This window comes from Pipistrellus hanaki (assembly GCF_964339955.1).
Source record: "Pipistrellus hanaki genome assembly, chromosome: Y".
Classification (NCBI taxonomy): domain Eukaryota; kingdom Metazoa; phylum Chordata; class Mammalia; order Chiroptera; family Vespertilionidae; genus Pipistrellus; species Pipistrellus hanaki.
The window spans coordinates 4,197,992-4,270,080 of record NC_140525.1 but is presented as its reverse complement, the minus strand read 5'-3'; the positions used below and the strand labels follow the sequence as shown (position 1 = coordinate 4,270,080).

General features: G+C 39.4%; 1 protein-coding gene across 1 annotated transcript; it reads left to right on the top strand.

Annotated features, from left to right (window-relative positions):
* Positions 1-18,028: 18,028 nt before the first annotated feature.
* Positions 18,029-51,250, top strand: LOC311615831 (zinc finger X-chromosomal protein-like). The gene is made up of 8 exons (XM_084871264.1): positions 18,029-18,130; positions 29,258-29,351; positions 33,466-34,029; positions 46,466-46,615; positions 47,039-47,176; positions 47,905-48,051; positions 49,004-49,144; positions 49,924-51,250. The coding sequence occupies exons 2-8, from the start codon at positions 29,291-29,293 to the stop codon at positions 51,105-51,107; spliced, it is 2,385 nt and encodes a 794-aa protein (XP_084727390.1). The 5' UTR covers positions 18,029-18,130; positions 29,258-29,290; the 3' UTR covers positions 51,108-51,250.
* Positions 51,251-72,089: the final 20,839 nt, after the last annotated feature.

The following is a 72,089-nucleotide window of genomic DNA, read 5'->3' as shown; positions in this document are numbered from 1 at the left end:
CAACAGTCTAAGGCCTCCCTGAAGCCTGGAATTCATCCTCCAGGGGATGAACACCTTTGGGAGACCCCAAAACACATAGAATTCTTACTTCTAAGGACTCCACTCCCCTTGGGCTTCCTGGCACTGTACATGCCCTTAGGATATATTTTAAGAGGGGACATTAAATGGTTCACAAACCACATCATAAAAATGATGGCTGGGTTCACCTTCTTGTGAAAAAGTCTCCCAGTTTGGCCTTCACAGTTCATACCCTCTTATTCTCCTCACACAACCTGAAGGGGTTGGAAGTGCACTGTGATAATGCGCTGAGCAGTGAGAGCACTGAAGCACCTCAGAGCAGGTGTCAGACCTGCAGGGCGGGGAACAGGGAGGGCAGCCACTGCATCACAGCTCCCAGAAGCTCCACTGAGTGACTCCCTAAACATGCATCAATGGTCTCAATGGGAGTCCAAAATTTCCCAGTAAATCTCCAAACAAAATTAATTTTAATGGCTTAAATTAGCCTTAATGGACTATTCCTATTAGTATCTGCTTCTTTTGTGAGGTTGTTGAGGAAATACTTAGAGAGGAACAAACCAACAGGCCAATGAGAGAAACGACTGATCAAAAAATCTTCTGCAATTAATTGCCTGTGTGCTATCGACTCACATCTTCTCTGTGTTCAGTGTATACACTTCTTCTGGAGCAGTATGGGCAAGGGTCCAGCTCTAGTGACCTGGAGGAAGCACGGGGAGAGCAATAACCACTGGTTGCCTCTGGCCCTGCTGGCAGTATCCTTTCTTTCTTGTGGAGTGACTAGGGAGGGGAAGCAGCTGTAGTGCCCGAGGCTGAGTTCCAGGAGGCCAGCAGTGCTGGTGGCACTGGTACATTGGTGCCTGGCCTGTCCTCTGAAGATTATTAAGGGAATCTATCCCCAGTTCTGCCCTGTCCACCAATTGACTGGAGCCTGAAGGGACCCTGCTGCCATGGATTCATCAGTGCCCGAGGGACTCCAGTTAGCCATCCCCTGGTCAATGGAGCCTGTTGTTTGGTGATCTGTCCAATGGTTTTGGTCATAATTGCCCTTGGCTTTTTTTTTTTTTTTTTTTAATATATTTTATTGATTTTGTACAGAGAGGAAGGGAGAAAGATAGTTAGACACATCAATGAGAGTCATCGATCAGCTGCCTCTTGCACACCCCTACTGAGGATATGCCCGCAACCAAGGTACATGCCCTTGACCGGAATCGAACCTGGGACCCTTCAGTCCCCAAGCCGACGCTCTATCCATTGAGCCAAACCAGTCCTGGCTGGCCCTTGGCTTTTTATATATTAGGATATTACAGTATTTATTCATTCAAAGTGACAAAAGGGTATTAAACACAAACATAGACTAGCAGAACTTCAGTTCCCACAATTAAGATCACTTTTCAAAGTAATCAAATACCTGATTAAAATAACTCAATATATAATTATTTAAATTATTTATAGAATGTTTGCTTCCTTGGCAAATACAAGAAAACTTTTTCGTCATTTAACAGACTGCAAGAGAACTAAACAAAATTTGTATCAGTTTATTTTAGATTCATGTAATCTAATTAAGTTTATTATTCAAGTTACCTACAATCCTTTAAAGATTTATCTTCTGGACCCTTCTGTTAGTTTCTTTTTCATTTAGCTTTAGAACAACTTATTTTAGAACAAATATACTTATTCATTTAGCTTTAGAACAATTTATTTTACCTCCCCTTCAAAATGTATCTCCATACCTCATGCCTTTTCTTACTAAAACCATACAATTTCTTCCAATTACAGTAGGGCCTGGGGGTCCATCAAAGATCCATTCCTATGGCACAATGTAACAATTTTTGTCATAAGTCAGAACCCACCTACGTAAGCAGCTTCGTTACTCAGATGGAGCACATAACACAGTGGTAATGAAGTAAAATGGTAAAAAAATTTGTTTCGCTCTCACTGATGTTTCTAACTATCCTTCTCCCTTCCTCTCTGTAAAAAATTAATAAAAAAATGTTTAAAAAAAGAAAAGAAAGATAATTTCTGACTTTTACTTATAAATAAGTAATAAAAGACGTAAAGCACATATGTACATACAAGAATAAATACTGGAAAACAGAGGGAGGATCCAAGATGGCTGCACAGGTAAACACCTAACCACAGCCCCACACAACAATTTCAATAAAATGCAACTAAAATACAAAATGGACATTACCCAGAACTACAGGAAAGTCGAATGACTGGAAATTCTACAACGAGAAGCAAGGAGAAAACCAGAAGGAAAATCAGAGGAGCTGTAAAACCCTAAGGTACAGAGACACGCTGTGCATGAAGAGAGGAGGGGGCAGGGCGGTTGAGTGCCTGGCTGGCTTTCCTTAGTGGGAAGGAGATAAAAGCTCCAGATTGTGCCGAACCCCAGACCCTGGGGATCCAGGCTCATCCAGAGGGAGCCTGGGCTGTGAGGCAGAATCCCAGGGGAGCGGCAAAAGGCAGAGCCCGAATTGCACACATTGTGCGCAGAGGACGGACTGTTGACTCTGCTGCTAGATTGCTCTAGCGGGAAGGAGACAAAAGCTCCAGACTGTGCTGAGCCCCACTTCTGACTGCTCTAAACCCCAGTTCTAGGCCAGACCCTGTATGAGTCCCAGGCTCATACAGAGGGAGCTGGGCTGTAAGGTGGAACTCCGGGGGAGCGGCGAAGGGAGGTCCCGGAGGCGCGTACATTGAGCGCAGAGAACGGACAGATGGCTGTGCCGCGGGATTTCCCTGGCGGGAAAGAGACAAAAGCTCCAGACTGCTCTTAAACCCACTTCCAATCCCACTTCCAACTGAACTTAACCCCAGTTCTGGGCTCATTGGGGGAGAGCCTACACTGTTTGGTAGCGGGCAAAACTCGAGGGCACCTTTCTCTCAGAGGTGCTTGTAGTGAGTACCGAAGGACACTGAGGAACACTGAGACTCAGGAGCCTCATAGGGCGGGGCTGACAGAAGGCAAGGCTGTAGGCTCCACCCTGAAACTCCGCCCCATCCAAGCTGAACACAGAGGCTTTTAAGGCTACCAACTCAGGGAAGCGGCGAAAATGCCGAGACAAGGAAATAGATCACAAACGAGAGTACTGATTGGAGGAGAAACCAAGATGGCGGCGTAGGTGAGCAGCTGGTGTGCTGCTCCCACAACAATTTGAAGATTGAAACTAGGAAGAGGGATATCTATCATCCAGATCCACGAGAGGGAGGTACTGGGTGGTTGATAATCAGCAATTAACGTGATGGTGGGAGCAGTGAGCGACCGATGGGGCTCTTGGAATGTGACCAGCTGGAGAAATGGAAGAATGGCGGGTCTGGAGCAGCAGGCCCAGAGCAGCCAGGCCCGGAGCAGCCAAGCCTGGAGCAGCAGCGGCCAGGCCCGGGGAAGCAGCGGCCAGGCCCAGAGCAGCAGCAGCCAGCCCAGAGCATCCAGGCCTGGGGCAGAAGTCAGCTCGGAGCAGCATCCAGGCCCAGAGCAGCCAGGCTCTGAGCAGCAGCAGCCAGGCCCAGAGCAGCCAGGCCCAGAGCAACCAGGCCCGGAGCAACAGCAGCCAGGCCCTGAGCAGCCAGGCCTGAAGTGTTTTGGGGTCGAACCCTGGGTTCAAAATGAAAGGGAAGAAGGAGCAATGCAGCCAATTCGGGTGCCAGAGTGTTATGCCAGTCATCACAATGGACTCAGAGAAGCTCCTGTGTCCCTTCACCCAAAAGGACTGAGAGTTGCCCAGATGACAGCAAAGTGGGAGAAGAAAACTGAAAGCTACCCAAGGGACTGAGGTGCCAACATGGAGTCATCTGAAGAAATTAAAGACTGAAGTGGAAGCTACTTCTCTAATCATGTTCCTGCTCATGCTAGCACCTGTTAGCTTCCGTCTTCTGCAAAGTCTTGTGCAGCAAGTCCAAGGACTCTGAGTAAATCTACACCAGCAACAAAAGAGACTCATTTAGTAGCTAAAAATAATATGTCCATAATTCTGATTTCTCATTTTGTTGTTTTGCATTGGCATTGTTGTTAATATTTAATAGCCAGAGTTTTGCTCTTGACATTCAAGTTTTGAAAATAACATACATGGTTTAAAAAAAAAAAAAAGAATAAATACTGTATTATCCTTACCTTTACTATTGTTGTTGGCATGCCTACTGGACTTTGCAAAAGGGGGAAAGATAGGCATTCACTGGGCTACTGGGTGGAGGGTGGGGAAAGATTGAGAGGCAGAACCTGCAGAAGGTGCATGAAATACTGGGGCAGGTGAATCTGAAGAGGCTTTTGAGGAAGAGGGTACAGGATCTGTGGCAGGCCTCTCTACCTTCTTAAATTAACATCCAAGGCTATTCTTGTCCTCCCAAATCTCCTTGTAATACTGCAGGCTATCTACGACCCCACAGGCAACCTTAGTGTATCTATCAATGTTGGGGTCCTAAGCCTCAAAGCTTGCCAAGGCATCCTCTATCATAGCAAAGGCTCTTGCTAATTCCTAGCTAATTCTAAAATGATGGAACTTATTTTTTTTTAAATAAATAATTGGAAGATGGCAATATAACCATGAAAGGATGTATGTAGAATCTGATGTAACTCAAGGACTGCCTGTAGTTAGAATTTTTAACACTTAGAACTTTAAATTTTAGGTGACAAGACTTAACATTTCTCAGATTAACAATACATTCACATTTTTAAGAGATAAATTTCAAGTAAAGTATAAGACATATTCATTAGCACATTGAAATCTATCCTCTAGATTCTCTGTAATAAGCTCAAAGTAGGCAAACTCACAATTAGTATGTCAGCATCCTGTTATTTCAAAAATACCTAGATATTTAATAATTTTTATTATTTAACACAGCAATCTCCAAAGTTTTAAGTTATCAAAGACTTTGGAAAATTATATTTAGGCATATATAATTATTACTAAAAGCTTTATCATAAACCTTTCATTTCAGTTATTATACATCTATATATTATGTCTTAACAACTCAGATTTTAAAGCAAAATATTATTACCTAAGGTTTTTTCTTTCTTTTTTTTCTTTTTTTTGGGGGGGCCACACTTTGTAACAGGGATAATGCATCAGCCTCCAGTGGCTTTAGTATAAAAGTACTATTTTATTTTTCTTTACAAATGGCCCCACTGCTATCTCTGCATCCTGTGGAGGGCATTTCTTTAGATCTGCTCCTCCTAGAAAAAAAAAAACGGGCCGGGGGAAGGGGGGTTAGAAGGTTTTAGTTCTCATATTTTTCTTTCTGAGTAGACCATAACAATATGAATGAAATATTGTATATAAGAAGAGATCTTAAAAACAGAAAGAAACAAAAACACTGCAATATATAAATGCATACTATTAAATGGATGGACTGGAACTTTAGCCTTAGAATCTTATCTCACATTTACCCAGCACAGCAAATGACTTCTGGTTCTGAGTGGCACAAGCTGACAGAGCAAAGACAGAATATCCCATATGTTTATAAAACAGTGAAGAGCAAACTAATTCCCAAAAGACAGAAAACAAGCAAAGTACAATACATCAGTAACCAAAGTTATACTCAGACAGACAGGAACTCTCACTAGCTAAGAGTTTCTGATGTCTAGTGCCTTGAGAGGGAGAGCAGGGATGGTCCCAAAGATTAAGAATTCTCAGCAGTTGCTGGGAAGTTCCTATAATTTCTGCCACATGTTCAGCCTGCCACAAACAGCTGGGCCTCCAAAGTGGGACATGCCCTATCTTTAAACAAATTAAATCAAACAAAGAAACACAAAACATCAACAGAGACATTTTTATGTCAATATTTACAGGCACACAAAACTTACAGACAAGAGCTTCACACCATGCTCCTTGTCACTCCAGCCACAGAAACCTCAGAATTCCTTGAGTTCTCCTACTAAAGCAGAGCTATGTCTCTCATCCCAGAGTGCATCAGACTGAGATTTCCGAGACCAGGCAAGGACTGCTGGAGGTCTTTTAACTCCTGAAGCTGATTAGGCTGACCCAGAAGAAAGGCAGTAAAATAAATGCTTCCCTTATCATACACAGTATATGCTTCCATACAAAGAAGCCCAGATGAGAGGCAACAAATGCTTCTGTTAACAAAAAACAAAACAAAAACAAAACAAAACAAAACAAAACATTGAAACCTGTAAAGAATTTTTTTGTGAGTTTATTTGAGCCTTACTGTCAACAAATGCTGGGAAGCAGAACCTCAACGGATTGAGATAATGCTCCAGAGAATGGCGGGTTACATTTCTCTATTTATACACTGAAATTGAAGGAGGGACATTGGTAGGTCACATGAAATTCATTGGTGATGGAGTAAGGAGGCGGGAGAAAGCAAAGCGGTGGGAAACTCCTGGGATTGGATAAAAAGTAAAATGATGGATGTGTACTCAGGTGAGTGCAGGAACAATTAACATGATAGAGAAGGAATTTGAGGCATCTGTCCTGGCGCCCACCACATTTGGTTGTTCCCCAGGAGCTCCGAAAAAAAGGGAAGTTACAAGTTACCCAGACATCTCATAGATATGTTATCTTAGAGGCAAAAAGGCAAATGGGCTCAGTAAAAAGATCAAAGTTGATCTTTGTCTGGGAGAATATCTGGGACATGACTACTGTTAACAAAAAACAACAACATTGAAACCTGTAAAGAATCTTCGTGAGTTTATTTGAGCCAAAACTGTTGACACGTGCCGGGAAGCAGAACCTCAACCGGTTGAGATAATGCTCTGGAGAATGGCGGGGTTTCATTTCTATATTTATACACTGAAATCAAAGGAAAGGGACGTAGGTGAGTTACATGAAATTCATTGGTGATAGACTAGGGAGGTGGGACAGAGCGAAGCGGGGAAACCTCTGGGATAGGGTGAAGGGTTAAATGATGGACAGGAGCTTCTTTCACGGAGATGGATACAGGATACTCCAACGTAATTAACAGTTGACAGTTAACTTGATAACAATAACAATGAGGAATGTCTTGAGGCCATTTGTTGTGCCCTGAGGGGTCCGGGGTAAAAAGAAAGTTACAAGTTACCCAGACATCTCACAGATATGTTATCTTAGATGCAGGAAGGCAGAGAGGCTCAGTAAAAGATCAAAGTTGATCTTTGTCAGGTGAAATATCTGGGACATGACTACCTACCTGTTAGACATTTAATTTTCAAACCATCTTTTGTGGTTATCTTAGGTCTCTGGGTTTGCAAGACCGCCACGCAGGCCTTTCCTGAGCTTGTCAGGTTAGCTTGTGGCTCTTTTCTTTCACATTTCCCCCTTCTGGTCATTAATCAATCCAAAGGATGCATTGATGACCAAACTTTTGGTTGGATAATGGAGTCCCATGGCTCTAGGAAGGCTCATTCCTAGGATGTCTCAATGTCAGCATGTCTTGCTGAACAGGTGGACCACTGGGGATGTGAGCAAGACCATAACCTTAGATGGCATTTGAAGTCGAATTATATATTTTAAAAAGGCAGGTAAATGGGAGGCAGCCAGATCCAATATGTCCTTATTAAAAGTATTCTGGATCATTTCTAATTTTCGAGCCACCGTGATCCGAGTCTTTTTGCTGTTTGTCTTACATTTTGCCTTTCTGCATCTGATATAACATTTACATATCATGGACAAAAGTAACAATAATAACCAGTAACAGTGATTAGGAACAGAAGATGTCTAATACTAGACAAGGAAAATCTAAAGGGAACAAGCATCCCAGACAACCGAAAAAGCCTTTACATGTATTATCATAAGTTTTTATTAGGCTCATTAAATGTTTTCCTCCTTCATCCACTGTCATTTGTACTTTATGATATGTTTGGCCAGATGAGTTGAGACTCTCTACTATTTCATTATCTAGAAGTTCTAATTTTTCTTCTGGCCAGTTCGTTTCCATAGAAATGACCACAGGGAGGATTAAGTTCAATTTCCCAATACATTGGTTCTTCAGTATCAATATTATCATAGGTTTTATGAGCCTCTGGCAAAGTTATCTTTCCTATAATTTCAGTATTACACCATATTCCAGTATTGTTTAAGGTATACTTGGTGTTATTACAGTAAAAATCACTTACTATAACAGAAGAGTTTTTTAAACCTTTCCAGCAAAAACACCCCTTTCCCATATACCATATGTTGTTATTCACGGGGGTAGATACAATGGGCCAGGACTGAGTAAATTCAGTATTCCATATGGATTGGGGGCATAACCATTCACCTCTCCAACTTTCACAATCAGACAGTGAGATGGGTTCCCATTGTTTATTATTTTTAAATATGACCCATCTACTTCCCATTGGAAGTATTCTAGTATTATTGAGGATGGTTCCTTTGCCGGCAAGTTGAAGTACTGGGAATTTAAGCTTAGGACTTAACCGTGGCACCTGGGCTTTTAAGACACAACGTCGTAGATCACATTTCCCATCCAAAATTTTCCAGATTCCTGGGGAACCATATGAGTCCCATAAGTGTCTGGCCTGGGCTTCTGCAGCCATTATTGTTGGCCATTGTTTCATAGCCACTTCAGATTCCATTTGCATTAGCATAGACAACAGGCCCAGTTGAGTTAGGGTACAGGCACATTCCTATTGTTGGGTTTGGGCATTAGTTTTGTAATCTGTCGAGTCTGTTCTATCCATGAGACTAAGGCTTTATTGTCTTTCCATGCTGCTTCCCACCCTTTTCCTTCTTCCTGAAACAGCATCCCCTCTATATGACCCTATTTGAGATAAAGAATCTTTTTCTAATGAATGACGTTCTTCATTTGCTGCAAGTTCAGCTTGTCCCAGAATACCAAAGCCAGCCCCTACTCCTTCAAGTATTCCCCTTTTTCTTCTTTTAGGGGGCCAATGTTGCTGGATCCACCAGGAATGTTGTTGCCATTGAGTAGCTATGGCTTGGGAGCAGTTAGGGTATACTGAGTGGACCGAAAAATGTTGAGTTTCCCATGCCATAGTTAAATGGGTAGAGGTGACCCCCAAATGAGCTAGAGTTTGAGTATTCCATAGGGCTTCCCACAAGCGTCCAGGACGTAAGGATGGGGGAGTGGTTAAAGACATCTCTACCCACCAAGTAATGCCAATAATTTATGAAATGGGAACCCACTGATTTTTTTCTTGCTTCACAGACAACCAGCCACAAGAACATGGCTGGTGAGTCCGAGGACAAGATATGCTATGACAGAGAGGACAGGCTGCTGCAAGCCTTTTGCCATCATATCCAGGTGTTTTTCTTAGCTTTTCATCATCCATCTCTTTAGCTATATAACATTCATCCAGGTTAGATCCATATATAATTCTACCAGTTGAATTATCAGGGAGGTGTTCCTGGAGGTATTTGCTTAAGGTGGGTCCTTTATAGTAGATATAGCCAGAAAAAAATGTACCAAAGCTTATATTGATACTAGGAGAAGACTAATGTGTGGCTAACAAAGCATTAATTTCATTATCATACCTGATAATCAGAACATAATTGTATAGTAGTTGGGAAAGATTAGCAGGTACCCAAGTTAAATTTTTCATATCTAATAAGGGAGGAGGCCTAGAGAGGCAGATATTATTTCCACTAGGGAACCATAAGGATAATAATAATAATATGAAAATCATTTTATATACATTCAATCAATAACAATCAGATGATATAAAAACAAGGTTCAAGCAGTATCAGTTTGTGAGCATACAGGCCTTGATGATGTCATCTTGGGATAGCTGTCTGCCTCGGTGGTCCGGCGACTTCTCGTCCTCGAAAGTTCTCAGCTGTTTCTGGTCCTTGAAAAGTCTTTGATCTCCGCTGCAGACGGAGATGGGTGTCAGAGATGGGAGTAGACGTCCATTCACAGACAGGTGCCTTTTTTAAATGAGAAATATGAATCCATGAGCTAACTCAAACTTTAAGTTTAGGTGCACATGGGTTAGTTAGTAACACCTGGTAAGGTCCTTTCCAACAAGGTTGGAGAGAATCTTTTATTTGGTGTCTTTTTCAATACACCAAATCTCCTGGTTGTAAGTCGTGATCTTTGAAATCTTCGTCTCCCGGGAGCACACTGTTACCAATTTATCAATTTCTTTAAGTTGGTTAATAAGCCCTTGACAGTAATGTAAAATGTCTCCTTTTAGTAAAGTTGGTTCATATGCTCCTTCATCCAGATGCAAAGGGTGACCAGTGACTATTTCATGAGGAGAAAGCTTATGTTTACCAAAAGGAGTAGATTTCAGGTTGAGGAGTACTATATGGAGAGTTTTTGTCCAAGGGAGATTAAAGGCTTCTGAAATTTTGGCTAGTTGAGTTTTGATTATACCGTTGGTACGTTCCACCAGTCCAGAAGACTGGGGGTGATTGATAGGCACAATGGAAATGCTGTAGTATAGGCCAAATATTACAAATGGATTTTATTACTTGCCCAGTGAAATGAGTCCCTCGGTCACTATGCAACTCAGAGGGAATTCCCCAATTAGGAATTATTTTCTCTAGTAACAATTTACCAACTGTTAAGGCTGTTGCTCTCCTGCAAGGGAATGCCTCAATCCAGTGAGAAAACATACAAATCATGACCAATATATATTTGTAACCTTGAAATGATAGGATTTGGATAAAATCCAATTGCCATATCTCAAATGGGCCCAAAGGAAGCGGGAAGTGTCCTTGGAATCCATGGAGTGGTTTTCCTGGGTTATATTTTGGACAGATAGAGCATTTACTGTACACTTTATGAGCTACTGTAGGAGAAGGTTTCCAGTAATATTGTTTACTCCATAATATCATCTTTTCAGGACCCCAATGTGTTAGCTCATGTACATGCTGAAGTACAGATAGTTAGGCCCCTACAGGTAAAATAAGTTTCTGATTGGGTCCAAGCCATATCTGTCTGAAAGTTCCCCCTTTTTGTCTTCCCTGGCTATGTGTTGAAACTGTAAAAGATAATCTTTTATTGATTTAATAGGAAGTAAAGAACATTCTCGAGTCTGGATAACTTGACTGTTCAATGCTGCCTGCTTAGCTGCAGCATCAGCAAAATGATTTCCTTTTGCTTCCATGGTGGTGGCTTTAGAATGCCCTGGAATTTTTATAATTGCCAATTGTTTTGGTTGCTGTATGGCATCTAAAAGTTCTGCAACCAGCCGAAACCGGTTTGGCTCAGTGGTAGAGCGTTGGTCTGCGGACTGAAAGGTCCCAGGTTCGATTCTGGTCAAGGGCATGTACATTGGTTGCAGGCACATCCCCGATAGGGGGTGTGCAAGAGACAGCTCGTCGACGTTTCTAGCTCCCTATCTCTCTCCGTCCTCCTCTCTGTAAAATATCAATAAAATATATTTAAACTCACACCTTGACTGAACTGAAGCTTAAAAAATTAAATAAAAAATAAAAGTTCTGCAACCAGTTTTCCATTTTTTATGGGCTGCCCAGAGGAACTTAAAAATCCTCGCTGCTTCCATAACATTCCAAAGTCATGAGCTACATCAAATGCATAGCGACTATCAGTGTAGAGATTGGCTACCTGACCTTTGGCTAATTGACAAAGCCCGAGTCAAAGCAATGAGTTCAGCTTGCTGGGCAGATCTGATTCCAGGCAGATAAGAAGTTTCAATTATATCCACCATGGAAGCTATGGCATATCCAGCTCGGAAATGTCCTTGTTCATCCTTTAGACAGGATCCATCTGTGAACCAAATTAAGTCAGCATATCAATAGGAGTTTCCTGTAAATCATTCCTAGGAGTAAGAAGGTGGTCAGTAAGTAAAACACAGTTGTGGGTGTCTCCATCCTGTAAAGAGGGTAACCACGTGGCAGGGTTAAGGAGATTACACCTAGTTAAAGTAATATTAGGTGCAGAGAGCAGGAGTACTTCATAAGAAGCCAGTTGACAGAGAAGTGTTGAGTGTGATGAGAGTTCAGCAAGGATTCAACAGAATGAGGAACATATATAGTTAAAGGGGAGCCCATGTCTATCTCTTCTGTCTGTTTACATAACAAGGCTGTAGCTAAGATGGCCCTCATGCAAGGAGGGAGCCCTTTGCCACTGAGTCTAGTTGCTGACTATAATACCCATAGTTCTATGGTGGTCTCCGTGTTTCTGAGTTAGAACTCCTAAAGCACTTCATGTGTGAAAAGGAAGAAGGGAAGTTTATAGTTTGGATGCCCCAGAGCAGGAGCTCAGGACAGTATTTCCTTTAGAGTCTCAACAGCTTGTTTCCCTTCAGGGTTCCACTGAATTGAATCAGGTGTATCTGACTTTAACAGGGCATAGAGAGGCTGGGTTACCAATGAAAAGCTTGGAACCCAATTTCTACAATATCCGGTCAAGCCCAGGAATCCTCTAAGCTGCTTTTTTGTTTTTGGAAGAGGGAAAGATAAGATTCCTCTAAGTCTTTCCAGGTTAAGCAATAGCCCATCCTTTGATATGAGTGGCCAAGGTATTTTACTTGAGATAAGCAAAATTGAAGCTTATCCTTTGAGACCTTATGTCCCTTTACAGCTAGCTGTTGTAATAAGTAAATTGTGTCCTTTTGAGAGTCTAGTACATAATGTCCTCGAGCATACAATTAAATCATCCACATACTGAATTAGAGTGGAATCTCTAGGAGATTTAACATCATTTAGATCAGCTTTTAATATCTGGGAGAAATAGGTGGGACTTTCTGTATATTCTTGGGGCATCACAGTCCAAGTAAATTGTTGATCTTCCCAAGTGAAAGCAAAGAGATATTGACTGTCCTTTTCTACTGGAATGCTGAAAAAAGCACTACATAAATCTATTACTGAAAAATATTGGCAGTCCTCAGGAATAGTTGATAATAAAGTATGTGGGTTTGGAACCACAGGTTGTCGGGGAATAATTATCCTATTTATAGCTCTGAGATCTTGCACAAATCTCCATCCTTTCCCATTTGGTTTCTTTACTGGAAAGATAGGAGAATTACAGGGACTTGTACATGGAATTATAAGTCCTCTTTTTAAGTAATCTTGTATAATGGGCTTATTTCCAGCCAGTACATTAGGTCTTAGAGGATATGGGTGAATATTAGGTAAAGGCAAAGTACTATCAATAGTTATTTTAATAGGAGTGGCTGACTCAATCTTGCCAATATCTGTACTGAAAAGAGCCCAAAGTTGCATTGGAACTTTTTGCAACAAACGTTCAGTTTCAAGATTATTTTCCTCTGGTGAAAGTTCCTTTAAAATCATTATTTTCCCAATTGGTTCAGTATCTGATTCATTTAGTTCTAAATACATTTCACCCTTTTGGGAAAAAGATATATGAGCATCATGGGTTTCAAGAAAATCTCTCCCTATCAGGTGAATTGGGGCCGATTTGACTAGTAAGAATATATGTTGCCCCGTAACATCCCCTAGTTGAAAGGGATGGGTTCTGACTTAAAAACAGTCATTGGTTGGTTAGACACCCCTACCATTTGTACAGAAGCTTTGCTCCGAGGGAGAGGGAAACTTAGATGGGTAGGGTTAAGAACGGATAAAGTGGCCCCAGTATCCACAGGGCTTTAGTAACTTCTTCTTTTATGATAATTTCAATTTCTCCTAAAGTATTAGTAAGGAGAAGGGGAAGTACCCTCTCATAGTCCTCGGAGAAGCCCTATCCTTGCTTCTGTCTGTTTTCTCTTTTCAAATCCCATTTCAATTTTCTACAGTCTTTCTTATAGTGGCCTAGCTTTTTGCAGTAAAAACAGACTCCTTTCTCTCCTTTTCTAAGAGACTTCAGAGTTGAACTGGCTTGATTGCTTAATTGTTGAAGCTGTAAGTTCATAATTTGGGTAACTTTATCTTTTTCTTTCTTTTGGATAGTTTTAGATAGCTAATCAGCTAGAAGAGCCAGTTCATCAGCATGGGTAGTCTGCCAGTTCAATTTATGTTGTTTGATCAGAGTTATAAGTTCTTCATCTAGTCCTTCCAAAAATGCCGAATTTTAGTAAGGGATCATTTTGATGATCCTTGAAACTGTCTGGCGACAGACCTGAATATCGTTTGAAAGTCTTTTCAAAATGTTCAAAGAAATCAAGCACTGGTTCATCAGGCTTTCTTTTACATTGCTGGGTCTTGGTCCAGTCCATTCTCCGGGGAAAAATTTCAGGTCTGGCTTGATAAAGCCGATGGGCCAATTTCCTGCATTTTTCTCTGTCTGTCTCTTTCTGTTTTAAAAAATCATCTGCAGGAGTATTCCAGTGAACCTTATTCAGCCATTCTGTTGCCTTGCTCTCAGTAGGTGTATTAATTGGAACAGGTCAAAATAGCCAGGATCATATGTTCTAACAGTTAAATCAAATTTCTTTGCAAACCCATCAGGGTCCTGCAGAGGGTCAGGAAAATCTTTAGCTAGGTTTCTTAATTCTGTCCTAGACCAAGGAACATATACAATTGCTGGATCCCTTCTACCTGAGACAGGCTTTTCCCGGAAAGGAGCTGTTAGAATTCTTGAATCATCTTTCTCTGAGTCTGTATTCTCAATTTTTTCCTACATCAGCAGGAAATGGTGGTTGAGGAGATGTAGGAGGAGGAGGAGGAAGAGAGATGGAGGGAAGTCTGCACAAGGAAGCTCAGACAGCAAAGGGTATAGGGGAGGAGCAGTGAGAGGGGGAGGAGTGGGGTCTCGGCACTTACTTGCTTCAGTGGCCTTCTTCAATTCAGAGACGGTCTCCAAAATTTTCTTATTGATGTCTTGTAGGGAAGATATTTTATCCAATCCTCTCTTAGAAGCCTCTAATTTCCAATCAAGATAGGCTTCCCATTCATTTAATTTAATTTTAGAGCTGGCTTTTTCTAATTGAGCGCACAGAAAAATCAATTTGGCGGTGTCAAAAGTTCCCCACTTTGGCCATTTGAAGTTGGTATCATTTTTAGTTAAATTTTCCCATTTTTGTAAATACTTGGCAAGTTGAAATTCCGTATGAATTGTACATGTACCCTACTGGAGTATTAACAAGGGGCTGGGATTCTTGGGGTTTAGCAACCTCAGAGGTGCAATTTCCCATCTTTTAAAATTTATTATTATTATTGAATATCTGCAGAGTCTGAGCAAATCTTTCTAGGGATGTTATGTAGTGGGTTGCAAAGTGTACTACTTATGGGTTGAGCTCCATGAGGCTGTCACCCCTCATGTCAAAATTCAACCCTCTTACGTGCCTCGGTTTCCCTCCTGGCTGTCTAAAACAGCCAGGAGGGCTCGGGGCGCTGGCTTACCAGGCCTAATAGGCGCTCCCCCGGATGAGCCAGTCAGTTAATTACAGCTGAGTTGGAATTTCCCTATGGGGCTCCTTCACGTCGTGAGGGATGACCTCTGGCACCTCCACAAGGTTCTTAGTCTCCTAAGAACACCCGAGAATCGGGCAGGAGGGAGGATGTACCCCTTTATCTTCGGAGCTGAACGAGTTCAGTCCTCATAAGTTTAGCGAAGGTTATTTTTGTTTTGTTTTGTTTTTTTTGTTTCTCCCCCCCCCCCCCCCCTTTCAAACTCTCAGAAAGCAATTTCAATTGAAAAGCCAAAATCAAAACCAGCCACCTGTTTTTTTTTCCAGTCTTGCCTTAACCGGGGTTCTAGTAACCCTAAATCTTAGTTAAACCTCGAGGATTTTAAAACACAGCTCAAATAAAGTCAAACCCTGTATCAAAACAAGGGAAGGTTCTGAATCCAAGAGACAACTCACCCAAATTCACCTGATTCGGCGGGGAGCCGGTGGGGCTCAGTGGGCCCCTGCTGGATCCTAGCACCGAGTCCTAGAGTCCTAGTCCGCAAGATGGTCCTGGGTGAGCGTCTTTGGATTCCTGCCTACTATGCCATGAAATGATAACGAAAAAAACATTGAAACCTGTAAAGAATTTTTGTGAGTTTATTTGAGCCAAAACTGTTGATACGTGCCGGGAAGCAGAACCTCAACCGGTTGAGATAATGCTCTGGAGAATGGCGGGGTTTCATTTCTATATTTATACACTGAAATCAAAGGAAAGGGATGTAGGTGAGTTACATGAAATTCATTGGTGATAGACTAGGGAGGTGGGACAGAGCGAAGCGGGGAAACCTCTGGGATAGGGTGAAGGGTTAAATGATGGACAGGAGCTTCTTTCACGGAGATGGATACAGGATACTCCAACGTAATTAACAGTTGACAGTTAACTTGATAACAATAACAATGAGGAATGTCTCGAGGCCATTTGTTGTGCCCTGAGGGGTCCGGGGTAAAAGGAAGTTACAAGTTACCCAGACATCTCACAGTTATCTCAGATGCAGGAGGACAGAGGGGATCAGTAAAAGATCAAAGTTGATCTTTGTCAGGTGAAATCTCTGGGACATGACTACCTTCTATAACCTGTTAGATATTTAATTTTCAAACCATCTTTTTTGGTTATCTTAGGTCTCTGGGTTTGCAAGACCGCCACGCAGGCCTTCCCTGAGCTTGTCAGTTTAGCTTGTGGCTCTTTTCTTTCACACTACCTACTATAACCTGTTAGATATTTAATTTTCAAACCATCTTTTTGGTTATTTTAGGTCTCTGGGTTTGCAAGACCGCCACACAGGCCTTCCCTGAGCTTGTCAGGTTAGCATGTGGCTCTTTTCTTTCACACTTCTTGTGCCATACAAACGCAGTTCCTCCTCCTGACATACAAAAGTGCTTGATTCAACTGAAGTCTCTTTGTGGGGGATTGCTGAGAAGGTGGTTAGGACTTAGAACAGTAGAATTCCTGACAGCACTGCAAATAAGACTCCAGGCCTCAGTCCTGGGAACCCCCAAGTCCAGGAAGCAAGCAGGTTCCCTGGTATTCACCTCAGAGGAGTCCTTTGCTTATGTTCCTTCATAGTTGCCACAAGATGTAACCAGATGATCAATGGGTCTGTGCTGCCTGTCACTGCTTAAGCCAATTAAGCAGAGACATTGTTGAATCATATGTAAGCATACATTTCAATACTGCTGACAGCATGGGAGAACAGCAGGTCATGCAAAAATATCAGCTCTGACCCCTTCACCTCCCCCCCCCCCCCCGCCCCGCCCTAAACTGGCTGCTTTTATTGGATAAAAGGACAAAGATTACATGGGGAAGTATGCAAAAGCATGTGCTAAATGGGTAGTTTTCAGGTAATAGGGGCTGAAGATTTGCAAAGGCCTATAGGTATGCAAAGGCTGGGGATGGGAGGTGGTGTGATGTGCGTATGTGTGTCTTCAAAGGGCTGACCATATGCAAAGGGCTGGGAATTTTCAAAGGGCTGGGGCTCTGGTTACTGTAACAAGGTTGTTAATCTTTCCAGGATAATAGATAGTTCCCAGAGGGAAGAGGACCTGGGAGCCAGGTTAGAATGTTTCTTCTTTATTCAGAACAAAATAATCACTGTTAACAGAGCATGATTATTATTTCTAACAATTATAGCTGGTCCCCAAAATTCTATTTCTGCCCCTATTAAAAGTATAGTTGTTTTTCATGTTCAAATCACTGGTTCTCTGACACTTTATTTTAAAATTGAACAGTTTGGTAGTTGCTGTAGGATCACTCCTCTTGCCTATGTATCCATTTTGACTAGCAAGTCTAGTTTCATATTATGTGAAATAAAAGAAAAAAGGGGATGGTGGAAGTTTTGGTATTCTGTTTCAGCCATTGGATGAAGAAAAAACATTTATTGGGGGTGGGGGTAGAAGGTGGAGTGCCTATAAACAACTTCCTCAGTCAGGAAGGGCGTCTTTGGTCTCCCGTGATGGCACCGGAAGGTGGCGGCCGGGGCCTACTCGGGGGTGCCCTAGTAGGGTCCCACCTGAGAGGACTTTATGCTAAGGCCTTGTGGCGTTGGCGCCAGTATCTCAGCGGGCGGAAGCGCGGAAGAGGAAAAAACGTCCGACAGAGATTCCAGCTTCCGGAAACCCCAAAGCAGCGAGGCCCCTGGGTTCGCAGTCGCGAGACCCTGGAGGTGCCCTAGAACCTGGTGGGCGGAAGGGGCCCATCTACCCTTCCGCACTTCCCCAGGTCTGTCTCCAGGGCAGTGACGTTCCGTGCTGACGGCACGACTGTTGCCCGGGAGCTGAACCATTTTTTTTTGTCAGCTCTGAACTCGGCTCCTCCTTTCTTCCTCCGCCTGCTCCACCAGCGGAAAGACAGGCCGGTACTCCTGAGCTGCCACTGACGGCTACCATCGGTATCCGGGTTGGGTGAGTTCCGGATACCGCCGCGGCCGCAAGGCCTAGCGTGTGCTGCGGCCTGGTCCCGGCCTGGTCCCGGCCTGGTCCCCGCCTGGTCCCCGCCTGGTCCCGGCCTGGTCCCGGCCTGGTCCCGGCCTGGTCCCGGCCTGGTCCCGGCCTGGTCCCGGCCTGGTCGGCGGCCCCCAAAATGCCATAGCGATAGGCAGAACAGCGAGGCGCGGGGCACCAAGCGGCTCGAGGAGGCCGCGGTTAGGCCCGGGGAATATTCTGGCTGCCCCGAACTATGGCGGAAATGTGCTCCGTAAACAGGCAGTGGTTGAGGGGGTGGCTCTGGGCTGGGAGAGGCCTTGGATCGGACAAGGCTCGAGATGAAGGCCTCAGGCCTGTCAAACGGATTTTCACTTTGTGTATAGACGGCGGAGCGGGGGAGGGAGGAGTCGCGGGGGACGGAGGGCAGGGGGGCGTGGTACAATATGGTGTCGTCGGTTCTGCGTCTGCTTCGGGACGATTGAGAGTGGGAGGGGGCGCCATCTTGAAGGCGGTATCGGAATCGTGAAAATTGCACCGCAGTAGGTCGGGAGAGGCCAGATAGCGGGCGGCGGCGGCAGTTATGGTACTGCAGCATGCGCGCGAACGGGGCGTGGCTCGCTTCCCACCGCAGCCATTGCCCTCGCTGCAGCTATGGGTCCTTGGCGCTTGGCGGTAGTGCCACCTTCTTGATCGCGTACTGCCGTGACTGATAGTTGCTTCAACTGCATTTTAACTGAGTTGCGGCAGCACTACGAATCCTGTGCTTTTCCCTCGTGGAAAGGTCGGAGCTCCTGGTAAACCAGAAATCTGGGCTCACTAAGGCAAATGAAACCCCAAGAAATTTCATTCATTTTACTTAAGGAGAGTGATTCGTGGCTATTAGGGCGTCCTCCGTGCTGTTGCTTTTCTAGCAGTTGCCTCACAATGTATTAAAATAAAAACAGTTGTACTTGTGGAAAAAGTTAACACCACCATTGTTTAATAGGGCATCAAATTGGAGATTGCAAGCTCGAAAGCTGAGTAATATTTGAATACTACTTTTTTTAATTAGAAAACTTTATGAAAGCCTGTGCTCAAGTTAGTGATGATTTTATGAGACATAAAAAGGGATTTTTTCTTGGGAAGTGCGACAAAATGCATTCTTACCGGTTAGTGAATCCAAGTACTGTTTAGATTTTCTCTTACTTACAATTCCCTTCCATTAAAGTAGTTTAGATTTCGTGCTAATCAGCTTTTCTGGTAAACTTAGGAAATCAGAACAGGATGTATGTAGTGTTGAGAGATTGAAGAGGTTTTTGAAATGTACTTCAGGTGGCTGATATTTGGAGCATCGGAAAGGATTAAATGATTCGTTCCTGAAGTGTAATTTGGGAAATTAACAGAAAGATGATTATGAGTTTGTTACACAGACTGGGCATTTAAACTTCTTCCGAACATAACAAATGTTTACTTTGGCTGGACTGGAAGTAGTAGAAATTTGGCTAGAAAAAATCAGATGATGAATATAGCTAAGTGATGGAACACCTGAGCGATGCTTCAAATTCATTTAGCAGTACTGGCTTTACTTGTTGGGAAAGTTTCAAAATTGACAAATAATGACTAGTGTGTTCATCAATTTTATATTACTAGAAAAATACCAAGAATGTTGCTACTTTTTGTCTCCTTTTCAGCTATATGGTAAATACAAACAGCAGTAAACTTGCTCAGAAAGTTTTCCCCTAGTGAACAAAGTTTTACTTATCTCAGTTGAAAATTAGAAATAATTTAGGACAGTTTGAATATTGCCTTATGCAAACCTTCTTTGCCCTGGTGAAAATTTCTTCCACGTGAAAATAATATTTTTATTTCTCATCACTAAGCCAGGCTTTAAAGATCATGTTTTGGTTAATATATGAATGTTCTAGATGCAGAAGTTCCGGAGAACATGTACCACAATGCTTGTTTCTTAGGATTTTACAATATATAAAACAACTCTCCTTTTCCTAAAGTGCAACAGATCTTAGCAGTGAAGCTATTTGAGAGAGATCATGTTTATCAGGAAAGGCTATGATTAGGAAAGTCTAAGAAACTAGGTTGTAGAAAACATACTAGAAGTTGCAAAAATGCACTTTATTTTTTGAGATATAAAGAGTAAACATAAACTGTAGAAGTAGTTGCTTTATATCTTGACAGCTGGGAAAGACACAGAAGAGTACTAAAGAAGAATTTTATGCTGCACAGTACAGCAGCAGCAGATGTTCCAGTATAACAACAATGGAGGGTCAAGATTAAGAGTAAGTTACACTTAAGTGTACAATTAAGACCAGTAAGTGTATAATTTAAAGAATTTCCATAGGAAACTGTTAAATATAAAATATTTTGCTTAAGGGATAAACCTTGATGATCTGGAAAACAAATAGGTAGACTATTAGCCAACTAAGATAAAGAGGTGTTAATTCATGTGTGTTTTTTATATAGTTGTAACTTTCCTATAAAAAAAATTGTGTTTTTTGTAATGCTTATTCTCTGACCCTATTTACATTTGTATTTTCCCTAGTCACAATAGTTACAACATATTTGTAATTGTTGTACACCAGCAATTACAAAACATTATTATTCTCTTAAACTCAACCCTATTCTTTGAACTTCTTTAACCTCATAAATTACTATTTTACTTAACTGGGAAATGTAAATGATTATCTGATATAAACTTTTGATCCCTATACTTTCCCTCTATTTCTGCCTTGGCTTTTCTTAATTTTTTATTTTGCTGGAAGAAGAATGCCCTCTTCCTAGGTACTCTGCCTTATACTCAGTGACTCAGTTTTCTCCCTTTTAACTATTCATTGTTAACCTAATAAGAATCTTATCTGTCTTGTATTTCTTTTAATCTGTTTTATTTCTTTTTATTCCACTTATTTCTAAATTCATTATTTTACAAATTGAAGATATTCCACAGTTAATTGGTGTGCCCCATAAAAGTGTTTTGGTTTCAGAAAATCTGTGCCCTGTCAGCTATGGTTCTTTTTATTACCTAAATAGGGGCACTCCTTAGAAGTCAGTACTGTTGCCCCTTTTCTCCAATTTTCTTCTCTGGCTTCAGTGTCCTATTAAGCCTACATTTTGTCTCAAGTGTCTTAGCTAGCATTTCCAGTCACCTACTGGACAATTACCCTTCTTGACTCCAACAACTATTCTTAACTCCTCAGTATTGCTGAAATTTATTTGGCATATAGTAGGTGTCCATAATATTTATTGAAAATCTATTTCTCCATAAAGTCCATGAAGCAACTCTGCATCTTGGTTTCTTTTTGTTCATAAAATTCCCTAGGTGTATTCTTTCTTCTGTCACATAGAAGCAATGTAGACCTGTTTTTAGTTTAGCATTAAATCTGTTATTGTCTATCTCTAAGTTTATAATTTGTCTTTTCTAAATTTTGAAGGTTCTAATTGTGTAGACAGTTTCTCATTCTGCTTGTCCCCATAGAAAAATAATCTGGAACAGAAACTGTTTTATATTAATTGAGTACATAGATTTATGTAGAATTGAATAGCTTTCCAGTTGAAGTTAAGTACCTAAACAGATACTGTTTTTGATAGAAAATATAAATATTAAAGCACATTACATAAATTAAGAAGGCACCATGTGAAAATGGAAGGTCAGGAATAATTCCCTCCCATAAACCTGATAAAAAAGGCTCATTTTTACCAAATTATTTTTTAAAAACCAATATTTTATGAATACATATCTCATTATTACCGTGTTTCCTCGAAAATAAGACATCCTCCGAATATAAGACCTAGTTACAAGTTTCCTTCTGAGTGAAATATAAGGCATCCCACCTGAAAATAAGGTCCCCCCTAGGCTAAACATGAGAGATTTGGTCCACTGATTCTGAAAGAAATGGAGTCACAAGAAATTCACCAGGAAACTCAGGAATTGGATTGATATGATGATGCTCCAGAAGATGATGACATGATTGTCATTGAATAAATGAGTAAATTCTTGATAGTGTAGGATTCTCAGTTTGTCTGGTTTGTGTTGACAACTACCGTACTACTGTACCGTATACAGGTAATAAATTTCCTTTATTTTCATTTAACAATAAATGTGTACCGTATTCTTCTTCATGGAAAAAGAAAACATCCCCTGAAAATAAGATCTAGTGCATCTTTGGGAGCAAAAATTAATATAAAATTATTATTTTCAGGAAAACAGGGTATATAGCATAACATAAAAAGTTATTATTACTAGGTTATTACTAGTAATTAACTGCTTCATTGACAGGAATTTTAATTAAAGGGAAGAACATACTAAAGAACCTGAAGTCTTGAAGGCTTTTTAAAAATAGAGTAACACAGTTAACAATATAGTAATACTTAAATTATGAAATGTTTTAAAATCATTGAAAAAAGTAAATACCTTTTAGACAGGACAATATAACACTTTATTTTAAAGAAATGAAATCCAGCAGGTAAAGGGTATCAAATCTATCCCAGTTCTTTTTCTCCCTAGAAGTAACAAGTGTCAGGTTTGTGTTATCTGTTGAGGGGCTGAACCCTTAGTTCAAAATAAGATCACCGGAGGTGATGATTGATTTAAAAAAAGCAGGCAAGGATTTATTGAACTGGGCGAGAGAGCACCGCACACAGGTAGAATCCACAAGACCGCCCCATTGCAGGTGTAGGCAATCCTTTTAAAGGTCTAAACCACAAAAATTTTCTGTTCTAAATTCTAAATTCTAAATGCTGGACATTGGAATGTGGCCCTCTCTTGTGAAAGCAGATAATACAGAAGCAGAGGTGAGCGGTTAATCTCTAAAGGTTATCTACAGTTTTGACTACTGATGCTTCTGAGTCTGTGGGAATTAATCTCCTGTGGTCCTGCTCCACAGGCACAGGAAAACTGCCTTAGGTGGCAACTTCCCTATTGTTTCAGCAACTAAGCGAGTGCCGAAGCCAGAATAGCAGGGTTAAAATTCAAACAGCAGTTTTTACCTAAGTAAAAACCATATTTCAATCAAAACCTATTTTTGTTTTATTTTTATAGAAAAGATTTCACATTAAATGTGTCATGTTATATATTTTACATTCAACAATGGGATTTCCCAGGGAGTTCATGTTAGTTTTCAGAGTCTGTCAATTTTAAGATGATGACTATTCCAACTGAAATAGAGGTAGGTTTTAGGTAAAAGTATTTTCAGAGAATTTTAAAACAGATAACAATAGGGCTTCTTCATTGAATCTTCAGGTTTTGTTTCCAGGTTAATTCTGCTTATTTGACTTCATATTGCTGTACCGATATGGACAATTTCTGTTAAATCAGTTAAATAATCAAACCACACACTTGCATCTTTTTCACAGTTGTGTGGTGCCTCTTTGGAGTATGTATAGTCAATTTAGGAACATAATTTTATTCTAATAGTTGGAGGGAATTGTCAGTTCTATCCCAAAAAGTTACTAAAATAAGGGGTCATCTTTGAAGTGCAAAAACTTTTTTTTGCCATATTTGATTGTTTAGTGGTGAAATAGAGGATTAAATAATTTGTTGAATGCATTATTGAACAATGTTTGTTTTGGTAAAAATAACATATGTAGGCATTTCTTTAAGGCTGGACTTTTGCATCTGAAGGTTTTGAATTAATAGGTGACTACAGAAAAAGTCTTAGAGTGCAACTCAGCAGTTAATGGTAGTTTTCACTTGAGCTTTTCTTTATTTCTTGCCAGGATTTAGCTCTCTGTAGCATATTTGGTTAGCTGTAGTAACTGGTGGCTCTTAGGAAATCAAGGCTCTGGTATCACTAGCATCTTTCTACATATATAAATATCTCTGCAGGTAGGTATCGACTGTATTTATTGATTTCATTTATGACAGATGAATTAGGCATAACTTTGTTTTAGAAACCTCACCTTCAAGGAAATTTCAGGATGTGAAATGCCAAAATAAAAGTGTTAAGGAAACACAAAAGCTTATTTGATGAATGATATGTTGTCATTTAGGTGGCAAAATTGGATAATTGCAAAGCAAGTATGTTATGTTAGCTTGTGTTTATATTGTATCCCTAAGTAATGGGGAAGTGTTGAAGTTATCTCAGCAGCTGTGTAATGATCAAAGTAGTATTTCAAGAGAATTACTTTTCCTGTAGGTTGCAGGAATGCTTTTATACTTTGGTAGCAATCCTTTCTAGTCTTTTTCTTTTTCTTTTTCTTTTTCTTTCTTTTCTTTTTTCTCTTTTTTTTTTGTGTGTGTGTGTGTTTGTGTGTATGTGTGTATATCTATTGGAGAGGAAGAAAGAAGCAAGGCCATTTGAGGGATTATTTTCTTCCCCAGGTATCAGGGTATGAGCTGAGATGTAATAGTGACCATGGGGATAAAAGAAAGGAACGGATAATTATTAATTTGGGAAAAAGAATGAATAAGATTGACATCTTAAACTGACAGGGATAAAGAAAAAGCCATAGTGATTATTTTCTAGAGAGGCTGGGTTTTATTCAGATGAAAATAATCAGACAAGCTTCTGCTGGTAGTGATAGATTCCATGCTGAATTTGTCAATTTGGGGTATCATTTTTTTGTAAGTGGTAGTTGAAGCCATGGGAATAAAAACTAACAGAAGAAAAGATGGCTGAATGCACAATTCTAAGCAAGGCTGCAGTAAATATAGGAGGACTGTGGGGAAAAATTACCATATTAATAAAAAAAAGACAATTTCAAAATTATATCTCAAACTCTAAAAGAGAAGCAGATGAGGATGAAGAAGAGGTTATTATACATGTTAAACTCTATCCCTTGCTTTATTGAAATATGAATGTCAATATTAAGTTTAAGGTGTATGACTAAATGACTTGTTACTTGCAGATATTGTAAAACGATACCACAGTAGTGTTAGCACTTCATGTCATCATTTCATCAGTTTTTTATTTGTGGTAAGAACCTTAAGGTTTACTGTTAGCAACTTTCCAATATCTAATATGGTATTGATACTATAGTGGTCACTCTAGCTATTAGATTCTCAGAACTTACTCATCTTTTAGCTGGAAGTTTGTACTCTTTGACCAACAGCTTTTCATTTCCTTCCTTTTTCCCTCTCTCTGAAAAACAATAGCAAAAATATCCTCTGTTGAGGATTTTAAAAAAAGAAGCATATAATTGGTGTGTGTGTTTTTTTAATCATCCATCCTGCCACTCTTATGTCTTTTGACTAAAAAAATCATTTATTTTTATAGTAGTTATTATTATTGATATCTATGGACTTACTAATGTCATCTTAACTGTTGTCTGGATTTTTTAATAATTCCCTATTTCTCTTTTGTTCCTTTTTGGTGGAAACTGATTATTTTCATTAGTACTGTTATTGTGTGCTTTAATCCCCTGTTTTATAATTACTGTAAGTTTTTGCTTTGTGTTTACCATGATACTTAACAGAAGTCATATTATATATATATTAGTATGAATTAAGCTGATAATGATTTTGCAAACACTTCATTTTGCTGTCAGTGTTACATTTTATGTTTTAGACAGCTTACTTTTTTTATGTTGTGTATCTGTTGTGGGGTCGAACCCTGGGTTCAAAATAAGACCACCGAAGGCTGATAATTTATTTAAAAAAAAGCAAACAAGGATTTATTGACTGGCCAGGGCAGCCGCAAGAGCACCACACGCAGGTGGACTCCAAACGGCTGCGAGGCTTTAGGGTCAGGTACAATAGTTATTTTTAAAGGTTCTGAGAAGGAAAACCCCCATTCTACAACAAACTGTTGTTTGGAATTTTCTGCTGTTCTTCCTAGATAAAATGTTGCTTTCTAGTTTGCTTTAGCCCGTTTGAAGAATGATGAAGATACACTTAGCTGTCTGACCTTGCAGGCCAGAGACCAGATATACCCACAGTCTCAATACCATGCCAGGTGCATTTTTCTTTAATTGGATAGAACAGCATTGTTTTCGAGGCCAGCATCGAGATAACCACTAAGTCCACATAGGGCTGGCTCTTTAATGAAAAAGAAAGTTCTGCCTGTAACCTTGCCCAGAACTTGAACTCATCCTCCCTAAGCCCATTGCGCGATGAACAAAGCAAGTAAGTGAAGGTCGAAATCAGAATAGTAGGGTTAAAATTCAAACAGTAGTTTTTACCCAAGTATGATTGCTACCATATTTCAGTATCCACTAGTATTGGATTATTCTGACTTAGACTATACATCTATTTTTACCAATGTACTTCGTATTTTTGTATATTTTCATGCAACTAATTAGCTATTTTGAATTTAATCATTATTGTAAGACAGGTGTAGTGACAGTTAACTCCCTCAGTTTTTATTTGTAAAGTCTTTATCTTCACTTTTGAAGGACAAATTCACCAACCAGATATTCTTGCTTGGTACTACTGTTTTTCTTTCAGCATTTTGTGTCTCTCCAACATTGAAGTATTTCTGCTAAGAAATCTACTAATAGCTTAATGGTTGTTGGTTCCCTTGTATGCGAAAAATATTCTCTCTTGCTGTTTTTAAAATTATTTCTTTAATTTTTGACAGCTTTATTCTAATGTGTCTTGGAAAATATTGTTTTGGGTTTAAATTTTGTGAAAATTTTTGACATAAACTTGACAGTCCAAATCTTCATAATTTTGGAAAGTTCTCAGGCATTTTGTCTTTAAATAAGCTTTCTGCCCCTTTTCTGTATTCTTTTCTTTTTAATAAAAGTATTTGTATTGATTTCAGAGAGGAAGGTAGAGAGAGAGAGAAATAGAAAGAAACATCAAAGATGTTAACTCCCTGAGTTAATAACCTTTATAAAAACCCTAATCTTTACATAACAAATTATTCTATTGGGTTAATTTTATGAGTTTTATTTACTTATTTATTATTACAAGATTTTTTTTTTTTCCATTTGTCCTTCAAAATCATATTTTAAAGAGTTAAAAGAAGTACAAAGCCAGGGAGTTTTTTTTGGGGAGTGAAGTGATAGCAACTTATTTACTTATCATATTTTTGTGTTTGAAAAAAATATAAGTCATCATAACAGTGGACATTAAATAAATGCTCCTTATTTGAAGTATTTTGAATAAATGTATCATGAAAATGTATTGGATATGTTTCAGGTGACCTGTAGTAAATTCATTTCTTTACAATATAAATTACAATTAAATTTTTTATTTCTGTATTTAGATAAGTATTGTAAAGTTTACTATTGGAACAGTAGGGCATAAATAACCATGACTTATACTAAAAAATACAGCAAGGAAAGAAATAGTGCTATGAAAATTCATTTGTGTCTAGCATTTTATTTTTGTATGAGCATGGGGGAAGGAGTTGTAGGGGGTAAATCCGACAGAAAGGATATAGAAGAGGAAATCAATACAGAGTTTTAATCTTATGGAGAGAGACAATGGGTATTTTTGTTTACAGTGAGAGACAGAAACAGAGATTGGCATGGGTGGGCGATGAAGAGGAGGGGAAGATGCCCAAAGGGAAATTATGAGGATATTGTAAAAGTAGTTAGGGCCAGACTTTATAGGATTGTAGGCTAAGAGCTTAAATTTTATTTGGCATCAACAGTAGTCACTAAAACATTTGTAAACAGAGTACTGAAAATCATGTTTTAGAAAAATACTTTTGCATGTGTTAAAATGTTAACAAGGTTTGTTTTAATTAGGGAGGTTAAAACATCATTACAAAAGTGATTATCAATGAATGAAGATAAACGATAAGAGAAATGAAAGAGGGAGGCAAGTCATTTCATGAAGGGTCACCTAGATGAAAGACCAGAGTTTGTAAAAAGGCAAAGGAGGAGAGTGAAGACAGCATGGTCTAGAGCCCAAGCTAGGTCAGATATGCTAAATTTAGAATTGGAATATAAGAAATATACCTAATTATTTGATACCTGGTGCCTGGTGGGTTGAGGGAATGTTGGCTTGGTACATAAGTTTGTTGGGGGAGGGGACTATGTTTGGGTTGCTTGTTTATTAAAGATGTACTCACAGAAGAAGACATGCTATCTATAGAATTTAGGTAGCAGAGAAGCTGTATTTTCAGGATCAAGGCCCCCTTGCTGAAAGTAAGAAAATATGCTCAGTATATTACCTACTTAAAAATCTAACAAGAAAAATAAATTTTGAATATTGTCCAAAAAATGATAAGCACTTAAAATGCTGCAGCTAACAGCACTGTTGAAGATGAATTAAAAGTGAGAAAGTGGATATAAAAAAGCCAGTTAGGAGGCTTGTGTGGTACTTATAATAAGAATAAGTCTGTTCTGTTATCTCCTTCCTGCTCCTCTGTCTACTCATTTGCTTTTTAATAATATACTTTGATTTTTGTCCTCTTCAGATTTTAATTTTTTTTTTCTTCTTTTTTTTTTAAACTGTTGCAAGTTTCAGATGTCAAGTTTATCTTTACATTTTTATTCACTGGGAGAGAGGGAGAGTGAAACATGCTCTGGTTTTAGATATCTTATAAATGGGACTTTGCTTTTTTTATATTCATAGGTGAATTTATTCTTTACCTTTTTATAGCTGGTACCAATTCAGCTGAGGCGTGGAGCATATAAGTATACTTTGAGAATTATATCTACAATTTGAAGGTCAGTTAAGAGATAATTGTAAGCTATGCAGAAATCTAAACAGATGAGTTTTGAATTTTTACCATTTTGTAATTTATCAGTAGGAAAATTGCAGGATACGTTAAATTTAAAAGTGTAATAAAATCTTGCTGAACATTTCCCCTTAATTTACTAACGGTGTTAAAGTTGAATCTGAAAGAGTCATTAAACTGCTGATAGAAAGGATGCTAAGAGGCAGTGGAAGTTTTTTGGAGTGAAAGAAATTTTCTTTATATTAATCTGAATGATGCTAATACAAATGTACATAAAGAAATTAAGTTCAATACTTAAGATTTGTGTACTTAATGTAAGTAATACTATAACACAGTGATTAAAACAAACAAAAAACCTGTTGTTAACCTAGTTGATTTAACTGCCCTGCCTTATAATACAGCTATCCTTGCTGAAAATCAGTATGTTCCCTTGATAGGTTTTGATGAATTAAGAAATTTGAGCATTTCAGAAATAAAAATATCAACGATAACATTTTTAACAAGTGACATAAAAAGTTAATGTTGGTATACTTTATTCTAGTTTAGGAGCTGTGACTAATAAGAATCAAAGACCATGGATGAAGATGAAATTGAATTGCAGCCACAAGAACCAAATTCATTTTTTGATGAAATAGGTATATCTATTTTTTGGATTGTTCTACTTTCCATCTGCCAAATAAGCACTTGCTTGTCAAGTGCATGAATTATGATATCTTTTATTGACTCATACTTAAGTATCTTATTATCTTGTTTAAAATCCTATTGCCAAAATAATTAGTAACACCATTAACATCAAAATCTTAAATTATCTTTAGTAATTCTTATCTTCTGAAGTTATACCACTAAGTCCAGAGAATATTGATAAGTTATTTTGAAAATGTTTCCTGTTTAGTTTTGTTTGTATATGTTTTTCATTGCTACCAAAATACATAGCTACAAATTTACCAGTTTATTACCTTATAGTTATGTAGGTCTGAAGTCCAGATATAGTGTAATTGTAGTTCTTAAAATGTGTACAGTTTTATAAAGTTAGAATCAAAGTGTTGATGGCTGCATCCCTGCCTATGAGAATCCTCTTTTAAGATATTCAGACTTTTTTGAGCAAATTTAGTTCCTTGTGATTTTAAGGTAGAAATTCTTATTTCTTTACTATTACAAATTTATTTATTTATTTATTTATTTATTTATTTATTTATTATTATTTTTTGCCTCTAGAGGCTGCCCTTATTGGTTTGCATTTGGCCCTCAGTGACAAAAGTGAGTTTTTTGGACATTCCCATCTACCACATCTTTCCTCCAACCAGAAGCCCACCCAAGATAATCTACCTATCTTACATCAATAACCTTAATTACATCTGCAGATTTTCTTCCTTTTTTTTTTTTTTTTTTTAAATCTTCATCCAGGGATACCTTTCTATTGATTTTTTACAGGGAGAGAAGAGGGGTTCGGGGAAAAGAAACATAGACGAGAGAGAGAAATCTTATCCCGTTGCTTCCCCTATGTGCCCTGACTGAGGGGTTTGAACCACAAACCACAATCTAGCTATATGCTCAGTCTGGGAATCAAACTCCCTACCTTTTGTTATATGGGACGATGCTCCAAATGATCACCTGGATGGAGCTTCAGGGTACTGTTTTGGAGTGTGTGTGGGTGTGTGTGTATATTTATGTCAGATAACATATTTATAGGATCTAGGAATTAGGGCTTGGATATCCTTGAAGGACCATTCTGTCTACCATTGTCTGTGCATGTGTTTAAACAGTTAGGTCTTTTCCTGAGGTTCTCAGATTTAATATCCAGTATTTTTATCTGAAATTAAGCAACTCAAAAATCCCAAATATATTCTGGTTTCTAGTTAATTAAGTACTAGAGACCCGGTGCTTGAAAATTTGTGTACTGGGAGGGGATCCCTTAGCCAGGCCTGCCCCCCTCACAGTTGGGAGCCCCCAGGGGAGGCAACTGGGCAGATCAGGGGAAGGCCTGATCAAGTGAGGCCCAGTGCATAAAATTTGTGCATGGGGGATGGGACCCTCAGCCTGACCTGCACCCTCTCCAATCTGGGAGTCCTCAAGGGAACCCTCTCCAATAGGGAGACCTGATGGCTTAGGCACAATCCCCATGGTTCTCTGCTCTCTGTGGCATCTGGCTGCTCCATATCCACTGCTCAGAGGCTGTCTGAGATAGGGGTGGGATGCTTGCCTTGTCACCATAGCGACAACACCAGTGTCCTTCTCCAGCCCTTTGTGTGTGCATGTTACCCAGAGGCCCCTCTACAACTGGGGTGGGACACGTCCACTGCCTAGAGGCCCTCTGTGGCTGGTTAGAATGCTTCCACCAGGCCACTCATGCAGCATGCTCTCAGCAGCCAAAACCCCAGAACTGTGGGACTCCAGAGGGGCTGAGGAAACTGGGCACCACCATCTTGTGTCTATGGGTGCCACCATCTTTGTGACAGAGTGATGGTTAATTTGTATATTACCCTTTTGTTAGGGGTATTTTAGAAATCTAGTAAGAGTTGTGAAGTCACATACTGATTTTTTTCTAGGACATTCTGTTCTGCAGCTAATCTTTCTAGTTTTAACTTTTTTCCTTTTTTCCATACATATAGGCTGAGAACTTCCCAGTTGCTAAGTCCTGCTCATTTTTTTTTTTTTTTTTTTGTCAGTTCTTCCTACAATTTAGCACTTTTTTCCTTGTATTTCACTTAAGCTATATGAAGAAACCAGGCCACATCTTCAGTTCTTTAGTAAAATATCAACTTAGTTGATATACTTTGTTATTTTTTGCCTTCCACATAATTGCAGGGTACAATTTTATTGAGACATCTGTTACAACATAACAAGGATATTCTTTCCATTAGTTTTCAGTATCATGTTTCTAATTTGCTGTTAAGCCCTAACAGTGCTTTTAAAGACTAGATTGCTATTGAGTCTGTATATGACAGCTTAGTTATTCTATTAAATTCATGTAGGATTTCTCTACCTTGGTCATTCCTTCTGGGTTCTCACTGGCATGAATTGTTAATGTCATATTTCTACTAATGTTTTATTTAATAAATTATCAGATTACAAAGTTCTTTCACACTTTTTAGGTGATATGTCCATCAATACTGAATTTTGTGATACCAAAATCTATGTTCATTTCTAATACTGCACCAAAAATGAAACAAAATTAGCAGTTTAAAACAACAAAATTTATTGTCTCTCAGTTTCTGTAAGTCAGACAACTATCATGGCATAACTGAGCTATCTCCTGTGAATTTTATATGGCTGAAATCAAGGTGTCAGCATGGTGTTTTGCGACTCTAGAGATTAATCTGATTCCACGCTAATTCATATAGTTGCTGAAATCACGATTTGGCCAAGTCCCAATATTCTTCTGGTATTAGTACAGTTCGGATTATTGCTACCGGTAGGTGCTTGTGTTCTTTCTTATGTTTTCCGTGAGACCCCTTTTAACAATATTCGGTCTCTCTCAGACTTAAAATTCTGCTTCAACTCTCATGCTAGGTTGAGGAAGTTCTATGCTTTAAGGATTCATTTGATCAGATTAGATCTACCAAATTATCCTATATAATAATCCTATATAAGGAATTCAACCAGAGGGTGCAGGACTGTCTAACGGCTGCAACTCCTCCCCCTGACTGGCGTGGCCCTAGTGTCCTTGATTGGGGCAGGCTGGCTAGACCACAACCATGCATGGATTTGTGCAATGGCCCTCTAGTCCAGGATAATAGCCCTATCTTATGATTTATAACCTTACTTAAACCTGCAAGTACTCATTGCATAAGCCATAATGTGACATATATAATGTGATAATAGTTCCATAGATTAGGACAAAGTTAATCAAAGGTTCAGGCCTTGACAGGTTTCTCCCTACTGAGAGTCACATGCTATGCAAACAACTGTGTGGTCTTGAAGTTATTTAATATCACCAGGATCCTATAGATTTACCTCTACCTTCATTCCTAACTGAAGAGTGGATTAGAATAGGGTTTCTTTTATTCTGAGGAAACTGCCTGGGGAGGATAGGAAGAGGATGGACGAAGAGTATTTTATCCTGGTGAAATTAGGGTGTGTCCTGCTCTAACTTTATCTTCCCTTTTTTGCACTTTTGCACTTTTGTTTTATCTATCCACAGGGCTCCTTGCACTTTTGTTTTATCTATCCATAGTACTCCTAATCATTTGCTTTTCCCTTTACTCCTTATATATGGCTTTCTATTTAATTTATGTTTCAATCCTTTTATGCCCTAAATTCAAAGGGTAATTTCTAAATTTCTCATCATTATATTGATAGAATAGAATGGTAAGATTATAAAGGCTGAAAGAAAAAATGAAAAAAATAATTCTAAATGATGAAAAGAAGAAAACTGATGTGTGAAGGAGTTGGAATAAAAAGGGGAAAAAAACCTAAATCTAAAGGAAAATGGTTTTTTAAAATTTTTATTGTGTTACTTAGTTAATTTACGTTCTTAAGATTTTATCCTAGTTGCCTGGAAACTTTTTATGTTAGTGCTCTAAATTTTTTTTTTCCTGAATAATCTTCTGTAACTGTTCCATATTTTTTGTTTTTCTGTATTTCTTTAATGATTCAAAAATAGGTTCCCTTTTTCTTTAATCTATTTTAATATTTGAGAAAGCTGCGGATGTGGCCTATCTTATGGATGCAAATTAAACATTTACTTCATTTTAGATAGTCATGCATGCCTATCTGAAATTTGTCATTTTAATTTTTGTTTTTTTTAAGGAATTGATGCTACATACATGGATGGTGATCAGATTGTTGTGGAAGTTCAAGAAACTGTTTTTGTTTCAGATGTTGTGGATTCAGATATAACTGTACATAACTTTGTTCCTGATGACCCAGACTCAGTTATAATCCAAGATGTTATTGAGGATGTTGTTATTGAGGATGTTCAGTGCCCAGATATCTTAGAAGAAGCAGATATATCTGAAAATATCATCATTCCTGATCTTTATTCAGATGTAACCGAAGAAATTTCTTTAGCACATTGCACAGTCCCAGATGATGTTTTAGCTTCCGACATTACTTCAGCCTCAATGTTTATGCCAGAACACCTCTTGACAAGTGAATCTATACATGTGTCTGACATTGGATATATTGAACACATTGTTCATGATAGTATAGTAGAAGCAGAAATCGTGACTGATCCTCTGACAACTGATGTAGTTGCAGAAGAAGTATTGGTAGCAGATTGTGCCTCTGAAGCAGTCTTAGATGCCAACGGGATCCCTGTGGACCAGCACCATGGTGATAAAAGCAACTGTGAGGACTTCCTTATGATTTCCTGTAAGTCTTGGGGTACAGTAATTGTTTAAGGTCTCTTCTTTCCACATCAGTGTAGTATTTTTATGACTTACTAAGATAAATTTTATAAGTTTATGAGCATTGTTGTTTTATTAGTTTGGATCCTGTAAGGTGAGCTATAATTAAGAAAAGTTAAATGGTACAAAGTGAAGTACCATTATTACTATTCAAGGATGGAGGAACTGATTAGGAAGATAAAAGCTGAAAAGAACAGAAATCATGAAAGATGTGTCTAGGCTGTAATCTACATAATCAGAATTACCACGGAAACTTGAAAGGATTTCAGCTTAGAAAAATAACTTTTGTCTTTATTATACAGTCAATTCTGCAGTTTTTTTTTTCTCTAACAATATATCTTTAAAAATAATCATTTTTAAAACATTAATTCACGATTTTTTACAGAGAGGAAGTGAGAGGGATAGAGAGCCAGAAACATCGAGAGAGAATCATCGATCAGCTGCCTCCTGCACACCCCTACTGGTGATATGCCCACAACCAAGGTACATGCCCTTGACCAGAATCAAACCTGGCACCTTTCGGTCTGCAGGCCGACGCTCTATCCACTGAGCCAAACCGGTTTTGGCTATTTTTTTTTTTAATTGACTGTTAGAGACAGTGGAAAGGAGGGAGGGAGAGGAAGAGAAAGAGAGAAACATTGATATGAAAACTCCAGCAAGAACTATTGAATGTCACTGCTAATAAGGCAGAAGGGCAAACAGTCATTATCCTATCTAGTAAAAGAATAATATGCAAATTCCGTCACTCCAACATACAAGATGGCTGCCCCCATGTGGTTAAAGATTCTGCCCCCAAGTGGACACAAGATGGCCTGCAGGGAGAGCAGTTGGGGGGACCAGGCCTACAAGGAAGGGCAGTTAGGGGTGACCAAGCTGGCAGGGGAGAGCAGTTAGGGGCAAAAAGGCTAGTAAGGGAGCAGTTAGACATCAATCAGGCTGGCAGAGGAGGGGTTAGGGAGTGATTAGACTGGCAGGCAGAAGCGGTTAGGGGCAATCAGAAAGGCAGGCAGGCAGGCAGTTGGGAGTCAGCAGTTCTGGATTGTGAGAGGGATGTCTTACTGTGATCGTTTAGACCTGATCATATGTGGATTGGGCCTAAATGGGCAGTCGGACATCCCTCAAGGGGTCCCAGATTGAAGAGGTTGGGCTGTTGGGGGTTAGTGAGTCCTCAGGCTGGGCTGAGGAACACAGCCCCCAGTGTACAAATTTCATGCACTGGGTGTCTAGTATATAATGAAAGGCTAATATACAAATAGACCAAACTGCTGAATAACTGAAAAACCAAATATCTGGTCGCTTTGACATATGCTGGCCACCACGGGGTGTGTGCAGAACATGGAAGGCATTGGCAGTAGGCAAGGGAGTGTCTAACATGACAAGTGTCAGTCACAGCAGATTGGTGGAGCATGTGAGCAAGGGCACCAGACCAAGACAGGGTGCTTGTCTCTGTCATGGGGATGAGCCTCTGGTGGTTACTGAAAATTCTTTGCTCCTCTGTGCCATGGTCCTGACTGGCACTCGCATCTACTGCTCTTACCAGCCCCATTTGCACCTACTACCGGTACTGGTGCCTCTGCTCACACCACTGCTAGCATCCGGCACCATCCCCAATTGCTCAGTGCTGTCATCAGGTGCGAGCCATAGCTGCTGGCTTGGATTGCCCCTCAGGATTTCTCCTCCTCCCTCTGCTCCTGAGGAGCAATCAGGGCAGCACCTGCCACTTGCACCTGTTGATGGTGCTGACCCCATTTGCACCTGCTGCCAGCATTGGCCCCAGTTGCTCCCTGCTGTCAGTGTCTGCAAGTGGGGCCAGTGCTGTCAGTACATGGAAGCGGCAGCAGCTGTGATGTCAGCAGATGGGGAACTGGGGGGGCCATTGATGGAGAGGCTGGTTAGGGTGCAGAGGATGGGCCAAGACCCAACTCTGTGCCCATCGAGGCCTCACAGCCCACAGTTCCTTTTAAGGTGCACAAATTTGTGTACTGGGCCCCTAGTCCTATATAATTCTATATAATAAAAGTGTAATATACAAGTTGACTGAATGTCAGAATGCCCAGTTGTTGGAGGGGTGGGGCTGGTGAGCAGGTGGCACCAAGCCAGCCAAGGCCTGTGCTAGTGGGTTGAGGGAGGGGATGGTAATGGGAGATGGGATAGGCGGCAGCAACCAGCTGTAGCTGAGGGGCGATGGTGGGGATAGGGCTGTGCCAGCTGGCTGGTGGTGTTTTCTGATCACCTGCCTGGTCACCTCTTGCAGAGGGAGGCCACTGGTGGTGGCAGCAGCGGGGTGATGGGGATGACATCATCTCCTGATTGCCCGCCTGGTCACCTCCGCAGTAGGAGGCCAGACTTGGCTTAAGCTGTCAGTAGGACATCTCCTGAAGACCCCCGATCTGTGAGAGGGTGCAGGCCAAGCTGAGGAACTGAGTGCACAAATTTTCTTGCACCGGCTCGTAGTAGCTGTTATAACAGTAAAACTTAACGAAAATTTTTGGAATGAGATGTCCATGGGAGCTTTGTAAAACATTCTGGGGAAGCCTATTTAATAAAAGTATAGTATGCAAATTGACCACCACCAACACACAAGATCGCTGCCCCATGTGATCAAAGATGGATGCCCCCATGTGGACACAAGTTGGCCAGCAGGTGAGGGCAGTTGGGAGGGACCAGGCCTACAGAGAACGGCAGTTGGGGGGAACCCATGCCTGCAGGGGAGGGCAGTTGTGGAGGACCCAGGACTGCAGGGGAGGCTGGTTTTGTTGGACCAGTCCTATAGGAGAGAGCAGTTGCGGGGAGACCAAGGCCTGGAGGGGAGGACAGTTGTGCGGACCAGGCCTACAGGGCAAGGTAGTTGGGGTGACCAGGCTTGCAGGGGAGGGCAGTTAGGCATGGATCAGGCTGACGGGAGTGGTTAGGGGGTGATCAGGCTGACAGCAGAAGCAGGTAGGGACAATCAGGAAGGCAGGCAGGCGAGCAGTTGGGAGCCAGCAGTCCTAGATTGTGAGAGGGATGTCCAACTGCCTGTTTAGGCCCAATAGGTTGTGGCCTAAACAGGCAGTCGGGAATCCCCTGAGGAGTCCCAGAATGGAGAGGGTGCAGGCTGGGCCGATGGACAACCTCCCTCCCAATCCCATGTATGAATTTTGTGCACTGAGCCTCTAGTTTGAATATAAGAATGCAAGGGAGGTGCCTATAATAGGGAGAAACCTGACAAGGCCTGAACCTTTGTTTAACCTTCAAGTTCTACCCAAGCAGAAATTAAAAGCCAATGTGGAGTATAAATTACCTAGCTAAATGTTAAATAATTGTGTTTCAACAAACATATAGAGCTCCTGGGCAAAATTGGAAGAATTTTTGGTTGTATGGAAATCTTGGTCTTGTCAATAGTTGACTACTTAATCAACTTTAGTGGCCATATAAAAATATAATGCTAACTATGGAACTGGCTCACAGAAGTTACTACACAAGGCCCGACCATTGTTGCTCAATGGTTAAACATCAACCCATAAACCAGGATATCAATCCCCAGTAGGGGGTGTGAAGAGGTAGCCGATCAATGATTCTCTGTCATTGATGTATTCTCTTTCTGAAATCAATAAAGGCATATTTTCTAAAAAATGCTACTACATAAGACCCACCAAATCATTGGAATGGGAGAATCTGATTTGAAGTGTTGCCAAATTTGAAAGTGTTTTTGTTTCAAAGACACTGTCAAGAAAGTGAAAAGTTAACTTAGAATGGGAGAAAATATTAAAGTATATATCTGAAGGTATAGGAAATAATATATGAAGAACTACAACTGAAAATAAAAAGGCAAACAATGCAATTAAAAGATGGGCAGAGAACTTGAGTAGACATTTTTCCCAAGAAACAACTAAGCACATAAAAGACACAACATTGCCCTAACCAGTTTCGCTCAGTGGATAGAGTGTTGGCTTGCAGACTCAAGGGTCCCAGGTTCAGTTACAGACAGGGGCATGTACCTTGGTGATGGGCACATCCCCAGTAGAGGAGGTACAGAAGGTAGCAGATTGATGTTACCCTCTCATCAATGTTTCTAATTATCCCTATCTCTTTCTCTCGATAAAAAAATCAATAAAAAATATTAAAAAAAGATACACATCATCATTAATTAATAGTGGGATGTAAATCAAAACTAATGAGGTATGACTTAACACACTGAAAAAAAGTAATAAAAATGGAAAGTAATAATTATTGGTGGAAATAAGAAATTTTGTTGTTACTTTAGAAAAATTTGGCAGTTATTTCAAAAGTTAAACCTAGACTTACCATGTTACCCAACTATATATATCAATATCTAAATAGATGCTTACATATGTATTTATATATATACATACACTGTGTAGTTCCCGGAGAATTGAAAACATACACTTTTACAACAGTTTTTGCACAAATGGTCACATTAATCCTAATAGATATAATGTTGAAACAACCCTGATGCTCATCAGTTGATTAGTTTTTTAAAATGTCGTATCACCATACAATAGTCTGTTATTTGCCATAGAAATGTGAATGCCACAACTTGGATGAATTTTGAAAAATGTTATTAATATGTAAAATATTTAGAATAGTTGTAGCTATAAACAAAAAATAGATTAGTGTTTGCCTAATCTAATTTGTGGGATTGGTTAGGGAAAGAGGTTAGCTAAAGAATGCAGAGGTATCTTTCTGGGTGATGGAAATATCCTGGAAGTAGAGAGAGATGATTGTTGAATAACTATCAACTGCATAAAAACTACTGAATTACAGTTTACACACTGTAAAAGGATAAATTATGGTTTGTGAATTTTATCTCAATATTAAAAAAGAATGATTAATTAATTGAGACAATTGTTATAAAAGTTAATAATAATAAAACAACCAAATTAATAATAATAAACCAATCACAGTTAATGTAAGTGAGCTTTAAGGTAGATAAACAATTACATGGCCACTCACTTCAAAAACCACCTGGCCAGTGTGGCTTCAGTCCAGGCCTACTGAAGAATAAGATTTATCTGAGTTACAGGTCCTATCCCTGCCAACCAGTGAATGTATCTCTAACTTAAGTCTCCCTTCCTCCTTCCTTTCTTCCATCCCTCTCTCCTTCCCTCCCTCCTTTCCTCTCTCCCTTCCACTGTCTACAAAGCAATGGGAAAAAATATCCTCAGATGAGGATTAAAAAAAACAAAACACAGTATCATAAAATAGTGCAACAGTGGGTGAAAATTCTGATTAAATTATGGCCAGTTTTATATTCATCTAATTTACTCTTCAAGCCTAAATTATAGATAAGTCATAAGTTTTCCAGAAATTTAGAGACCTATGAGAGCAAACAAAGAATCATTAGAAGGGATGTAAGAATTTAAAAATTGGTAAAATGACTGATAGTAAGTTTTTGAAATAAAATGACCAAACAGTACATTAAGATTATGCAACAAAAGGCAATTGTTTACAAAACATTAACTATAAAATATTTCTGATAACATGATATGTTTGTTTCTTATCTTTTATAACAGACAATAGAAACTGTCTTTAAAATATGATTACAAATTTTTACTAGTTTTATATTTTTTTGCTTAGATGGGCATGAATTTTAAAATGTTTTTTCTTGAATTCATAGACATTAAATTGAACATTAAACATGAATGTTGAATAGTTTCTATGTGTTTGGCAATGTGGTAGGCTATTGGGATCCTTAAACAAAACATGGTGGTTTCTTTCAAGTTAACTGTATTCAAATAGGGGTATAATTGATTGCAAAGTACAGAAGCCAAAGATTAGACTCTGAGGTTTGCTGCATAAACTGGTAAGGGAAAAGAAGCACTGGTAAAGAAATGAAGAAGCATGGCCAGTGTAGTAGGAAAGAGGTTGAATCACAGAATCCAACTGTAGAAAATGAGGCATAGATGATAATGAACATCTGTCAAATGTTGTTACTAATGACAAATTAAATGTGTCCTGAGTGATATTGGTGAATACTTTTGGTGAAGTCATGGGCAATAGCCTATTGAAGATTGTTTAGAGAAAGTGCAATGTGCCGAAACCGGTTTGGCTCAGCGGACTGAAAGGTCCCAGATTCGATTCTATGTACATTGGTTGCGGGCGCATCCCCTGTGGGAGGTGTGCAGGAGGCAGCTGGTCGATGTTTCTGGCTCTCTATTCCTCTCTCTCCCTTCCTCTCTGTAAAAAAAAAAATCAATAAAATGTATTTAAAAATAAAAAGTGGAATGAGAAGAATTGGAGACATGTAACAGTAGCTTGCAAAAAGATGGGAAGGGGTGCTCATGCATACACACTTACACACTCACACACACGGGGTTTAAGGGAAGGTGGCATTGTTTTCAGAGAAGAGAGAAAATGCTGACAAATGCTGAAAGGTAGAGGAGGTATTATTTAGTGCTTAAGAAGAGGGATTGGATTTATTTTTTTTATTACATATATATATATATATATATATACACATACATATATATATATATATATATATATATATATATATATATATATATATATACTGTACCCCACGCACACACGCACACACACACATGCGTGCGCGCACACATAAACATATTTCAGAGAGGAAAGGAGAGGAAGAGATAGAAACGTCAATGATGAGAGAGAATCATTGATCAGCAGCCTCCTGCACATCCCTACTGGGGATGGAGACCACACAACTCAGCAGCATGTGCGCTGACCAGAAATGGAACTGTGAGCTCAAACACTGAACCACACCATCCATCCAGTTGATTGGTTTTAAATTTTAGGGAGCACAATTAGTTTATAGAACCATGCAATGAAGACAAGATTTCTGGATTTATCAATAGTTGTTGCCAGGCAAGTAGAGTGAAATTCAGTAGATATCTTTTATGGTAATTCATTTCTTAGGGAACTATTATAGAAAGTAAGGTTAATTGAGTAGTTGGTTGGAGTTTCACAAATGTGAAGTAGAATCTTTTCAAGTATTTAAAAATAGACCATTTACATTGGGGGGTTTTTCTTAGGTTGATTTAGTTGAATAGATACAAATATAAAAACTTGCCTCGGGTAGGTTTGTGGTTCTCCAAATCAAATGTGATGAAATGAAAGCTGTGCATAGGAGTTGGAAGAATACACAAGAGGATGGTTAGAATGATCAGTCTTGCAATTAAACTTGTTTTTAAGCATATATATTTATGTGTGTGTCTTTTAAATCCTTACCCAAGGATATATTTTTTCCATTGATTTTTAGGGACAGTGAAGGAAAGAGAGAGTGAGTGAGAGATACTGATGTGGGAGAGAGATAATGTGGGATTACATCCCACTTCCTAAAACCAGGGCTGGATATCAAACCTACAACCAGAACTTGTGACCCTGTAGTATGAGGGCCAATGCTCTAACCACTAAGGAATACTCACCAGGACTAGTCTTTTAAAGTGGAGTTGGAGCATAATGGAATGAAGACTTGCTTAAACATAAGACACATGGTTGTTTTGGTGGGGACAGACATGTTGGAAAAGAATCTAAAAGCAGAAGAGTTTGGACAGTTGCTGTAGTGATTTCTATTTTACAAAATATGAAACAAAGAAACTAGTATCTTCAGAGATTGGACAAGATTTTTGTGTTTATGTGAAATTAAATTAGATAAATTGTAGCTCCTGTATAAATCCAGTATATCATTGTTTTTTTTTGAAAAATAAAGAATTTTCTCTAGAAGCTTAGAGAAGTGAGGTTTAATAAAAATGACTCTGAGTACAGACATCTTTTTCATTTCTTCCCCTCAACTCTTACTTAGGAGCACACTGGGTATATGTTATGTAATGTGCTTTTACTTTATTATTTTATTTTTGGTAATGTGCTTTTATTACATAGTTTAAAAACTACGAAATAAGAGGAAGATCTTTTACAGGCTATTGATAAATATGTGTCATTTTCAAGCTTTAAAATGTTTTTCAGTCCTTGGGAATTTATTTTATGGTAATTGATAGTACTTGTTTATAACCACTGCTTACAAACTTGCCAAAGGAGGTCAGCTTTATCATAGAGTGGAACTCCTCAGAGATTAGTTCTCTAAAGAAGTATAGATTTAGTCTTGATCCTCTGTGATTGTTTTGCTAAAACTTTCTTCTGGTAATACAAACTCAGTTTTAATTTCATTGCCAGCTTTAGGAAAATACTTCATTCAACTGGATACATCTTTAAAATATTTAGCTTAAAAAAGTCTATAAATACACATCAGACCAGAATTAAGAATACGATGCCTATTTATACCCACAAACTATATTTACAAAACATAGTTAAAGTACTTTATTTTAGATAGCTATGTACAACATTTAGGAAAGATGTATGTTTTTATGAAAGTATGCATGTATTTATCATTGTAAAGAATTTAATTGTCCAAGTTCTTAGAATCTGGATATCCTTAAGCTTTTTTTTTTGTTTGTTTCAGTTTATTGTCCTCACTTGCAAGTTATTAACTCAATCTGCTATTCTCTTACTATTTACCCAAACCCTTGCTTTCTTTTGTATATATATTGAAGCCACCACTCATGATTTTTATTTTTTGCATTCGAAGCTCCTGTCCAATTCTCTCCCTCAGAATAACATAGCTACGTTCCTATTAATACACTAGAGCCCAGTGCACGAGTTTGTGGATGGGTTGGGTCCACCCAGCCTGGCCCCAATCAACCCAGGCCTGTCAGGAAGAAGAGATTGCAGCAGGTGGGCCAGCTAGCCCACCTTACTCGGAGCTTGATCAGGGCTGGGCTGGCAGGAGAGAGGGCACTTGGGCGATTGTCAGGTGGGAGTGGCAGATTGGGGGTCAGTGGCCAGGAGAGGAGCTGTGGCAGATTGGCTGGCCAGTCCTGCCCCTCATCAGAGTGGGGAGGTCTGCGGGCTGATGGGGTGGTGGGAACCCAGGGGGTTGGGGCTGGTTGGAGGAAGGGGCCACGGCAGTTGACTAGCCAGCCCCACCCTCGGTTGGGGTAGGGAGGATGATGGGGGGAGCTGGCCAGGGGGAGGGATTATGGGAGGTAGGCTGGCCACCCCTAATATGGCTGGTTTGCTGGCCGCAGGGGGTGTCATAGCAACTGGTCATTCTGGTCCTTACAGTGTTCCTGTTGCAGGCTTTTTATCTATAATAATAATCTATAATAATAAAAGTATAACACTGAACCTGCGACCCTTTGGTCCATAGGCTCTATCCACTGAGCCAAATCAGCTTATGCTGTATTTTTACTTTTTAATGTTAGTTTTTTTAAAAAATATGTATTTTTATTAATTTCAGAGAGGATGGGAGACGGAGAAAGAGATGGAAATGTCAGTGAAGAGAGAGCATCATTGATTGGCTGCCTCCTGCGGGCCCCTCACTGGGAATTGAACCTGCAACCCACCATTGTGCCCTTGATCAGAATTGAACTCGGGACCCTTCAGTCTGTAGACTGATGCTCTGTCCACTGATAGAGCAAGGAAGTGGGATAAAATATATGAAAAGTCATGGACTTATTAAGCCAAACCAGTTAGAGCTTAATGTCAGTTTTTGAAATCCTGAATTCATTTTAATGTTTTATGTAAGAACGCTCTATGTAATTCTATATAAAAATGTTGATTTAGACATATGCATTTGTTGAATCTCTTGTTGAACATAATGAGAAATTTGCAGAAGTATTTTAAATATGTAAAAATCTAAATCTTATGTTTATAAGCAAGAATTTAAAACAAAATTAAGTGGTGGTAAAAACTATTATCGCAGGCTTATTAGCTGAGTTGTGCTTGCATCATGAATATACTCATTTGACCTTTATCAATGGAAACTATCAGTAGTTATACCATTTATTGCCTACCGTAACAAATATCATAAGAATATATATACATTCTAAAAATACTAGTTTGAATCAGATAAGTCAGTCATTCAACTTATTATTTTTAAATATATTTTTATTGATTTCAGAGAGTAAGGAAGAGGGAGAGATAGAAACCTCCAGGATGAGAGAGAATCATGGATTAGCATTCTTCTGCAAATCCCCCACTTGAGATCAAGCCCAAACCTGAACATGTGCCCTTGACTGGAATCAAACCTGGGACCTTTTAGTTTGCAGGTCGATGCTCTATCCACTGAGCCAGACCAGCTAGGGCTCAACTTTTCTAAACTTCAGTTTGATCTATTGTATACAATGTTGACAATATTCTAACACTTTTTTCATAGAATAAGTGTGAGTAGTACATATAGTAATCAAGTATTAGCTTTATTATTAGTACTATCACACTTAAAAGTAAGCATCTGAATTATCTGCTTTACTTTTTTTTTAAATATATATTTTTTTATTGATTTTAGAGAGACGGAGAGAGAGAGAGAGAGAAAGAAAGAGAGAGAGACAGAGAGAGAGAGAGAACATCAATGATGAGAGAGAACATCAATGATGAGAATCATTGACTGGCTGCCTCCTACATATTCCCCAGTGGGTATCAAGTTCGAAACCCGGGCATGCGCCCTGTCTGGGAATTGAACTGTGACTTCTTGGTTCATAGGTCAATGCTAAACCACTGAGCCATGGTGGCCAAGCTGAATTATCTGCTTTTCTATTGGATTATAAAGTTAATAAGTCCATGACTTTTCATTTATTTCATTCCACTTCCTAGCCAAAAGACTGATTTATAGATATAACTCTGTTAAGATGAGTGAATGTATTAACAAAAGGATTACAAAATGTATCTATTCAGGGGAACATTCAAAAGCTAAAATGAAAAGCTTGATGAGTGTATTAAAGACAAGTTAAATCAATCACATTTTTTTTTATCTTTGGTTCTGTTTTCCACTGTGTTTTGCTCTGTCAAGCCACTTGTGTGTAGATCAGAAAAAACTTTCCTTCGGTGTTTAATGCACTCAATATCTGTAAGTGTCACTTTTGTTGTAAGTTAGATCATAAGTGGATAGCAGTGAATGAAAAAGGTTACATTATGTGGAAAATTTATTTTTCATGTTTATTCCAATAATCTTTTTTCTTTTGGACATTATTTTTTACTTTTGGTAATTTTTCAAATCCTAAGGACAATACTACACTGTTACCTTTGATATATTGATGAAGTTTAAAATATGAAATGCTCTATATTCTCTCAACCTCTATTGTTGTGGTTTATGTATGTCTCTATTGATAATTCAGAACTGTTTTTCCCCTCCAAAAATGACCTAATCAACCTTCATTAAGGTAGTAAGAATGTCTTTAAAAGTACATTGTCTGTATTTGTTAGAATGATCCAGATTCACTATTTTTTATAAAGTTGTATACGTTATGTGTATAAAGTGCTTTTTTATGTTTAAACAGTTTCATAGGAAAATTTATATTCACCATTGCAGTGTACCTTTCTGAAAATCATGTTTTGATATTTTAAAAAATGTACAATTCTAATAGAAACAGGTGAGAAAAAATACTATTAAGAAGTGAAATAAGCCGAAACCGGGTTGGCTCAGTGGTAGAGCGTCGCTCTGAGGACTGAAAGGTCCCAGGTTCGATTCCAGTCAGGGGCATGTACGTTGGTTGCGGGCACATCCCCGGTGGGGGGTGTGCAAGAGGCAGCTGGTCGACGTTTCTCTCTCATCGACGTTTCTAGTTCTCTATCTCTCTCCCTTCCTCTCTGTAAAAAATCAATAAAATATATTTTTAAAAAAAGAAGTGAAATAAGCCTTTTGGAGAAAGATAAATATGTATCACATGACCACACTCATTAATGGAATATAACAAACAGCATAAACTGGTGAACATTAATAGATCCAGAGGTAGAGTAACATCAAACAGACGGTCAAACCTCAGAGGGAAAGCAGGTGAAAAAGAACTTGTGTGCATGATATAAGCATAACCAATGGACAAAGACACTTAGTGGGGGGTAAGGGCATGTGCAGGTGGCTGGGGAGAAATCAGTGGGAGAAACTTTAAACAAAAAGAATTAAAGAAAAGGAATAACCCCCCCGCCCCCCCCCCAAAAAAATGTGGTTGTAACTAAATTAGCTCAAGTTCCACTGGTGATAATCAAATAAAAATTAAAAAAAAGAAGCTATGAACATTAGGTAGAATATACTGATAAAGTACTTAAGTAAGATCAGTGTTTGCTGATATTGCTACTAGGATATTCTGCCCAAGATTTTTGAGAATATAATGATGTATATACCTAATGGATATAATATGTCATTTTATGACTTTTGTTAGTTTTCAAGGTTGCCAGGTGTTTTCTTTAAGTAAAGTGTTTTTTACTTTAATATCTCTTCCCACTTTGATTAGACTTTCAAAACGGGATCATTGATTCTTCTACTTTCTAAATAGTCCAGTTATATATAAGTCAAGTTAAATATTTTGTTTTTAAAAAGAACTTTTGAAAATGGTAATATTTTATTTAAGAATCTTATTATTATTGTATGTTTTTTCATTTTTTAGTAGATGATACTGGTAAAATAGAACAGAATGTTTCCTCTGGAATGGTCATGGACACAGAGTCAGAAATAAGTTCTTTGAAAGTGGATGACACTTGTCCTGAAGTCATTAAAGTGTACATTTTTAAAGCTGACCCTGGAGAGGATGACTTAGGTAAGATGAAACCCTTAGTATATTCATATATTCCAATCAAACACATCAACCTGATTACTTAGATGAGAACAGTTACATTTTTTTAGGATAATTTATAAAACAGGTTTTCACTATAATGTAAAAGCATAATATGTTAATTAGACTGGACGTTCTTCTGTACGACCTTCTGTATGAAGCCTGGCCTATGAGGGAAGCCTGAGTCCTCGATGTCTGCAGGGGCTGGAGGGAAGCCCGGGTCACAGGTGCCAAAAGGAAGCCGGTTCCAGCAGTTGAGGGAAGGAAGGCCTACTCTTGCACAAATTTCATGGATTGGGCCTCTAGTCCTAATATAAATGTGTTGGAAGAGGTTATTATTTGTTAAAGTGAAACCAAGTAAAATTAAGTTTTTACCTAAATTCTTGTACTTGTCATCTTTCCTGCTAGGTGGCACTGTGGACATCGTGGAAAGTGAACCAGAGAATGATCATGGGGAATTACTTGACCAGAATAGCAATATTTGTGTGCCAAAGGAAAAAATGGTTTATATGACCGTCAGTGACTCTAAGCAAGAAGATGATTTAAGTAAGTAGGTCACCTTTTTATGGGAGACTGTTTTATATTTCTATATGCTTTTAATTTAAAATTCAACCATATTTGAAGAAAATGAGCAGCAATATGCAGGCATATTTTATGTTCCTTATGCCGTATTTTCAAAAAAGAATATCAACTACATTTAATGTATGTTTAGTATTTTACTTAAAACAAATTATAGTAAAGGCAAAATGAAACAATTTGTTCCAATTTTTAGATTATTTACTACCCTATTTAATAAGGGAATATGCTAATAGACCGCCGCACCCTCACAAAGATGGCGGCATCCACAGTCACAAGATGACAGCACCACTCTCCTCAGCCCTGCTGGGGCCACTGCCACTTCACATGCCTGCCTCTGGAGTCTCCCTCTTCCCTCAACCCCCCAGCCGCCCAGGGCTGCCCAAGGTTCAGGTAACCAGGCCAAGCTGAAGCTTGCACTGCTGGCAGTGGCAACAACAGAGGTGTGATGGGGGTGTCGCCTTCCCCTGATTGCTGGGTCTCCTGCTCCTGAGGGCTCCCAGGCTGTGAGAGGGAGCAGGCCAGGCTGTGGGAACCCACCTCCAGTGCATGAGCACTGGGCCTCTAGTATGAAAATAATGTTCTAGGTATGTAACATTTGAACCTTTTCTGTTTGTCTTTTAACTGTATTCAAATAAGAGATTGTGGCAGACCTCTTACAAACCTTGTCTTAAAAGTGTTGTTAATTTTCTCTTTAGATGTTGCAGAAATCACTGATGAAGTTTATATGGAAGTGATTGTAGGAGAGGAGGATGCTGCTGCTGCTGCTGCTGCTGTGCATGAACAGCAAATTGATGACAATGAAATAAAAACTTTCATGCCTGTAGCATGGACAGCAGCTTATGGTAAGTGACACACTAATTAGAACAATTCCTGGTTCTTAAACATAAATTATTATTGGAAAATAGGTTTAGGTTTCAGAAATATGAAGTACCAGGACAGTGATTTAAGGAAAAATAGAGGAAGCTCATATGTTAACTAAAGGCTCAGTGCACGAAATTCCTGTACTGGTAGACCCTAGTGGCTGCTGGTTGCTGGCCAAGTACTCTCTCCCTTTCCCTGGTCAGGCTAGCCCAGGTGAACTTCCAGGTGAACTCCCAGTCAAGGGGACAATTTGCATACTGTGTTTTTATTATGTAGAAAGTTTTTTCTTTAATAACAATTTTTTTCATGCCTATTTTATGTAAAATATACTTAGGCTTTCAGCCTGAAATTTTTAATCTTGATTGTAGCTGGGACATGACTTTACAATTTTCAGTCATAATGAGGTAAGTTTATGGAAAATGATGCTAGATTTAGGAGTTGGGTAATTCCTACAGTCTCCTATATAAACTAGAGGCTCAGTGCACGAAATTCATATGTTCGTTGTGGGGGTGGGGGTCTCTCTCAGCCCAACTTGTGCCCTTTTTCAGTCCAGGAGCCCTTGGGGGATGTCCTACTGATTGCTTAGGCCTGCTCCCCATGGGCCTAAGTCATCAGTTGGACATCCTTAGCACTGCTGCGGAGGCAGGAGAAGCTCCCTCTACTGCCACTGCCCTCACCTGCTATGAGCCTGGCTTCTGACTGAGCAGCGCTCCCCATGTGGAAGCGCACCAACCACTCAGCTCCTGTGTTGAGTGTCTGCCTCCTGGTGGTCAGTGTGTATTATAGTGATCATTAGCTTTTTATTATATAGGATGTATACTCATAAAACTCATTAGCGAGGAAATTTCATCATTCATAAATATCATGACTTTAATTCTTATAGTTATAATGAAAGAATTCTGTATAATTTTATATTTTAATGCTTATTATTAGATGATAATTCTGACGGAATTGAAAACCAGAATGTCACTGGAAGTGCCCAATTACACATAGATGAGTCTGCAGGACTTGGCAGACTGTCTAAACAAAAACAAAAGAAAAGGAGAAGACCTGATTCCAAGCAGTACCAAACAGGTGAGGGCACACAAGTTCCACAACACAGTGTGTTTTGTGAGCTCTCAGATAAAATTAGTATGTATCTATAAAAGTTTTATAATGGCATTTTAACTGCTAAACTACATGTAGCTTTTATGTTTTGAATTGACAAATATAATTTTAAGAATTTGGTGATATTCAGGAATGATTTCCTTGAATAAAAAGAAATCATCTTTGGAACAGACATTCAGGAAAAAATCAAAACCTTAGGTTATTTTAGTGGAAATAAAATTAAATTCCTAAAGTATGTTAGTTAACTTTCAGTGGATAATTTTAAAGAATCTGTTATTGACAGTATAAGCAGGCATCACTTATAGAGGAGGAAGACAAATAATTTGGTTATTTTTTGGGCCTATTCCTTTCCTGTATTGTTTTGTATACTTATTTGCATATTAAAATTTTCATAGTAGTGATTAAAATTTAAGTTAGCATAAATTTGTCTTGGAGTAAAGAAGGTTGTAATGTTGAACTTTTTTTCTATGAATTATTTTCAGTAGATATCTAAATTTATGTAGCTTTAAATTAGTACTTTATTTCTTTTAATCTGGGAGTGAGATTGTTACAGACTGAAGTTTTTGGAACAGATTCTGTTTATTAGTAGACTGCTATATTTATTTTTGTTGACACAATAAAGAAATGCTAATCTGATTTAGGAGTGCTTATTCATCCAATTATGTTTGAAATAGACACTTTATAGTTTTGTGGAAATCAAAATAGAACTTGGTTTGATGTCTCATGTGCCTTTCTTTTTTTTTTAGCAATTATAATTGGCCCTGATGGACAACCCATAACTGTCTATCCTTGCATGATTTGTGGGAAAAAATTTAAGACCAGAGGTTTTTTGAAAAGGCACATGAAAAACCATCCTGAACACCTTGCCAAAAAGAAGTACCACTGTACTGACTGTGATTTCACTACCAATAAGAAGATAAATTTACATAACCACCTGGAAAGCCACAAGCTGACCAATGAGACAGAGAAGAACATTGAATGCAATGAATGTGGGAAACATTTCCCTCATTCTGGAGCTTTATTTACTCAGAAAATGGTGCATAAAGAAAAAGGAACCAACAAAGTGTATAAGTGTAAATTTTGTGACTATGAAACAGCTGAACAAGCGTTATTGAAACGCCATCTTTTGGCAGTCCACAGCAAGAACTTTCCTCATATTTGTGTGGAGTGCGGTAAAGGTTTTCGTCACCCCTCAGAGCTCAAAAAGCACATGCGAATCCATACTGGGGAGAAGCCATACCAATGCCAGTACTGTGAATATAAGTCTGCAGACTCTTCTAACTTGAAAACGCACGTAAAAACTAAGCATAGTAAAGAGACACCATTCAAGTGTGACATTTGTCTTTTGAATTTCTCAGATATCAAAGAGTTGAAGCAACATGCTCTTATTCACCAAGAACGCAAAATACACCAGTGTTTGCATTGCGACCACAAGAGTTCAAACTCAAGTGATTTGAAACGACATATAATTTCAGTTCACACAAAGGACTACCCCCATAAGTGTGATATGTGTGATAAAGGCTTTCACAGGCCCTCAGAACTTAAAAAACATGTTGCTGCCCACAATGGTAAAAAAATGCACCAATGTAGACATTGTGATTTTAAGATTGCAGATCCATTTGTTCTAAGTCGCCATATTCTCTCAGTTCACACAAAAGATCTTCCATTTAGGTGTAAGAGATGTAGAAAGGGATTTAGGCAACAGAATGAGCTTAAAAAGCATATGAAGACACACAGTAGCAGGAAGGTGTATCAGTGTGAGTACTGTGAGTATAGCACTACAGATGCCTCAGGCTTTAAACGACATGTTATTTCCATTCATACAAAAGATTACCCTCACCGTTGTGAGTACTGCCAGAAAGGATTCCGGAGACCTTCGGAAAAGAACCAGCACATAATGCGGCATCATAAAGAACTTGGTCTGCCATAATGATACTTGAACAGATGTTTGTGAAGATGCTGGCCTTGAAGCAGAAAATTCATTTTAAAGCCAGTCAGTCTCACATACAGAACTGTACATTGATTTATGGTATGTGCAAATGAAATATTACCTCTAGTTGACTTTTTTTACATTTAATACCAGAGGGTGTTCTATATCCTATTAGTTTGTTTAATGAGAGAAAAGTAGCAACAATCAAGTTGCCTTTATTTAAATAATATCTTATTCTATTTTTTTAAGTCTTAGAAATCTTACTATTTATTTAACTATTTATTTACTTTGATGGTACTCTTTTAAAAGTGAGAATGCATACAATTGGTAACTCTAAAAATGGTCATTTGATATTTCTCTACTAAGTTTCTTTTTATATTAAATAGAAATATTTGCTAATGTAAATGGGAGATACTTTTAGGTTTAATTGACATATGAAAGTCATTCCTAATATTTTTCAGACCACATGACGATGAAACTTCCTTATGATAACGTTAGTATGTTTGCAATTAATTTTCACTTAGTTGAGAAGACAAAATATGCTTTCTTTGACTTCCTTTGTACTGTTTACATTCTACATTCTGTCAGTACAATACACTTTTAGAAGATCTTATTGAAATGTGTTGAGTATTCCTATTTTAGAGAGGCTGTATTCTACGAATGAGACTTACTGTGAACTGAATTTTGAGTTAACTTTTGACTCAGGATATTTTACAATTTGGTGTTTAAGTGGACCCTAACTTTTACATGTGCTTCTATGTTGCTTATTTTACCTATGTAAACATACAATACCAAATTTAAGTCTATAGTATTAAGTTTACAATAAATGGAAAGATTCAGGAATGTACAAAAGAGCATTTCACAAACTTGCTACTATTTAGAGAGATTAAAATTCAGCTAAAGCATAACTAGGGAAATAAGAGACACTAGTGTTTTTAAAGACTGAAGTTATTTTTCTCTTAAATTTCTTTGGTAATTGGAAAACAGAAGTTAAGGTATTTCTAAATAGAGTATATCCTTACAATTTTAGCTCATAACTTGAGTTTTGAAAAGCTAATGGCTATCCAGACATAAATCTCTTGGTTCTTCCTCAGAAGCCTATAAGAGAAATGTTTTTTTCACAAAGTATGAAGGATTTAAGAGGCAGTGGCTTCATGTACCGGAGAATGGGTGCTAATAACACTTAGCTAGTTCATAGTTCAGCCTGCCTTTTTTAATAGTTAGCAGAGTTGCAAATATTTAATATTAAAAAAAAATTTGAAGAGGCTTGGAATCACCAGTTTTGCCCTTCATTAGGTATTGACATTATACTGTCAATGAGTCATAAAAATAGATATAAAATTAATTCAAATAGTTTATTAGAATTTGGTTTTATGAATTCATGTTTTCAAAAATAGAAACTTTTTAGGTTACTTAAATTGGCTATTGCCCATTGTGGGAGATTAGAAATTTTTATTCCCACTGATAAACTATGTTACAGTGCTTCTTTCTACTCTTGCTGTAAAGTTTTTACCTTTTGCCACTAATATTCATATTCAGAAGTTATATTTGTAGGGTTAGAAATCTAAATATGTGAGGGCTTTAAGACTCTGTGAAAGCAAGATTCATTTAGGTCTAAATCAAATGCTTTAAACATACAGTAATTTAAGCTTATGCCAACCAAAGCCACAAGGTTTTTGGTGCCTCTTATGCCTTCTTGGCCTTCATATATGTCCTCACCTCTTTTTTAGTGTTCATCTTGGTTCTATTCTTGTAATGTCTTATTATTTTGTGTGAGAATTTAAAAAAAGTTTCCTTTAATTTGTACGCCCCCCCTAGTAATATAAAGTAAAAACGTTTAAATGAAAGTTTACATTAAAAGTTTTTAAAACAAGATAGTGATTTATATTTTTAAAATGTAAAGAACACAACACTTTACATACTTTATTTTCTCACATAGACTGAAGTTACACAGTTCTTTTGTTTTTAGCACAGTATTGAAACCTTTAAAAGGTAATTAATACTGTAAAATATTTGTTTTTATAAAGCAAGTGAAATTATATATACTGTTATGTATTGATATTAGTTGCAGGCTATTTTAATTTTTAAAACAATTTAATTAGCAAAGCTAAAAAAATGTTTCTGTTTAATGTTTAAAGAGGTGCAGATTTTTACAAGAACATAAGTTATTGTTTTATTGAAATAGCCTATTAAATATTGTCTTCCTCTGTACACATTGTAAAATACTTAAAGTAAAATATGAAATTCGTACAGAAAACTGTGACACTATTGTAAATGTGTACTTGAGGATAACATACAAAAATAAAGTTAGAATATTTTTCTGTTTATCAGTGTTTAGTGTATTTGATACCAATATTAACACTTTTTCTTAAGAAAAAACACACACCAAAACTATGCAGTGGACTATTTTTGTTTTCCCAATTTTTAAATTCATTTTATGTAACATCTAGAGGCACCCCCCAACCCCTGCATGAAATTTGTGTGTGTGTCCCTCAGCCCAGCCTGCCCCCTCTCCAGTCTGGGACCCCTAGAGGGCAGCCAGACATCCCTCTCACAATCCAGGACTGCTGACTCCCAACTGCTTGCCTGCCTACCTTCCTGATTGCCCCTAACCGCTTCTGCCTGTCAGCCTGGTCACCCCCTAACCACTCCCCTGCCAGCCTGATCACCCCCTAACCACTTGCATGCCAGCCTGATCCATGCTTACCGTATCTACTGGCGTATAAGACACTTTTGAAACGAAAAAGTCAACCGATAATCGGGGGTCGTCTTATATGCCGAGTATATCCTGAAAAAACGTCTCGATATGCCGCTAAGCGACTTTTCCAACTCGATCCCGAAAATTGTCTGGATATGCCGCTAAACGAATTTTCCAACTCGATCCCGTACCAATTAATGCAAGGCTGCTCGGAGCGCCTAACTCAGCCAATCCAAGCAAGCTTTTTATGCATGCAAATTATACACGTTCTGTACCCGAAGCTACACTGGGTTCTACTAAAAAGCCTGCTCAGATTGGCCAGAGTCAGAGAGGCGGTCTATTAAAAAAAGAACTGGTGTTGCCTCGGAAGTGGGGGGTAGTCTTATACAGCGAATATAGGCCTAAACCTATGTTTTAACTGTAAAATTAGGGGGTCGTCTTATACTCCCGGTCATCTTATATGCCGGAAAATATGGTAACTGCTCCCCTGCCAGCCCGATTACCTGTAACTGCCCTTCCTGCTTGCCTGGTCATCCTTAACTGCCCTCCCCTGCTAACCTGTTCACCCCTAAATTGCCCTTTTCTACCGCCCTGGTCACCCCTAACTGTTCTCCACTGCAAGCCTAGATCCTCCCAACTGCCTTTCTCTGAAGCCTAGGTCCCCACCAACTGTCCTCTCTGGCTGGCCCAATTACCCCCAACTGCCCACCCCTGCTGGCCTGGTCACCCCCAACTGCCCTCCCTTCCCATCTTGTGACGATGCGGGAGTGGCCAAAATGTGATGCACGGATGTGAGGGTCAATTTGTATATTAACTATTAAATAGGATGAAATGAAAATGCTTAATTTTTAATTTTGTGACTTTAATGTAGATGTTAATCCCATTTGCAAGTAACATTTTAGAATAGTTAAATTAGTAAGTCCTTTAATCATTCGTTGAAATTCATTTTTATTTTTATCGTCACAAAAGGATGTATTATTTAATATCTCTAGTTCTGAGATAAATTTCCCATAATTACATGTTTTTACATTTATATTTTTAAAATTTGTTGGCGTGATACTGGGTAATAATATATATGTTTCAGTGTACATTTCTATGATACATCATCAGTATGTTGCATTGTGTATCAACCACTCTAGTCTCCTTCAATCCACATATATTTGACTCTCTTTACTCTCTTTATTCTTTCCCCAGGCCCCTTCCTTTTGGTAACCACTATAATGTTGTCTGGATATGATTTTTGGTTTTTCTTGTTTGTTCCTTTGCTGCTTTCAATTTTATGTCCCACAGTGAGTGAAATCATATGGCTCTTGTCCTTTTCAATTTAACTTACTTTACTTAGCATGCTATTCTTAAGATGCATCATGTTGTTGCAAATGGCAGTATTTTACCCTTTCTCATAGCTGAGTAGTATTCCATTGTCCGTATGTATCAATTATTCATCAGAGGGCACGTAGTTTGTTTTCATTTCATAGCAGCAGTGAACATGGCAATACATGTGTCTTTATGAATAGTGGTTTCAAATTTATTTGGTTCATACCAGAAGAGGGATTGCTGGACCAATTGGTAGATAATTTTTTTTAGCACTTAATATTCATTTCATACACAACACTAAGTTAATTCAGCAGTCAGTGATGATAATTACTATCTCCATAGCAAGATGCCGTCTCCTAGAGTTATCTCTGTTTCACCAGTTGGGAGGACTGTAGTGGATATTAACATACTATAAAATGGATTATTGCCAAAGTAAAAAATCAGAAGTTAACTAAAAGTTATTTGGAGTTATCTTAGTTCATTTGGGCTGCTGTAACTGTACTGTATACTGGCAAACATGTCTCTCAGTTCTAGAGGCTGTGAAGTCCAAGATTAAATTGTTAGTAGATTCGTTGTCTATAATGGGCCCACTTACTAGTTCATGGACAGCCTTCTTTTTGTGTCTTCACTGGTACAAGAAAGGTGGAATGTTTCTGAGTTCTCTTTTGAGGTCACTAGTTTTATTTATTCATCCAACAGATCTAATTATATTTCAATATGGATTTTAGGCTAACCTCCTAATTAGGTTTCTATATAAGATTTTTAGGAGAGCATAAACATTTAAGCCATATTAATATTTAAAATAAGGATTGTGACATTTAGATGTTTAATGAGTTAAAATTTAGGAAACATTCCTGGCTTGTGTAACTATGGGCTTGTGCAATGAAGTATGTCTGGTTCCATTCCTGGTCAAGGGGAAAATACTTTGGTGTCAGGTTCTATTACTGGCTCCATTTGGGGCTTGTGTGGTTCTTGTGCAGGTGGCAATCAATTGATATGTCTCATTCACATCTCTTTTTCTTTCTTTCCCACCCGCCCGCCCTATCTTCCTCCTTGTCTTTTTTTTCCTCTTCTGCTTTCTCCTCTGCCCCCTCCTTCCATCCATTCTCTAAAAATGCAATTTAAAAACTATCCTCTAGTAAGGATTTGATTTTTAAAAACTTAAACAACAGGCATCATCTTACAGTTTAGTGTCATTAATTCATTGGTAATGGTCTGCAGTAATAACCTCTATTTAGTTTTGATATATCTTTAATTTTATTTTTTATTAATTTTATTTTAAAAAGGTTTGTTTTTTAATTTTGCTAGGTCAAAATTTATGAGCAAGGCCAAAAAACCACAAACCAGAGACAAAATATTTGCATTTCCGATCAGAGAAAAAGAGCTAATTTCTCTACAATAAAAAGAATAAGAAATAATCCTATGGAAAAATAGATTAAAAATATAAATAGAAAAAGAATCAAACATTAAACTTAATGGAAAAAATGTTCTAGTCATTCAAAAGAAATGCAAATTAAAATTACATCAAGAATTCATTGTTTGTTTATGATCACTTTTGTATTATTAAATTATCTGTGTACATATCTTACTATTGCTCTCTCCTCCCATATATGCCCTCCCTCCCCAGAGTTTTGTGTCCATTGGTTGTACTTATATGCATGTATACAAATTCGTCGGTTGAACTCTTTTCTTTTTTTTAAATATATTTTATTGATATTTTACAGAGAGGAAGGGAGAGAGAGAGCTAGAAACGTTGATGAGAGAGAAACATTGATCAGCTGCCTCCTGCACAGCCTTCACCGAGGATGTGCCTGCAACAAATGTACATGCCCCTGACCGGAACTGAACCTGGGACCTTTCAGTCCGCAGACCGACACTCTACCACTGAGCCAAACCGGCTTCTGCTCATCAGTTGAACTCCTATCTCCTCCAGATCTCCCTACCCTCCCTGCTGTAATTTGACAGTCCGCTTGTTGCTTTACTGTCTCTATGTCTACCTTTTGGTTCATCAGTTTATAATGTTCTTTAATATCCATAAATGAGTGAGGTCATGTGGTATTTCTCTTTCATTGACTGGCTTATTTCACTCAGCATGGTATTCTCCAATTTCATCCAGGTTGCTGCAAATGATAATTCTTTTTTTTTAAATATATTTTATTGACTTTACACAGAGAGGAATTGAGAGGGATAGAAAGTTAGAAAATCGATGAGAGAGAAACACCGACCAGCTGCCTCTTGCACACCCCCCACTGCGGATGTGTCCGCAACCAAGGTACATGCCTTTGACTGGAATCGAAACTGGGACCTTTCAGTCCGCAGGCCGATGCTCTATCCACTGAGCCAAACCGATCCCGGCGATAATTCCTTTTTTATGGCAGCATAGTATTCCACTGTGTAGATATACCATGGTTTTTTTGATCCACTCCTCTGCTGACGGGCATCTAGGCTGCTTCCAAATTCTAGCTATTGTAGATTATGGTGCTATGAACATGGGGGTGCATATATCCTTTCTGATTGGAGTTACTAGTTTCTTGGGATATATTCCTAAGGAGTGGGATTACTGAGTCAAATGGGAGTTCCATTTTCAGTTTTTTGAGGAAACTCCACACTGTTCTCCACAGTGGTTGCACCAGTCTGCATTCCCACCAGCAGTGCACGAGGTTTCCTTTTTCTCCGCAACCTCGCCAACACTTGTCGTTTATTGATTTCTTGATGTTGGCCATTCTGACAGGTGTGAGATGGTACCGCATTGTCGTTTTGATTTGCATCTCTCGGATAATTAGTGACTTTGAGCATGTTTTCATGTGCCTCTTGGCCTTCGTTCTGTCTTCTTTTGAAAAGATTCTATTTAGGTCCATTGCCCATTTTTTAATTGGCTCATGTATCCTTCTTTTATTTAGTTGTATAAGCCGTCTGTAGATCTTGGCGATTAAACGTTTATCAGTGATAACATTTGCAAATATGTTCTCCCACTCAGTGGGCTTTCTTGTTGTTTTGTGAATGGTTTCTTTTGCTATAAAAAAGCTTTTTATTTTGATGTAGTCCCATTTATTTATTTTCTCTATAGCTTCCATTGCCCTAGGGGCAGTATCAGTGAAGAAGTTCTTTTGGCATATGTCTGAGATTTTGCTGCCTGTGGATGCCTCTAGTATTTTAATGGTTTCCAGTGTTATGTTTAAGTTCTGTATCCATTTTGAGTTTATTTTTGTATATGGTGTAAGTTGGTGATCTAGTTTCATTCTTTTGCATATATCTGTCTAATTTTCCCAACACCATTTATTGAAGAGACTGTCTTGACTCCATTGTATGTTCAGCCTCCTTTGTCAAATATTAATTGAGCATAGTGATTTGGGTTGATAACTGGATTCTCTAGTCTATTCCATTGATCTATATATCAGTTCTTATGCCAGTACCAGGCTATTTTGAGAACAGTTGTTTTGTAATACAGCTTGTAATCTGGTATTGAGATCCCTTCTACTTTATTCTTCCTTCTCAGGATTGCTGTGGCTATTTGGAGTCTTTTGTTGTTCCAAATGAATTTTTGGAGAGTTCTTTCTAGGTCAGTGAAATATGGCATTGGTATTTTAGTGGGGAGAGCATTGAACTTATAAATTGCTATGTGAAGTATGGACATTTTCATGATGTGATTCTACCAATCCATGAACATACTGTGTTCTTCCATCTGTTTATATCTTCCTCTATCTCTTTTTTCAGTGTCATGTAGTTTTCTGTGTATAGCTCTTTTACCTCAGTTAACTTTATTCTTAGGTATCTTAATTTTTTGGTGCGATGGTAAATGGGATTGCTTTTTTAGTCTCTGTTTCTGTAATTTCGCTGTTTGTGTATAGAAATGTCATGGATTTCTTGGCATTAATTTTGTATCCTGCTAAATTGCCAAATTCATTTATTAAATCAATTAGTTTGTTGACTGAGTCCTTTGGTCTTTTTCATGTACAATATCATGTCATCTGCAAATACGGATAACTTCTTCTTTTCCGATTTGGATGCCTTTTATTTCCTCTTCTTGTCTGATTGCAATGGCTAGTACTTCCAGTACTATGTCAAACAGGAGTGGTGAAAGTGGGCATCCCTGTCTTGTTCCTGTTCTTAGAGGGAATGGTTTTAGTTTTTGCCCATTGAGTATGATGTTGGCTGTGGGTTTATCATATATAGCTTTTATTATGTTGAGGTATGATCCTTGTACTCCCACCTTGTTGAGAGTTTTTATCAGGAAAGGGTGTTGGATTTTATCAAATGCTTTTTCTGCATCAATTGATATCACTATATGATTTTTATCTCTCAGTTTGTTTATGTGATGTATCACCTTTATTGATTTGCAGATATTGTACCATCCTTGCATTCCTGGAATAAATCCTACTTGGTCGAGGTGTATGATCTTTGTGATGTTCTACTGGAGCCGATTTGCTAGAATTTTGTTGAGGATTTTGGCATCTATGTTCATGAGGGATATTGGCCTGTAATTCTCTTTCATTGAGTTGTCTTTATCTGGTTTTAGTATTAGGGTGATGTTGGCTTATAGAAGGAGTTTGGAAGTGTTCCTTCCTCTTGAACTTTTTTGAATAGTCTGAGGAGGATAGGTTTTAGTTCTCCTTGAATGTTTGGTAAAACTCTCCTGTGAAGCCATCTGGCCTTGGGCTTTTGTTTTCTGGGAGCTTTTTGATGATTGCTTCAATTTCTTCCATAGTTACTGGCCTATTGAGCTGTTTAGATTCTTCCTGATTGAGTTTTTGGAAGGTTGTATTTTTCTAGGAAAATGTCCATTTCCTCCAACATGTCCAGTTTGTTGGAAAAGAGTTTGTAGTATTTTGTAACAATCCTTTGTATATTGGCGGGGTCTGTTGTTATTTCACCTCTTTCATTTCTGATTTTGTTTATTTGGATCCTCTCTTTGTTTCTTGGTTAGCCTGGCTAGAGGTTCATCAATCTTGTGTATCCTTTCCAAGAACCAGCTCTTGGTTTTGTTGATCTTTTGTATTGTTTCTTTGTTCTCTGTGTCATTTATCTCCACTCTGATTTTTGTTATTTCCTTTCTTTTGCTTTTCTTGTTGATCTTTATCTAACTCTTTGAGTTGTAGAATTAGATAATTTGTTACCTTTTTTCTTGTTTTTTTTTGCAATAGGGTTGTATAGATATGAACTTCCCTCTCAAAACTGCTTTTGGTATGTCCCATAGATTTTGAATTGTTGTGTTTTCATTGTCATTTATTTCCAGGATGTTTTTAATTTGTTTCTTGATTTCTCTGGTAACCCAGTCCTCGTTTAATAGCATGCTATTTAGTCTCCATGTGTTTGATTTCTTTGGATTATTTTCATTGTATTTAATTTCCAGTTTTATGCCCCTATGATGTGAGAAGATGCTTGATATGATTTCTATCTTCTTGAATTTGAACAGACTTTGCCTATGTCCCAACATGTAGTGTATCTTTGGAAATGAGAAGAATGTATATTCTGTGGCTTTGGGGTGGAATATTCTGAAGATGTCAATTAATTCCATCTGGTCTAGTTAGTCATTTAGGATTGATATTTCTTTGCTGATTTTGTTTAGAGGATTTGTCCAAAGTGACAGTGGGGTATTAAAATCTCCTACTATGATTGTATTGCTATTAATCTCTATCTAATGTCCTCCAGCAGTTTTTTTTTTTAATGTATTTGGGTGCTCCCATATTGGGTGCATATATATATTTACCAGGGTTATTTCTTCTTGTTGGATTGCTCCCTTTAGTATTATGAAGTGGCCTTCATTATCTCTTGTTATGTCCTTCACTCTGAGATCTAATTTGTCAGATATAAGTATTGCTACCCCAGCTTTCTTTTCATTTCCATTCACTTGGAAGACCTTTTTCCATCCCTTCACCCTCAGTCTGTGTGCATCTTTTTTTCTGAAGTGGGTTTCTTGTAGACAACAGATATATGGGTCTTGTTTTCTTATCCAATCCGTTGCCCTATATCTTTTGATTGGAGCATTTAATCCATTTGCATATAAAGTTATTGATAGGTACTTATTTGACGCCATTTTTATTCTATACCTCTGTGTTCCTTCTTCCTTTTCTATTTCCTTATTTTTACAGTAGCCCCTTTTGCATTTTTTGCATTGCTGGTTTGGTGGGGATAAATTTCTTTAGTCTTTTTTTGTTTGTGAAGCTCCTGATTTCCCCTTCAATTTTGATTGATAGCCTTGCTGGGTACAGTATTCCTTGCATAACTTTGTATATTTCATCTCATTCCCTTCTGGCCTGATGAGTTTCTGTTGAGAAATCAGTTGCTAGTCTAATGGGGGTTCCTTTATATGTAACTTTCTGTCTCTCTCTGGCAGCTTTTAAGATTCTTACTTTGTCATTGGTGTTTGCTAATTTAATTATAATATGCCTTGGTGTCGTTTTTTTGGGATTTATTTTGCTTGAGATTCTGTGAGCTTCTTGTATTTGTGTGGGTTTTTTCTTCTTTATATTAGGAAAGTTTTCTGTCCTTATTTCTTGAAACTGTTTTCCAATGCCTTCCCTCAGTTTCCTTTTCTTCTGGAACCCCTAGTATTCTAATATTGTTTGTTTTGTATTGTCCTAAAGTCCCCGTAGGCTGTCCTCTTGCTTTTTATTTTATTTTTCTCTAGAAGCTGCTCTAATTGTGTATTTTTTTCCATCTTGTCTTCTAGCTTACTGATATGGTCCTCTGCTTCTTCTAGTCTATTTTTGATGCTTTCTATTGAGTTCTTTACAGTAGTGATGTCATTTTAAAAAATATATATTTTATTGATTTTTTAAAGAGAGGAGGGGAGAAGATAGAGAGCTAGAAACGTCGATGGGAGAGAAACATCGACCAGCTGCCTCTTGCACACCCCCATTTGGGGATGTGCCCGCAACCAACGCACATCCCCCTGACTGGAATCAAACCCGGGACCTTTCAGTCCGCAGACAGACGCTCTACCACTGAGCCAAACCAGTCTCAACTAGTAATGTCATTTTTTATTTCTTCTTGGTTCATCTTCATTTTCTCTTGTTTCTTCTTCATTTTCCTTTGTTTCTTATTCATATTGTCAGAGTTGTCTTCCATTTTTTTTTAACCATCTTATGATATTACTCTGAATTCTTGCTCTGGTAGGTTGCTTGCCTCTAACTCGTTTACTTCCTTTTCTGGTGATGCCTGCTTTTCTTTCATATGCGGCTGACTCTTTGTTTCCCTATGGTCTCTCTTTTTAGGATGTCTGGTTATGTAGGTCTCTGTCTCCTGTGTTGATTTAAAGGCACAAAATACAACACGGGTAGGTACAACACACAAGGCACTGAAGAAATGTATTTGCAATATTTATAACCTCCAATAAAGGTGACTACTAGGTAAAGGCAAATAGGGGATAGGAGAGAAAGAAGAAGAATAAAAAGAGAAGATGGAGGGAGATAAAAAGATAGGGAAAAAAAAGAAAAGAAAAAATTGGATTGTCAAAATGAAATTGGGAAACATTGAGAAAAATAGAGAGCAAGAGACAAGAAAGAGACTAAGAGAGAAAGGGGGAACAAACTATATATATGGGGAGAGAATTTCAATAGAACAACCACTAATCCCAGCAAATCCTGCAACAGTTTCTGGAGAATAATACAATCTACAACACCCACTAAAATTTAGCAAAGGAAGGGAAAACTGAAGCAAAAAAACAAACAAAAACGAAGCAAATAAAAAAATACCAAGCAACAGCAACAACAAAAGAATAAGCAAAATAATCTTAGTAAAAAGCATAAAATTACAATATAATCAACATTCACACAAACAGCTTCAAAAGGACAGAGAGGAAAACAATTTATTTTCCCTAGTTAATACAGCTCAGAGAGGTGTATGTATGCACTTGGCACAGGGGATTGGAAATTAGATATGTAAGTAGGGTAGAAATTTTAGCAGGGGGAGACAGAAAGAGTAGGGAAAATCTAAAGCAGGAAATGGTTAAGATAAACAGGATAGAAAAAGGGAAAAGGTTAGGAAGATAGTGATGGTGTAAAGATCATGTTGAGATTGGGTTAAATGGTGGTAAAGGAGAAATTAAAATAGAATGAAGAATATTAATTCCAATGTAAAATAAAGAGAAAATAAAATGGCCCTTAAAAAAAAGAAAAGAAAAAGGAAACAAAAAAGTTAAAATAGCAGTAGTAATAATGCTGATTGAACCTAAAATTGTAATAATTAAAAAGGTAAAATCAAGGTGGAAAAAAAAGGAAAATATTTGTTTCTTAAGTAAAAGATCCAAAAAATGAAAATAAAATAAAAAAATTTAAAAATTAGCAAAAATAGTGTGCAGTTGTGAAGGCCATTCACTTCCTTTGTTATTCTGTTTGGCATGCCTGTTAATAAGTCCAGACAGTATTGCAGTTCTCTGCGTTCCACTGCACCTCAGTGTTGTAAGCTAGTCCTTAATTTTAAGATGGCGATCTCTTAGTTTCTTGGTTTTTGATTAAATAAAAGTAGTAATAAATACAATCAGTTTGTACTCCAGCCCCTAGGTGGCAGTGTTTCTGGATTGATGTCCCCATCTTTTTGGCTGCTCCAGCCTTCTTTCTCTATGGCACCCAATACCGATTTTGCCTCAGAGCTGAATCCCAGACCATCTCTCCCTACTCTGCTTCCCAGCTTCCAGAAAAAGTTTCCCCCTGCCGTCTCTCAGGGCCAGCCAATCTGGGTGGTCTCGCCTTTGGAATCAGAAGGGAAGGGTTGCAGGGGAACCATTCTAGGTGTGCGATGGGCTAGTCTGTGTGCACTTACAAACAGATTGCTTTCCAATTCCTATGTTCTCCGTCCATGTCTGATCAGAATGGGTTGCTCCCTAGAGAACCCCACTATTAGCAACCTTGGGGAACCCTTGGGGAACCCCGTCCACTCTCTTGGGTCATGCCAGACCCAACAGCAGGGGACTTTTGTGTACTCAGATTTCTGCAGTCCCAGTGCGTGTGCTTTTGTCTCTGCAGCTGCTGCCACAGCTTCTGCAGCTGCCACCTCCACTTCAGGGACCCAAACACCCCACATTATCCCCGGCAAAATCCAACCTTTCTGTGGAATCTGCATGTCCGCACCAGTCGGGGCCCCACAGCTGCTCGGTGGTCTCCACAGTTGTATTTTTCAGGTCTCAGATAAGATCCCCAGTTGCAGCTCTGATGTGGTTGTGAGGGGCAGCAAGTACAAGTATTTACCTGTGCCGTCATCTTCCCAGACAATATCTCTAATTTTAAAGGTAAAGATTCTATAGTTCTTCACCTCTAGAAATATGTTTGCCTAATTTAATTAGTAATAGAAATTTGAGATCAATATTAAGAGAATATGATGAGAAAAATACTATGATTTCACTTATGTGTGGGATCTAAATAATGTAAACAAAACAGAAACATACGGATAGAGGGGGGGGGTGGGGTTTGAGTGAAAAGGTGAAGGAATTGATTAGTAAATTGGTAATTATTGAAGAGAGGGATTTAAAGTACAGCATAGGGAATCTATATAAAAACCTAAGTGACCTTTTTGACTACATAGGTTGATTCCCAGTAAGGGCATATGCCCAGGTTGCAGTTTCTGTGGGGAGTATAGGAGACAGATGATCAATGATTCTCTCTCATCATTGATGTTTGTTTCCATCTCGCTTCTTTATGAAATTAAAAAATGTATATTTTAAAAAATCAAAAGCAATTTGTCCTGGCTGGTGTGGCTTAATGTAAGAGTCTGTTGGCCCAGACACTGAAGGGCTGCAGGTGTGATCCTCAGTTAAGAACCCATACCTAAGTTGCAGGTTTGATCCATGGTACCAGTCAGGGTACATCTGGTGGTTAACCAATTGATTTATCTCACTAGTAGAGCGGGTGGGGGGGGGGGTTGGGGGGGGGGAAGGATTTCCCTCAGCCTGGCCTGCATACTCCAATCTGGGACTCCTCAGGGAATAACCAGTAGCCAAACATCCGTCTCACAATCCAGAACTGCTGGCTCCTAACCACTTACCTGCCTGACTGATGCCCCTAACTGCTTCTGTCTCAGTCCTGCATCCGGAACCCAGGATTCCCTCCTCCAGCCAACCACAGGCACCTGGGATCCAGACTTCTCTCCCTCTGGCCAGCTATAGGTGCCAGGCTGGCTGTAGCTCCTGGGCGACAACTACAAGTGCTGGCTCCTGGGACCCGAAGGTGGTTGGCTTCTCTATTTCCTGTGCCACAGCCAGCCGCAGGTGCTGTTATCCAGGACTGTGGGGTGGAGGGCTTCTCTGTCTACCAGGCTATAGCCAGCCGCAGATGCTGGCACCTGGACCACAAGTGAATGGCTTCTCTATCTTTCCTAGGATGCAGTGTGGGTGACTTCTCTAGCTGGCTGCAGCCTGGGATCACGGAGCAGGCAGCTTCTACTTCTCCGTGGCTGCACCCAGCCTGGGGACCATTTCTCAGTTTCCCCCAGGAGGTGGGGCAGGCAGACGTGAGGCATCTGAGGCTGGCTATAGCCTGGTAGACAACGGAGCAGGTGGCTTCTTGTTTTCCTTGGCTGCAGCCAGCCTCAGGCACTGCCACCGGACTTCTCCGACTCCCACAGGCCCAGAGCAGTAGGGCCATGGGACTGTCATCATGTTTTCAGCTTAATTTGTATACTACTGAATGAAGGTAATTTGCATGTTTCTCTTTTTTTAGTGTAGATAATTGTTTCTCTCTTTTCTCTCCCACCTCTGCCTTCCACTCTAATATAAAAATCACTGAAAAATGAAGATTAACAAGACAAAACAAATTTTTTATATGTTCATATAAAAGAAAAGATGCATATTCTTTACTTACTATTTTTTAATCAGTAGAGGGTGTACAGGAGGAAGTGGATCAATGATTCTCTTATCACTGATGTTTCTATTTTTCTTTCACTCTCCCTTCCTTTCTGAAATCAATAAAAATATATTTCTTAAAAAAGAGGCTGGAATCATAATTCTGAGGCTCCAAGAAAAATGTGAAGAATTTTCTGCTCTATGTTAGTTACAAAAAGAAATATTTCTACCAGCAAGGTTGAAACAGCTTACTTTATTTTTAAAATTTTTATTATTGACAGTATTAAGTATGTCCCATTTCTTCTCCTGTTGACTGACCTTTTCTAGCCAGTCATTGCCTGTGTAGGTGCAACCTTGTGTGGAATGTGTGCACTGTCCTATTGCAGTTGAGCCTTGATTAAGCACATAGATTTCTGGGTATTAGTTTTGTATCCTGCTACATTCCCGAATCCTTTATTAAATGTAGTAGTTTTGTTATGGCGTCTTTAGGGTTTTCTATGTATGTCATCTATGAATAATGAGAGTTTTCTTTTTTTATAACTTGAATGCCTTTTTTTTCTTTTTTTTAAATCATCTTGTCTGATCATTATGGCTAGCACATCCAGTACTATATTGAACAAAGTGTGGTGAATGTGGGCATCCTTGTTTTACTCCTATTCTTAGGGGAAATGGTTTTAGTTTTTGCCCACTGAGTATGATGTTGGCTGGAGGTTTGTCATACAAGGTTTTTATTAAGTTGAGGTATGATTTCTCTATTCTCACTTTGCTGAGAGTTTTTATCAAAAACTTTTTTACATCATTTGATATGATTATGTGATTTTTGTGTTCCAATATATTAATGTGCTTAACATTATTGATCTGCAAATATTGTACCAGCCTTGCATCCCTGGAATAGGTCCAGTTGGTTATAGTATATTATGTTTTTAATATATTGCTAGATGCAATTTGCTAATATTTTATTGATGGTTTTATCATCTACTAAAGGCCTGATGTATGAAATTCATGCAGGGTGTGTGTGTGTGTGTCCCTCAGCCCAGCCTGCACCTTTTCCAATATGGGACCCCTTGAGGGATGTTGGACTGCTTGTTTAGGCCCGATCTCGGTAGGATCGGGCCTAAACAGGCAGTCGACATCCCTCTCACAATCTAGGACTGCTGGCTCCCAACTGCTCACCTGCCTGCCTTCCTGATTGCCCCTAATCACTTCTGCCTGCCAGCCTGATCACCCTAATCACTCCACTGCAAGCCTGAGTGATGTCTAATTGCTTCCCTGCTGGCCTGTTTGCCTCTAACTGCCCTCCCCTTCAGGCCTGAACCCCCCAACTGCTCTCCCCTGTAGGCCTGGTTCTCCCCAAACTGCTCTCCCCTGTAGGCTGGGTCCCTCCCAACTTTCCTCCTCTGCCAGTCTGGTCACCCCTAACTGCCTACCCCTGCAGGCTTGATTGCTTCCAACTGCCCTCCCTTGCAGTCTTCTTCCTCCCAAGCAATCTTGTGTCTCTATGGCAGCCATCTTGTGTGTTGGACTGATGGTCAATTTGCATATTATTTTTTTATTAGATATAATTATTAAATAGGATAGAGGCCTGAAACACAGGTGGGGGCCAGCTGGTTTGCCCTGAAGAGTGTCTGGGATCAGGGTGGGGGTTCCCTTGGAGTTTGGGGTGGTTTGCAGACCAGCCACACCCCTAAAGATCCAAGCAGAGGCCTAGTATCTGATATTTATTTATCTTCTATAATTGAAACTTTGTAGCCTTGAGCAGATCTAAGCCTCCTGCTTGCTCCCATTTTTATTGGAATTTGTTTATTTTCTGTAATTGAAACTTTGTAGCTTTGAATGGAGGCTTAGCTTCCTCCATCACCAGGGGAAACTCAAGCCTCCTGCTCTCTACAGCTCCGTGGCTGCTGCCATTTTTGTTGGGATTTATTTATCTTCTATAATTGAAACTTTGTAGCCTTAAGCGGAAGCCTGGGCTGGCCAGGGTGTATGGAAAGCTTTGCTTCCTCCATTGCCAGGGAAACCCAAGCGTCCTGCTCACTCAGTGGCTGCAGCCATCTTGGTTGGGTTAATTTGCATATTGGCTCCTGATTGGCTGGTGGGTGTGGGTTTAGTGGAGTGATGGTTAATTTGCATATCACTCTTTTCTAAGGTAGGATATTCATCAGGGATATTGCCTGTAATTCTCTTCATAATGTCTAACTAATTTTAGGATTAAGGTAATGCTGGCTTCATAGGAAGAGTTTGGATGTGTCCCTTCCTCTTGAATTTTTTGGAAAAGTTTGAGGATAGATGATAGTTTTTTTTTTTGTTTTTTTTTTTGTTGTTGTTGTTGTTGTTTTGTTTTTGTTTTTTTTTAATATATAGTGAAACTTTGGTGTGAAACCTTCTGGACTTGTCATTACTACTTCCATTTCATCAGTAGTCATTGCCTATTTAGGTTTTCTGATTCTTTCTTATTGAGTTTTGGATGATATTTTTCTAGGAATATGTCTATTTTGTCCAGGTTGTAAAGTTTATTCAAATAAAGTTGTTTATTATATATTTTATGATCCTTTGTATTTCTGTAGGGTTAGTTGTTACTTCACCTCTTTCTTTTCTGATTTTGTTTATTTGGTTTCTCTCAATTTGTTTCTTGGTGAGAATGGCTAGAGGTTCATCAATTTTATTTATTCTTTCAAAGCATCCTTTGGCTTTATTTATCTTTGGTATTGTTTTATGGATTGCTAAGTCATTTATTTCCACTGTGATCTTGATTATTTCCTACCTTTTATTTACCATTGGATTTATTGTTTTTCTCTTTCTAATTCTTTATGTTGTATAGTTAGATAACTTCTTACTTGTTTTTCTGTTTCTTTTTAGGTAACTCTGTAGAGCTATGAACTCCCCTCTCAGGACTGCTTTCACTGTGCTCCATAGATTTTGGATTGTTGTGTGTTCATTTTCATTTGTTTCTAGAATATTTTAAATTTCTTATTTGATTGCTTTGATAATCCATTCATTTTCTTAAAATGTATTTTTTTTTTTTTTTTTTTTTTTTTTTACAGAGAGAAAGGGAGAGGGATAGAGAGTTAGAAACACTAATGAGCAAGAAACATCTATCAGCTGCCTCCTGTACACTCCCTACTGGGTATGTGCCTACAATCAAGGAATCAAGGTACATGCCCTTGATGAAAATTGAATCTGGGACCCTTGAGTCCAAAGGATGACACTCTATCCACTGAGCCAAACCAGTTAGGGCCTATTCATTTAAAAAAAAAAAAATCTTTATTGTTCAGATTATCACAAATGTGTTCCTCTTTTTTTGCCCCCCTCAATTGCTCCCCTCCACCAGGTTCACACCCCACCCTCTGTCCTTTCCCCATCCCCCTTTGTCTTAATCCATAGGTGCACAGTTTATGTTCAGTCTCTTCTCACACCCCCCTCTCCCCTTTTCCCCCGAGAATCGTCAGTCCACTTCCCTTCCATATCTCTGATTCTATTATATTCACCAGTTAATATTGTTCATCAGATTTTTTTAATTCCCTTGGTTTTTAGTTTCATTTGTTGATAGTTATGTATTTGTTGTTCATAATTTTTATCTTTATTTTCTTCCTCTTCCTAAATTCCCTTCAGCAATTCATATAATTCTGGTTTGGCGGTGATGAACTCCTTTAGTTTTTTTTATTTGTGAAGCTCTTTAACTGTCCTTTGATTCTGAGTGATAGCTTTGCTGAGTAGATTATTTTTGGCTGTAGGTTCTTGCTATTCATCACCTTGAATATTTTTTGCCATTCCCATTTGGCCTGCATGGTTTCTGTTGAGAAATCAGTTGACAATCATGTGGTGCTCCTTTATAGGTAACTACCTGCTTTGCTCTTGCTGCTTCTAATATTCTCTCTTTGTCTTTTGCTGTTAGAATTTTAATTATGATGTGTCTTGGTGTGGTCCTCTTTGGATTTTTTTTGTTTCCTGGATTTGTAAGTCTATTTCTTTCCCCAGGTGGGGGAAGTTTTCTGTCACTATTTCTTCTAGTATTCTTTTTTTTTTTTAAATCAATCTTTATTGTTCATATTATTACAAAGGTTCCTCATTTCTTACCCCCTCCACCAGGTTCCCACCCCACCCTCCGCCCCCTCCCCATCCCCCATTATCCTCATCCATAGGTGCACAGTTTATGTTCAGTCTCTTCCTCCCTCCCTTTCCCCGATAGTAAATCCCTTTTCAGATAGTAAATCTGTTACTTAGCATTTTCTCATATCAATAATACCTCCACATGCCCAATGATACATTTCACACAAAAGACATTTCCAAATAGGTCAACCAGCCTCATCCAGGCCCCACCCAAGGCACTCACAGATCAACACCCCAGCGCTATACTAACTCAACACATCCAGATCTAAGCATTCATCACTTGATTCAGCAGACCCTCAAGTTCCCGCAAAAGTTTCCAGCCATGTCCAAGAGGCAGCTGTGGGCAGGGACAGGCGAGGAGCGAGCTGTTCCGGGCCTGGCTGCTCCGGGCCTGGCCTCTGTTGCTCTGGTTCGTTCCACAACCAGCTGCTCCGGGTCTGGTCACTGCCGCTCCCGACCTAGTTGCTCTGGACTTGGCTGTTGCTGCTACAGGCCTGGCTGCACCCGACCCGGCTGCTCTGGGCCCGGTTGCTCCGGTCCCGCCGCTCCGGGCCTGGCCACTCCCAGCCTGTTAGCCGCTGCTCCGGGCCTGGCCGCACCAGACCCGGCTGCTCCGGGCCTGGCCGCTCCCAGCCCGGCAGCTGCTGCTCCGGGCCTGGCCGCTCCCAGCCCGGCAGCTGCTGCTCCGGGCCTGGCCGCTCCCAGCCTGGCAGCCGCTGCTCCTGGCCTGGCCGCACCCGACCCAGTTGCTCCGGGCCTGGCCGCTCCCAGCCTGGCAGCCGCTTCTCCAGGCCTGGCCGCTCCCAGCCTGGCAGCCACTGCTCCGGGCCTGGCCGCTCCCAGCCTGGCAGCTGTTGCTCTGGGTCTGGCCGCTCCCAGCCTGGCAGCCGCTGCTCTGGGCCTGGCCGCACCAGACCCGGCTGCTCCAGGCCTGGCCGCTCCCAGCCTGGCAGCCGCTGCTCCTGGCCTGGCCGCACCAGACCCGGCTGCTCCGGGCCTGGCCGCTCCCAGCCTGGCAGCCGCTGCTCCTGGCCTGGCCGCACCAGACCCGGCTGCTCTGGGCCTGGCCGCTCCCAGCCTGGCAGCTGCTGCTCCGGGCCTGGCCGCTCCTAGCCTGGCAGCTGCTGCTCCGGGCCTGGCTGCACCAGACCCGGCTGCTCCGGGCCTGGCCACTCCCAGCCTGGCAGCCGCTGCTTCAGGCCTGGCTGCACCCGACTCGGCTGCTCCGAGCCTGGCTGCTCCCAGCCTGGATGCTCCTTGCTTGGCTACTGCTGTTCTGGGCCTGGCTGCTCCCAACCCGGCTGCTCTGGGCCCGGCTTCTCCGGGCCCGGCCACTCCGTGTCTGGGTGTTCCTGGACTGGCCACCCTGGGCTTGGCCGCCTCCGCCTCAGGCCTGGCTGTCACTGCCCCAGGTCTGGCTGCTCCAGTGCTGGCCGTTGATGCTCTTGTTCTGGCTGCTGCTGCTCTGGGGCCTGGCCACTGCTGTTCCGGGCCCAGCTGCCACTGCCTTGTGCCTGGCCACTCTAGGCCTGGTTGCCACTGTTCCAACATTCTGTCCCTTTTTTCTGTTTTTTTTTCTTTTTTTTTTTTTTTAAAAAAACAACGCATTTATGTTGCAATGTTGGCTGGTGCGTTGAGTTCTGACTTAGTCTTTGATTTTTCAAGATCTTCTTTGTATTCTTTCTTAAGTAATTTTACTATCATTTGCTCTCACTTGATTTCTTCACATTGAGAACTTCTTTGGTTTCTTCCTCCTTGTCCTGGGAGCTCAGCAGGTTGGCCTGAGGCACCCCTTTGTTCTCTGCGGGCTCCCGCGCTGCTCCAGCCTGTTACCGGGGTCGGCACCGCCCAGGAAGCAGCCCCCGTCCTTGGCTCCGTTGCCCACGCTCAGCAGTCTAAGGCTCAGGGGAACCCCCCCCCCTGGGGGCCCCGTCGCCCGGCTCCTTGCTGGCGCCCGGCTGGCCGGTGTCCGGCAGGGGCTCCTGCTCCTTGTCGCTTTTCTACAGACTGGAGCTCTCTTTCTCCCTCCCACTAGGGGAGTCCAGGATCAGAGTCAACAGACTGTCCTCTGCGCGCAGTGTGCGCGACT

What these genes read in the sequence shown, in the direction of transcription:
- LOC311615831 (XM_084871264.1), top strand. Translation starts at nt 29,291, where the DNA reads ATGGATGAAGATGAAATTGAATTGCAGCCACAAGAACCAAATTCATTT. An exon ending in AGCATGGACAGCAGCTTATG is followed by an intron (nt 48,052 to 49,003) that starts GTAAGTGACACA and finishes GCTTATTATTAG; the next exon opens with ATGATAATTCTGACGGAATT. An exon ending in TTCCAAGCAGTACCAAACAG is followed by an intron (nt 49,145 to 49,923) that starts GTGAGGGCACAC and finishes TTTTTTTTTTAG; the next exon opens with CAATTATAATTGGCCCTGAT.